Below are 72,089 nucleotides of genomic sequence, written 5' to 3'. Positions count from 1 at the left end.
TAGTTATGATATATATTTGTTAGTCCCTTATAAAGTGTAATCAGAGGAAATAACTTACTCTTGCACCGCCCCACCTCCTCCCCCTCCTCAATCTTCTTTGGTTCGGAAGTGAGTCCATCAGTGACAAGACGTGTAACTTTCTTCAATTAATCTTTCAGTTGTTGAATTTGATAATGAATCAAGATGTGAGGGAAACGTACCAACCTCGGGCAGCATGGCAATAATTTTGTATTTATTTTTGTGTGTGTATGTTTGTAAAAAGAGGATATTGGTTTGTTTCAGTGTAAGATTGAAATATGTGTCCCGAGTGAACACCATGTGCAATCTTTTCAAGAGTGAAAACACCAGGAGTGAAAATGTAAGATAAGGTGTTCATGAGTGAAAGATATTTTGATCTTACATGTAAAACAAACACTTTTCTTTTTATTTCATGTTTTGACTAACTTGACCCATTAAATAGTTTCTTAACAGTGAAAAATATTTTTCACTGTGAACATAAAATGCATAGTGGTAGAAGTTGGGAGGTAATTGGTACGCATAATAAAAGGTGTCTCATAAGTCAAATTGGCTGGCCCTTTCAATAGGGGTGACACTATAATAAACAAGACCTTTACCTTTACCTCTATAAAATATATTTCACTCTAATATTTTGGTAATTCACTGAAAAGTCATGTACAATCTAACAAAAGACGGTATCTGTTTAAAACTCAGATTGAGGTATTACTCTACAGGCGTGTGTTTTTTTGTTTGTTTTTTTTTTGTTTTTGTTTTTTTTTTTAAAAAAAACAAGTGGTCACTTATTTTCTTTCTTACTGGGCAATACTGGACATCAGATGTCAGTTGCAAAATTTATGACAGTAAACTTGACTTAATAGCCAGGGTGCTTTGGTACAAAATGTCTGTCTAATGGCGCGGAAATTTTCACCTTATCGGGCGAAAAGGGACGCGTCTTCTTTAGAAAATTGTATAAGATAGGGGATAGTTGACAACGGAAAATTATCGAGTTAAAACGCGCATTTTTGAGCATTGCGTGGGAAAACGTTTTTTCGTTTTTTTCAATGATGTTTCATGAAAACAAAAATTTAAATGTCATATTTTAATAAGTGTATCATTTCGTTTCATTTGCTAAATTGTTTAACAAAGTAGATATGAATTAGAACAGAACATAATGCGACAATGCTTTTGTTCACTTACATTGTAAATGTAAATTATAAATGCAAAGAATCTTCCGCATGCAGTTCAAAACCTGCTGAGGTCGCGGCCAAGCCCCAAAGCATTATTAGTTCCCTAGGAAATAAAATCTATAGGTAGACCATGTGGAATCATAGAGTACATCCAAGCGTAAAAGTAGCCGAATAAGTTTGAATGTGTCTGTTCATGAGAGGTAATGAAAAGTGCAACACCCCTCACACACCACAGCATAATTCTATCAAAGAATCCATGTCCCCAGAGGCCTAGAAAATATAAAAAAATATATAAAAGGTATAGTAGCATCGATTCCGAGGACAGGTACATATAAACTTTCTTCACATTAGAGCTTCAGTAAATAAATATAAGCTAGATTTTAAAGATGGCTACTTTTACGACATTTGCCGGGTGGTGAGCTTTATAAGGGTTCGGATACCTTCGGATACTTCTTGAAGTCAAAATGCGCAAATCCTTTAAACAGTGATAAACAAAATCATTGGTTTATAGAACCTAGACTCAACGGATCGGTTATTAAAACTTTGAAATTTATTATTGCAAGAAAGATATTGGGAGAATTAGTCAGCTGACCTAGATTTGGTGAGGAGAAAAAAATGGCGGAAAATGGCGCGAAACGCCCACTGAATAATAACAAGGTCAAGGACCTACGATTACAATCGTGGCAAGTTGTGAATCAGATAGCTTCCTTTTATTGGCTCTTTTATATTTGTGGGGACATGCATTGTCGGAGGCTATTTATTTTGAAATGTTGAAAAGGGAAAATAAACACGGATGTCAACGTCCCGTGAAGACGGTCAAAGTAGAAAAGATGTGATTATACCAACACAGAAGATGTTGACACTTTGTGAAGTTGTCAGTCTTTTAGCTTTGTGAAAAAAAAAGAAAAATGATAATTTCTAGACCGTCATAATTGAAATATCAAATCTCTTTCAGTCAAGCATTTCTAAGGAAAACTTTATAAATGTACCATTTTAAATATAAAAGAATCAACCTCATCCTCAAAAGTTTTTCCGTTAGGCTTATCATTCCAGCTAAAGCAGACATATTCTTTGAACATTTTTGTCGGATGTGTGTGTGAACCGAGTTTTAGAATACACGTTTTATTGAAGATCTTAAACCGATTTCCACTGATTCTTAGAAAGTTAGGCATTTTATTTCCTTATAAAGAACACAGCAATAAACTAAATAAATTGTAAACGAACAAGTCAGATTCTCTTGGTCCACCATTTAGATACAAAGTAGCCCATTTTTTCTTCGGGGATAAAATGAATTCTTTCCAAATAACAGGAAAGAATGCCAAAAATCATTTCTTTTAATGATGTTTTCCAGATGCTACAGAGCCACCTAAAACATTGGAATGTTCGCGTTCCTGATATTTTATTGCTTGCAATTATTTTTGTGCATATTACTCGATCTGTCTAAAGTACTAAAAAGATTCGCATATTGACCCGCGCTCAGGAGTTTTAGAGTTGAGTGAGGATGCTATACTTGGCTTCAAGAATGTACCTAAACACATAAAACTTAGTTTGTTTGTATGTCAGCTATTTATAGTCGCCGCCGGTAACCCATATGGATGACTCCTTAAAAAAGAATCTTAGCATTGTTAGTGGTGGTGGTGGGGGGGGGGGGGGGGGGGGGGTTTGGTAGTGCAAGATACAGACAACGTTCAAATTCGAGTTTTCCCTGGTTTGTTAGCGTTCCAGATGTAAAGCACACATACACGGGACTGGTCCCAATGTTAGTAATTTTCAGTTGGAGAAGCTTGGGCAGGAACTCACGACCTCTGGTTTCGTAGTCAGACATTGTTACATATACCACTGGAGCACTGCGTCCGATCTAAAAAAACATTTTAGACTGGCTACCAAACTTACAAAAGCTAAGAAGTTTAGAGACCAGTCTCATAAACACAGTATCTGATTGGTAGCTTGTGAGCAGGGTTTCTCATTTAGCCAATGGCAAGAGTGCATTCTGGGACTGGTCACCAGAGTTGGAAAGTTTGGCGGATTTGGTAGCTACGGCTGCTGAATTAGTTAAACGAAATGAATTCGATTCAGTGGTCACTAATAATAAACTAGTTGTTGTGGTCAAAATTTAGCCTTGTCCCTATTGTGTCAGCAACGACTTTAATGGATAACGCTGGAGTAAGGATCTTTTTAAAAGCTTTAATGACAGCCGTGGCGCTAAAACCACAATTCATCTCAGTATTCGGGGACTTTTGAATGTTTTATATTCTGCATCAATAGCAACTTTGACAACTAAAGCCAATAGGATGTTTTTCTTTATCACATTTCACAATAAGGATCGATTAAAATTTGATTTCAATGCATCCGCAAACCAAATGCGTTTCATCAAGGTCATGATTCAAAAAGATGTCGTTTGGTTAAAAAAATGTTGCGTCACACCATTATGTCACTGACCCGATTTTAAGTTTGTCAAAGAATTTAGTTTCGTATTTTACGACTTCCAGCAGCGTAGTTTCGAATTTTATTACAATTTCAATTAAATGAATTTGCACCAATGGGCTGTAATTATGTGACCTTGTTTACCCTAAAATAAGTATGTCGGGAATTGAAACTGACCAACGCATCTGTTCAAATTTTTCAGCAATTTAAATTAGGGTCAAAGACCGTCCGGTTAAATATGGGATATTAGTTAAAATTAGAGACCTTATATTGGCGTAAGACTTCTTTGTTGAAATTAGAACAGCAGTGAAGGTCATAAAATCCCTGAAATAACGTTCAAATAAATCTGTAGATATGAAATTTATAAAAAAAAAAGAGTAAAAACTTATTGGGAATGTTTAATCAATGATACAAAATTCCGGTCTGCAGAACACTGTTGTCTCATGTCGCAGGTAGAACTTTGCACAGGTTTGAATGAAAAAGCATGAAAAGTGTGATGCATGTACGCCAAACCTAAATAGATCTACGTTCTGTACAAAAATCTGTAACATCTGATTGAAAGTTACTCTCAACGCTGTTAAAAATACACGGGATCATGTGACGGGGACTTTTTTATTCCGGTCCGTCTCAGCGAGTCGGTATAATGAAAGAACAACGAAAATAACCGAAGCCTTCGAATCCCACGGAGTCTTTTTTACCTGGCTTTCTGTGCAAGCAGTTAAAAATACACGGGTTAGCTGGAAACCAGCTATTGCAGTATATGAACCCAAAGAGACTCTTTCTGAGTGAACGTTTTTTTATGTGTTGTTTTTTTTTTGTTGTTTTTTGTTGTTTTTTTTGGCGTAACAACTCGATGGTATACCAGTATTATGTATCTCACAGACCTTTCAGTCTCAGTAATACTGAACATTAGCATGAGAAAAAGACCTATGACTTGCTTTTACAAATAAAAAAGCTAACCTTGATTTAAATTTAGCTTAACAAAATTTAATGCACGTGATTGGAATACCGGCGTATTACATTCCATTTATTCTCTCTAGCCTGCTTTCAGCAAGCAATAAATTGACAAAAATGATAGGGAATGTATTGATACAACATCAAAGTGAAACATACTCGATGAATCAGCACGAAACACTCTGAAAAAAGACGCGGGATTTTATAAATATGATGTACGTTATAATATAGGCGTGATCAGTATTTTGATAAAAAGTGCATTAACGAAAGCAATCTTTATTGATAACTGGATAACTATCTTTTCTCTTTTGAACCGTGAATACAAAGAAATATATTCTAATTTATGATTTTCTAAACTTTTAACCCACCATTGCAAACCGCGCGATAACCACTCCTTGTGTATTATGCGACCACATACTGCTGTTTACGGACCCCGTAGCGTGAAATATGGTTTATGCACTTATAAACAGTTCAAAAGTAATATCTTGCAGAGGAATAATATTTCCGACACTGTTGACCTGGTCATCGGTTTCATTTTTCACATATAAATGCTAGTTCCAAAGTTTAAAATCATCATTCAATTACAGTAATTGATGTATATAATTCAAGACCGGCGTATATCAAAAAGGAATTTGCCCGACCGCTTAGCTTAATAGGGAGAGTGCAGATCTACGGGTCTCGGGGTCGCGAGTTCGCTCCCTGGGCGGGTCTTATGTTCTCCGCGACGTTTTGATAAAATACACCGTGTCTGAAATCATTCGTTCTCCGCCTCTGATTCATGTGAGGAAGTTGGCAGTTACTTGCGGAGAACAGGTTTGTACTGGTACAGAATCCAGGAAACTGGTTAGGTTAACTGCCCGCCGTTACATAACTGAAATACTGTTGAAAATGGTGTTAAACCCAAAACAAACAATCAAACAAACAATCAAAAAGGAATTTGTATAGAAGGACGGTTGACGAGAATGTTTTGATATAAGTCAGCATAAATGAAATCTTCCCGTGACCTCTGTGGCCGAGTGGTAAATATCGCTGGCTTCGAATCATGTGACCATCACCTCTGGGGGCTCGAAACCTCGCTTTGTATGTAGAACTATTTCATATGGGGAAGCTATCTGAATGGCGTATTGAAAGGCTGGTGTTTCTACCTAGGGTCTTCCGCCACCATCAAAAGCTGGATACGCATAACGAGCTTTACAGTGTATAATTGTGTCGATGTGACGGTCACCCAAATAAAAAATCATTTTGTTCCAGGTTCAAAACGGCTGATGCATTCATTTATTGAGTTCTATGCGGTTCAGTTAGACTGGCTCCCGTCCCTATGTGTGTTCTTATTTACATATATGTTTATTCATTAAGAGGGAAGTAACTCCAGCAGGTTGTTTCTACATTGACATTTTTTATTGCCCCTGGCTCCAAACATTGGTATGGTTCAGCCATCAGATAAAATGTGCTATTTTAGAGGCTTAAGATTTTCTTATTTTGCTTGCAGTATTTATATAAAAAAGAACCATGCAGCAAGGGAGCCAGGCTACAGTTCAGTCGGCAATCGCATACATTATCTTAGTGATTTTTCGACGACTAAAGTCTGGTGTCCTGCATTTGTAATAATCGAGTTTCGAGTTTTGTGTTGAATACTCAGATATTCGAACTGAAAGCCTCGAATAATTACAGGGTAAAAAAAAAACTTTGTGTTAAGAGGTAAAACCTTGAAACAGAAAGCTTGTACTTCAAGTCAGAAGTTTTGAGTGAAGCCAGTACCTGCCTACTTTATTACATTCTATTTCTTAACTTATTTTTTGTGATCCGCTTATCAAATACGAAATATCGAAAACGTTCTGTTTCGAGACAGGGTCTTTTAGTATTGAGGCCAGTAACTGTGGGCATTATTACATTGTTGTTGTTGTTGTTGTTGTTGTTGTTGTTGTTGTTGTTGTTGTTTTTAACTTTGTTTTAAAAATAATTGAAATCGGACACTGTTTCGAGTCAAGGACTTTTAGTATCGAGGCCAGTGCCTACCAACATTATCATTTCATTTTATTTTTGTGATACACTTTTCAGACATAATTAAACCATGACTGACCAAATGTTTACAAAAAAGACCGAAACACAGAGCCGATCTGCCACTATCCATATGGCTTTTATTTGTACAAAGGCGATCTTTGGCTATCAAATTATGAAAGGAAGACCTATATAATTTCACTTTGAAAGACGCTCTGGACACTGGACATTTTAGAGTGACCATAATGTTTAAATTATAGTTTTAAGTGGTCCAAAACGTGATTTAGTGGCCGACGGATAGATCAAGTTTCGAGTAATACTATGTTTATGAAAAAGCTAGCATTTAAAGTAAAGTGTCATAAGAAATAGTTTGACCATCTCTTGGCATTTCACAAAGCTGCTAATGTCTTTAGGAAATTCAACAATAGGCGCCAGCATATTTTAACATTCTTTACCGAAGGAGATAGATATGTTTTTATTGTATAAACAGAACTGCATATTTTTTCACCGAAAGCAAGATGAAAATTGTGAGAAACTCGCTAACTCAAGCATATTTTTTAAATCGTGGGAGAACTACCAACATCAATTTTGCTATTTGAGACCTTCACAAAACGGAATACGGACAAAATCCGCTCCAATGCCCCCCCCCCCCCCCCCCACTCACCTCGCCCTCCCATTCCTCCACCACCACCTTCCCGGGAAAATCCGCTCTGCTGTTTGTGACCAAGGTGTACAAGAACCCATTTTGACATATTTCAATTTTATTCAAATACTCACTTCATTCCATTTAAAAATCGACAAATCTCTTCTGAAGGACTGTTTTATTCATTTCTGTTGATTTTTTTTAAAAAAATTGTATAACAAAAGCAGACATGGTGGGGAAATTTGTCTGCCGTATATATGAGGATAATCAGTTTTAATAACACTTTATATACGATCTGCCCTATGCCAAGTAATGTTCGAACATTTGCTACACGTATCATTTCTTCATTGTCTTTCTGTATATAAAATTATTGACCTCACGTGATCAGAAGAGAATCCATGTACATGAACGGCGCGTTCCAAACCGTCTGTTTGATTTATTCTTATTGTCTTTCCCATCATTACAGAACGGTGACCAGTAATGAGGTAGGTCACCCTGACCGTCTGGTGGACATTATGGTCCAGCGCTGATTGACAGGTTGCCTCCTAAACCAATCATTAGCCGCATTTTCCAGCAGATAAAGTTTCAGAAAATTAGATTCCTTCGTATGCAGTTTGATGTTTACTAGATGTGAGTTCGGCCTTGAACAAGATCATCAGTAATCGATATACCATACTGACACAGTAATTTCTGTAGTTGTTGTCGTTGTTGTTGTTGCTGCTGCTGATGATGATAATGATGATGGTTGTGATGGTCGTAGTGACAATTGTCGAGATGAAAAAGAATATGATGATGACAATGATGATAATTAGTGTTAGGTTGCCTGCAGATATTTTTTCTGTTAATACTGTAAACGTCGTCTACGCCTTACCGTTACTGCTGCTACTGCTACTGCTACTGCTATTATTATTATTATTATTATTATCACTATTGTTGTTGTTGTTGTTCCTGCTGCTGTAGCTAGTGTTGTTGACGGTGGTGGTTGCGGATTTGTTATTAATGCTGCTGCAGCGGTTATTGTTGATGTTGTTATTGCTGCTACTGGTGGTGGTGTTGCTGCTATTGTTGTTGTAACGATGATAAATTAGTTCTTGCTCTTGAAGCTTTGTTGTTATTGTAACTGTTCTTGTCTTTTTCACTCCTCAAAAACATGTCGCTTGTATCATTTACCAAATACCCACACCCCTATCCATTCTAAAACATGATTTTTCCTCAAGTAAATGTTTGTTGAAATCTGTTGGCCAGTGTTTCTACAACCTTTGACACACTATTTTAAACAAATACTGAAAAGAATAACATTAAGCCGAATGGACAAGGCTAACCTATAAACATGTAGTAAAAGAACTCAGAAAAGAACTCGCGGACGCATGAATGAAATGAAAACTTTGAGGTCGTGTTTCTTTTTCGCCAGTCCCTGGTAGTCGCCGAAAAGGCCATATTTCAGAACGACGACTTGCTGAGAAAATACGTGTCAATGTAAGCGCAGGAATTTTTTGGGGCTTCTAACAAAAACAAAGTTTTTTTACTTTGAAAGGAACCCTCTTGGCCGGGAAGTTAAGATCGCTGGTTTTGATTAACTTGCCTCTCATAGCTGTGGGTTTGAAACTCTTATTAGGGTGCAGAACTGTTTCACTCGTAGAAAATCGGCGGTTCTACCCAGGTGCCCGTCGGTGTCAGAAAAAAAATATCGGGAGAGTACGACACGTTTTCCTCTACCACTAAAGCTAAAAAGTCGCCAAATGACTAAATTGTGTCAGTATGCCTTCAATTAACGAAATAAATCTGAAATGAACTTGCATACTGAAAATTTAAAAAAAAATCAGGTACCTTAACCAGTACTCCATGGAAGGGGTTATGCGCCAGTACATGCATATTGCGTCACGACATTATTATTTACATTTCTGGCATCAATTTAACTTTTAATATGCATACTAGCACAAAGAATGTTCAAAACGTTGTTCCCCTCTCTGCTGTTTTCCTACATTTTTCGGGGGCGGGAGTCTCTTTTTTTTATCTTTTTCGTTTCTTCTTTTCTTTTTTTGCTGTGCTTTGCTTTTTACAACATGGTTATTTTTACAAGTCAAAAACTGTAATTAAAAGTTACACTAAGACTTCTTCGATGTTGACACAAATTTTTAAACCAGTGGGAAAGTATTGCTTATGCAATTTCGATCCTCTTAACAGAGTCTAGACAAGACTTGAATAATGTTACATGATCAGTGATGTCATATTACATTTAAAATCTCTTATTATACGTGTGTCAACATACGATTCTTGTCTCTCTAAGCTTTTGTATTCAATACACCCCATTAGACGGTGTTCCTATAAGTTCTTACTTACACTTACTGGTCTCTTCCGGTAAAGGGGTAGGCAAATATTTGTTTTCACTTTACTCATCTGTCCCGAAAAATCAGCGATTTAAAAATCGTAACCAACCTGAGGGCTTTATTGCCACTTTCAATTTCTTTTTCATTTTTCTGTGTTTGTTTGTTTGTTGTTGTTGTTGGTGTGTTCTTTTGGGGTTTTTGTTTTCATGTCTGTTGCTTGTTTTGTATGTTTAGATCCAGCTTTAAATGGACGCGAGACTTTACTTCAACAAACTGCAAACGTGTACGTTTTCTAGTACTCATGTTCGAACACATCACAATTAGATCTGTTTAAATAAATTCTTGCGTCCCCGTTTCACAAATTTTACATGTCTGGACACCAGCAGTTACTCCCCAACTTTTATTCTTTCATATAAAAGAAACAATATTACCATTTTAAACCAAAACGTTTTATAATAAATTTAATTTTCGTTTATTCAAAAGGGAACTACCTTCCAAGGAGTGGGTAAGGGGTGCGTCGGATGAGGTTCACATGGGTTGGATTCATGAGTACATGTATTACTAAACCCAAACAGTTTATTATCTTAAAATGAGCTGACTGGATTTTTCTAAGGCCCCACTGAGGTGTGAGATGGTGTCCAGACATGTATAATGACACTGAAAAAAATCTTGGAGAAATTCATGCACCACAATGTACTTGTATAGGTCTCCTCGCCGTATTCTATTGCTACTTTTTTTCTATTGAATTATATTTTACATTTATATTTTAGACTAAACAGTCCAACCTGTAATGTCCTAAAAATTGGCTAAAAATCTGAAATGTAGGTCTAAAGAATAGTGATCTTCTGCGATAGTCATAACAAAGACGCTATTAACGCGCCAGACAGCATTGTACAGTTGTTGACCAAAATTATGTAACAAGTTGCAATTTTATTTGTGCACTATCGGTTGTTTAACGATTTTCAATTACTACGATCAGTGTGCTGATAATTTCTGGCCCGCTAGGGGGCATAATCGGATGTCAGCACGAGGCCCAAGTAGGACATTATGGGGGAAATCCTGACAGGGTCACCAAGTACGACCCTGTTAGGTGTCTCCTTGTTGAAAAGTGTGGACCAGAAATGAACATTTTAAGTATTTTTTCCAGGACTTATTATATATAGTATCTTTTTTTTTTTCAATTTTGTTTGTCCACAAAATCTTAATGTTATTTTACCATAAAATTATTAAATACATCAATCAAACATCAGACTTTATTCTACTCGAGGTTCAAACTTTAAAAATCCCGTCAGAATATTACCTCTATTTGAAACATTAATTTATATTAAAAAATCCGTATATGGACTTTTGAGTAAACTATTGCGACAAGAAAGGAGATTAGTGCATGGGTAAAATCATAGGGAACCGGTATTTTAGGTTGTTGACCACAGATATGCCATCATATACATATTATTATTATGTCTAAATATTAAGCCATTGGTAGGTAAGAAAATATTCTATAAACTGCTAGGCTGACCTTGTCCGCTATTTGGTTTAAAGCCTGAATTTGTCCGCTGATTTATAGGCTGGATGTTAGCTGGCCTGGCCTGGTCCAATAAGCCCACTTTTTTACAAGGCCGGACCCGGCCAGGCCGGATTAGAACAGACTTTGCGAAAAATAAACATTATGCAAATATCCATATTTCATTCCCCGAAAAATTATATCCTGAAATATATTATAACTGCAAACTGCTAATACTCCGAATGAAGAAGAAATTTCACGTTTTAGTTGTAAAGCTTTGTAATAAGAATTACGAAATATTTAATGTTATGTTGTTCTTTTTCTTGAGAAGAAGTGCCAAATAGCTTTATAGAAATTACGTATTTTTAGCAAAAATAATGAAAGTATTCAAATGGTTCCCCTGTGTTGATTCGATGAGAAGAGGTACATTTTGTACTATTTTTAGTTGCAACTTACAGTTGCAAATTATTTATGATGAAAAATATTACATGTTTCTAAATAATATAGAAACATTGTCTTCTTTTTCCATTCATCTAAGGCTTTGTTAATGCATTGAAAACAGTTTTTGAATTGCATATTTCTCAAATAAATTCAGTGATAATAACACATTTATTGGTCTATAAATACGTTGTAACAGCTTCTATCGACACTAATATAAAACTAATAAGTTTTAATCTAAAACCTTGAATGAATCAATTCAATACATGCATTTAATCTCAATTACAGAACTTTCAACACAAATTTGAGTGATCGAGGCCTCATGTCATCGACACAGCTGAAAAATCAATTTTGCAATACCATATGTCATCGGATTATATTAGTCCCTTTTTTCACGGTAGCATGAAAGATGCCTAGTCTGTTGACCCCTGACCAGTAACCCAAACGCTGACCCCTAAGATCGAAAAGGCATACACTTTTTTGTGGAATGGAATGAGATACTTATTCCATTCCATTCCATTTCACTATCTCCTTCCATTCCATTCCATTCCAAAACATACTGATTTGTTTACATCTTTAGGTCATATCTCATTGCCATTTGTAACAGATTGACAAACCAAAGTTCAACTTTAGGTAGAATTGGTTCATTAAACTGTTGGACAATCTCAAGGGATATCTCTTGCAGAAATTTATCTCACAGTTATTGTCTTATTGTTATATTTGAAATTATTCAGATGGCTATGTTATTGTTGTTTGCCAGAAATAACAAGGTCATTAGGTCATTAGATTCTTTTTGGGTCTGATTTTATTTGATTAAGGAGGAAGAGTGTGTGGGGGTAGGGGGGAGGGGGAGGGGGCGGGGGGGGGGGGAATAGGGATCGAGTGGTATCAGAATGGATAATTTGTTTTGCTTTGAAACATTAAAAAATAGGGCCAAGTTATTTATTCTTATGTTCATTTGGAGCGCTGGTCCCTCATGGGGGGACGTGGGTTCAATTCCGAATCCGGGTCGTAGCATTTCCCATGGCATTTAGTCAGTGTGTTCCTTCACCCCCTACCTCTGTTCCAATAAGGGAAATTGTTACTTCGTATAGGAAATTGTGCACCAAGTACTGGTAAACTGCAGTAGCTTGCCTAGAAACGGTATGTCACTAAACTAATCTTCTTGATATGAATGAAAAAAGTTGAATTAGGGCGTTAAACTCCAAAACACAAACCGCAACTCATTTGGATCCAAAGCCAGACATTTGTATTCAATTTGAACTTATACAGAGTACTGTGTAGGTGAGGACACGAAAAATAGCATGACAAGATTAGATCCCACAGCTTCAGACTACTTGTCAAGACTGCATCATACTTTAAGTAAGCTAGTTTGCCCTTGACATGCATGATTCCAATTAAATATTCTGGGGCATTACCAAAATGAATGGAAGTTTGGAATGGAATGGAATGGAATGGAATGAGATACTGGAATGGAATGGAATGGAATGGAATGGAATAAGTATCTCATTCCATTCCACAAATAAGTGTATGCCGATCGAAAAGGCAGGTCCTCAACTTATGTCATGCTGAAATCATAATGCACGTTTTTTATGTTTTTCTAAATTTCACCTTTCGAATGTCTTTTTTTTTTCGGTGTTCGGTACTTGCTTTTTTAAATTAACGGAATAAAACTATATACAACTACGTGCAGATCTCTTTGATTGATAATGACTTTCTCTTCTTCTTTTTTATTTTTTGATTTAACAAACCCCTGACTTCAGAATCTTTTTAATTACTGTCATTTCAGTTTTTATTTTTGTAATTGAAAATGTTAGTTTTAACAGAATGTGTTTCTTGTCAGCAAATGTATAAGGGACTACCAAAATATAAAAAAAAATAACTTGTTTATATGTGTATGATTATAATATGTTTGTTTGTGCTGCGATGGTTTTAGGTTCAAAGACATTTGAATTTTGAGACTAACTTAAAAGACAGGCGGGTGCTGAATGCAATAGTGTGTTGTTTTTTTTCAAAGACTTAAAATATTCATAGCCTAGTTTTAAATAGCATGTAGGTGACATTTTTACACATTATTATAATATTATCTACATAATCTTAACATGTAATTAGGGAACAATAGAGACCCTGATAACATTTATCATCAGGGCGGAATATGGGGCACTAGGGTCCTTCAATTAACGCTCATGGCGTTTGAATAAACAGACGAGCAGCCATCTTATCGTGTTAATGCCAATCAAATCTCGTAATATGTCACGTGACACCGTGATTTACGGTGACACCTTGTTTTCTTAGTAAACATCTGTCAGAACGTTCTTGTAACAAATACGTTACCTGAAAATAACAGAACATGACTGAAAGGATTTCACTACTGACGCGTTCATAGGGACTTCCGATGCTAAGCATTGTATCCGAATAACTGTTGAACATTTTTGATTGGTCCATTATAAACGGATCATATATGTATGCATGTATGTACTCATGGACTTTTAGTCCGATGGAAATTTATAAATAAAAACATGAAACTATATAAAATAGACTAGCGGCCAAACTAATGAGAAATATTATCAAAATTTACGAAAAGCTTTATTTCGTTTTATTTCAAAACCTTAGATACAACAATCAAGAGATCATGTCAAAACTATTCAAATGTCACTGTGGTATCATCGTAATATGATAATCATAATCCGCATATCAATGCGATATGATAATAACAGTATATGTCAGAACAGAACAGAACAGAACAGAAATTCTATTTAGTCTTATGCATATATAGCACATCGACATAAACCACTGTAAATAACAGCAATGACAACAATAGTCATTATGACATTTACATTATAATACAGCAATATAGCGTATTAGACTATATTAGTTGGTAGTGACTTTTGTCACAATCCGTGACTCAAGTTACATCCCCTGACGGTCCGTAATTTACTAAAGATAAGACTGAAATGAAATAAAAATGATAATTACGTAACGAGTCGGACTACTGGTGACTGTAATGTTTGAAGCTGTCTGTATTTGTAAATTTTGATAAAGATTATTACAGTTGTTGAGGGCATCTTGGAAGCATGGCTTCAAAAGTATTCCCTTTTTAAATAAAGTCTTTATTATCAATACTACTTTTTTGTTACTACTATTATTACTTCATGGTTTACTAAGTAGACTTTAAGAGACTCTAATTAAGTACAATCACATGTACATCAAAAGGGAGACAAATTTAGTTTGCAACTGTCTTTACAGATATGTAATTACTTCCCTTTATGTGCTACATAACCGCTAAAGGGAAGTAAGTCATCACCCTGTGTTCCTTCTCATCTGTGAAAGGTTTTACTCAAGCTCCGGGGAGGGTAGAGAGAAAATCTATGAGTATAAAAGGTGGGCGTTATAAGCATATGATGAGATGCTGACTTACCATCTTCAAGTTTGATTACTTAATTAAACAGGTTACATAGGTCATACTTATTTTCTAATATTTTGTAAGATGCTATCATAAAATTGTGCCAGTGAAACCATTTTTATTAGGTGTTATTTGTTAATTTTACTCATTTATTTATTTTCCTGCGCTGCTTCAAAAGTTGGCAAAGACTTTTACAATATCCACACTTCTGCAAGTTCGGAAAAAGTCTGCACTGTAGTATTTTTCAAAACTTCAGAATATACTTTAAAAAATCTGCAAATAAAAAGCATAGGTTCGTGCGTTTGTGTTGTTATATATTGTTCCATGATTAAAGAGATTTGCACATTCAACCCGACTTTAAAGCATAATGTGGAATTATCTAATGTGTCAAACTTTTAGATATCATATTTTATCTTGAGAAGACGGACGTTTTGATAAATTCACCCATGGGTTGCCATTTATTCACGAAAGGCTTTATTCTATGTTTTACGGATAAATGACGTCATGCCTTCACTTCCGATGTTTCAAACGTGCAGGACTACCTTAATTAATTAACGGATATTATCTATTAAAAATATTTTGAACAAATAAAATGAATTCTCTCTTAACGTGTGCGTTAAGGAAATAATATATTATAGGAAAATATATCAAACAACTCAATGCTAACGGCTGAAGAATATGAAACACTATCTGGGGGATATCCGTATGTCCAGATACGGTATTTGCAAGCATCAATGGCATCCAACACACGAGAAAAACAGCGGCCATGCAGATATGTTGTTTGGTAATCCTAATTTCTTTAACCCAGTGAATCTGATTCGGTCGTCTCTTTAGGCCAAACAATGTTATTGTTTGCAGAATAAGGGCGAACAAACAAGGAATAATCATTTGTACAAATAGTAGCACGGTGTTATAAATCGAAAACCCACCAAAAGTTGTCAAGGCCGTTGTACCTGATTCGATCACGTTCAACTGTTCTTGTATAGTGTATGAAACGTTACCGGAAATGACATCATCTGTTGCGTAAGTATTGCTTGTTAGATTATTCCTTGATATAATTCTTACATCGTGTCTATTACTTGTGAGAAAACCGAAGATATTTACTGTGTCATTGTTAAAGATATATGGTATACTGGTAGCTAAAGCAAACGTCCAGATAAAAACAATGTTCTTAACTTCGCCTCTGTATGTGAAATTAGCATGTCTAAACCGCTCTGAAATCGCCAAGCATCGTCTTATAGCGGTACTGAGCATACTTTGTGACGTCACACCAACACAAAAACAAACTATGACGTCACATGCCACAATCTGAACGTCAACGTCGCCACGGGTCACGTGCACAAAAATAGCCAATGGGATTGCGACAACACAAATGATGATATGTGAAATCGATATGCTGGCTGTAAATATGTATTTTAACCTCATATATTTTCGAGTAAAAAGTAAATAATTTAAAATTAAATTTGTTGAAGCACAGTATACAAGAATGAGCGCATAAAATGTCACAGTAATTTGAGGAAAGAACTCTGCCATGTTATTTCTTGTAAAAGTTAAAAATGACTTAAAGATCGAGATAAATCACATCATCGTTGAGGTAGATTCTTTCACAACTTCATCCATGTAATTTTTTCTTGATCGTTTCTTTCTTCTTTTTTTATTTATACTGATTTTAATACAGTAAAATTGGTACCAATTTATTCTTGTATGCAATTTTATTTTCACAAAAAAGACGCACAGTAACTGTATATCTATTTGTCCATGGCTAAATTTAGCACGGCGTTTCGCCTAGCATTTTTGATGCTGTCCTTTTCTGCTAAAATCAAGGCGTCGTTCTATTTTCAAATCAACTCGTTTGAAATAATCCACGGAAGATAATTTTCCAAACGTACGTTAGTTGGTCCACAATTTCAAAATAGAACTGATTTATAAACAGTCTCTTTGTTTATGAGTCCTCTATACAAATAATTATAAATCTATAAGGATACAAATGTAATTAATATCTATTTTTGTTTCCTTTCAATCTCCAGTAAAACAAATGTGTAGAGTCACTTTTCGGCTACAGGCCAGTATTGACTTCATCCATACTTCCTGTTTACATCTGGGGTGAAGGTCATTTAACAGCTGATTAAAACTGTACAAATTAATCCACTGAAGATGTTTTCTAAACGTACGTGAGTTGGTCCACAATTTCAAAATAGAACTGGTTTGTAAACAGCCTCTCTGTTTATGAATATGATAACTAGGTCCTCTTTACAAATAATAACAAGGATACAAACGTAACTGATGAATATTCAAAAATATCTGCTTTTGTTCCTTTCAATTTCCAACAAAACACGTCGTCATGTGTAGTGACTTTTTTCAGACAGCGAACGAAGCAGATCGATATGATGTCACAGCTCATGGTAAATACTAATAGTCTCTGTACTGCACGTTTCTCAATCTTATACGTACGGGGAAGTCAATGTAAGTCTATTTCATACGTGTACTTCTGCTTCATCGGCAGAAACTGTATTTGTCAGTGACTATAAACGCATCAATAATTCAGATTTTCATGTATATCGATTGAACGGCCAGGGGGAAACGTGAACAGGTTTCTCCAGTTTGAAACCTCATAAGTAAGCAAGGTTGCATATCATGTGAGGCGTGCCATGAGAAAACCAACATAGTGGGTTTGCGACAAGCATGGATCCAGACCAGCCTGCGCATCCGCTCCATGCTGTTCGCTTTTAAAGCCTATTGGAATTGGAGAAACTGTTAGCGAACAGCGTGGATCCTGACCAGACTGCGCAGATGCGCAGGCTGGTCTGGATCCATGCTGGTCGCAAAGCCACTATGTTGGTTTTCTCATGGCACGGCTCATGTCTTGCTGACTTGAATAATCATTTCTTGACATGGTACACTTTGCTGAACAGACCAGAAGGACAATGATGGAATGTGAATGAATTCGTAAATCGTGGGTGCTGCCATGTTGCTTCAGCGTATTTTGCTAATGAATTTTTATTGTAACAATAAAATATGGGTATGGCAGATATATAGTGTTTAAAGTTTGAGTGCATTTTTAACGCAGAGCTAAAAATAACTTGCAAATATTTCAATGATCACGGACTCTCATTTTGAAAATACCGGAATGGTCCCTTTACAAGAAAAAATACAGATTGGTGTATAGAGAAAGGAAGGAACGTCATTACTTTATATGGTAGGATGTTCCGTCGAAAAGGCAGCGTTTAATTTCATTTGATTTATTCCACTTCGCGACAATTTATTTCAAATATGCAAATATATATTTCTATTCAGTTTGGAAAAACCTTAGAAGGAAGTTTTGTATAATAATTCTAGAACCATCATGGATCGTAGAATATGGTAAATGGAAACAGAACCTGTATAATGAGTATTTTTTGTAGTTTGTATTTTATCAAGAGTCCAGTCAAGTTATACTTTAATATATAAAACTCCTAGGACAGTTTTTCTCTCTTTTTAAGTTTCAAGTAAGGCGTTTTACTACATCCCTTATGAAAATATTGTCAACCGCTTTATATGAACGTCAGAACATAATCAGCATTATTTTAACCCTTACCCTGCTAAATATCTAAAATGGACCGGTCCATCATTCAATTTGGGCCATACCACTTATTATTCAAAGGGGTGTTCACTGAAAAATTACTGACTGAATAGCGAACAGTGCAGACCATGAGCAGACTGCACGGATGTGCAGGCTGATCTTGGTCTGCACTGGTCGCAAAGGCAGAATCACTTGCCGCCAGCAGGCTAAGGGTTAATTTTTTAATGTATAACAAGTATAAATATAACTACATTTATTTATATGAATTTATGAAATAACTTGGTTTGAAAAAAGCAACTGCTGGCACATTTTAAGAGCATGTTTGATCTCCAGCAATAATACAGTGTTTAAGGAAACATACTTTGACAGTGCATAATAAAACGGTGCCAAAACCATTTCGATGAAACTGAAAATATTAAGGACGCCAAATCGCTGTAATATTTGGTGCGATCCAGTGACCTATAACATCATGTTATGATTAGTTGGTTAATGTAGGGTCAGGGCCCTGTGAATCAGGGGTAGAACTGACGTATGTTCGGTTACACGTAGTTTCGCTGTCTGAATTTTAATAGGTTCTTTTATTAGTAAACCACGATTATAATGTTTCAGTGGCTAATTTCTGCCAACATCGTCTTTTCGTTCTGTTATGATCTTTTCTGCGGCAAAAAACGCCGTCATTCTATTTTGTTGTAATTCCGTTATGCCATTGTTTCACCCTAGCGCGCCGATATCGTCGCAGGAAACGCGAAGGAACGCAATAACGACAGTTGCGTTGCGCTGGTTACGTCTCATGAAATTGGTCGTCTTTTCAATTTCATGAATTCACGAAACAACGAAAAATCAACAAATCACAAAACATCGTTTTTCGCTGTTTAGCCTTCCTGTAAACCGTATTCTTGTAAATATAGGCCGTTGACTTCTGGAGGTAATTATATATAGGAATGTCACTACATTTTGTATACTGACAAGGGCAAGACCGGGCAACTAGTGGTATGACACTCGAAGCAACTCGTTGGTGACAAATGGGTGAAGGGTCATGATTTTTTTCTTTAAAATAGAAAGCTCACTTCCGAAGCGTTCCTCGACCAGTCGACCACGTCTGAAAGCGTTTTCAAAACAGCGTACTGTTCCAATTAATTGCAGATCAGTATTTAAGTCTGTTAAAGCTGTTAAGGTATTTCATAACAGTTTCAAAGTTGCCGATACCGTTTGTTCCCAGTTCTTTTGTACAGCACTAAACGTAACTTTGAGACGGTAGTTATTTAACTCACAACTGTTGACAGTAGAAGGAACTTATCGTGTTAAGATGTTATTTTTTAATCGAACATGTTTTATTATAATCATTTTTTTTTATAAATCGCCAATAATCGATGATCAATACGTGTTTCAAAGGGCAAGGTATAGTTAATATCAGATTTACCGGTATTTCACACACCATTTCAGGAGGCTAGGATTGCGAAACACTCTGCAACTGTCGAGTTTATTGAATACATACCTCAGCCGAAGCTCACACAGAGTTTTCCAATATCATTATCATAACATGACAGAAACACATTCTGTTGTTTGAACATATTTTAATGATATTTTTGAAGAAAAGTTTGGACTGAAGATAAAATATATGGTGCAGATATTTTACAAGGAATTTGTGATACAAATGTTACTGGAATTCTAAATTCTCCGTCAGTATATATACATTTTTGCTACATTAGTATCCATTTGTGTAGGCGTGCATAACATATAGAACAATGAAATCAGTGACATCACTGAAGTCATGAATTGCGATGTATGAAGCGCCGGATATACCAGTGGATGAATTAAGACCTAAAACAGGTTTGACTGCACCTCCGATCCATAAATCAGACTTGCCCAGAAGTAGTTCAACTCGTGACGTAATTATCATTTCCATTTCATTTCGGTCTGTAGACGGACTGTCACGTGATGTAAGTAGAGATATGGATTGGGACTTCCCTTGAACAAACCAGCTGTTTATTTGTATAAATGACAATTACTGTAAACAAACGGATGTTTAAAGTTACATTAACTATGTTTGAAGACTCGGATGAAGTTGTAAAAGAATCAACATCAACAATGATGTCATCGTTATCAATCCCTACACGAAAGCATGTGACTGAAACTGACCTAACGTTCAAAACACATATAATTGTGACATGTTACGCGCTCGCTCTTATGTTCTCTTTGTCAACAAATTTAATTTTAAATTATCTAATCTTCACTCGTAAATTTATGAGGATAAAATACATTTTTACAGCCAGCATATCGATTTCACATATCATCATTTGTGTTGTTGTGATCCCATTGGTTATTTTTGTACATGTGACCCCTAACGACTTTAATTTAGCAATAGTTGCATGTGACGTCATAGTTTGTTTTTGTGTTGGCGTGACGTCACACAGTATGCTAGCTACGGCCATAAGACGGTGTTTGGCAATATCAGAACGGTTTAGACATCCCAATTTCACATACCGGGGCAAAGTTAAAAATGTTGTTTTCATCTGGATGTTTTCTTTGGTCACAAGTTTACCATATATATTTAACGAAGATACAACAAACATTTTTAGTTTGATTTCAAACCAGCGACATCACTTTGGGCTTTCAGCAATGGCCAATAAAACTAAGGTAAACATTACAGTAAATGACGTCATTTCCGAAAGCTTCTCATACCAGGTACAACAGCCGAATGTGACCGAATTGGCTACAGATCCCGTCATTTCTAGAACATTCTTTGGTGCATTTTCTATCTATAACACAGTACTCCTTTTTCTTCAAATGGTTATCCCTTGTATCGCTGCTCTCGTTTTACAAACAGTAACATTGTTCGGCCTAAAGAGACGACCGAATCAGATTCACTGGGTTAAAGAAATTATGATAACCAAACAGCATATCTGCATGGCCGCTGTTTTTCTTGTATGTTGGCTGCCATTAATGGTTACAAACATGATTTCGGATCATACCCATATTTCGGATGTACTGTTTTACATTCTTCAGCCCTTAGCTTTAAGCTGTATAATACATTTTCCTATAATCAACTACGTTCTTAATGCTCACATTAAAAGAGAGTTCCTCTTAATGATTCAAAATATTGTCAACAGATAATTTAACCGTTTTTATGCGCTGCTCAGCATCATGAGCATAATGAGCATTGCTAAGAATTTTATTTGTTATATTTGATAAACTTATTTATTTTCATAACGAAATATACAAAAACAACATTAAATAAAAAGAGGCGTTTTAATGTTTCTTAATATGTAAAAATTGATGGAATCATTGCCATCATTCAAGACTATGTAGTCCACAGGCAAACATGTATATACACATACAACATAGAAAACTATGACTGCGACAGAAGTTATTTTGAACTTAGAGCTGACATTGTGCACCGACATTTTTTCTTTGACTTGGTCGCTTTTGTAGTAATAGCCTTTCAAACAACATGACAGAAAATGTTTAATAAATATAACAGTCTACCTCACAGTGGGCTTGGGAAGAAAGGAACAGTCTACCTCACAGTGGGCCTGGTAAGAAGGGAACAGTCTGTAATTATACATCATACCTTCATATTATGTACTTAGTTTATTTCCCATATAACACAAATTGGAAAACTTCTTCAATCTCGAACTTTATATAAATATTACCAACACAGTTCGACTTAAGCATGATACATGTATAATTATTTCAGAGATTTGATATCGAACTTAGGTCAGTTTCACAAATCTTACTTATTTTTGTAATGTTGTTTCCTTTTTCTTTTATTCGTTTTTAGGGTTCATTTTAATTTTATCTTATTTAGTTTTAATCACTTTAACTATATAACGATTTATTGTGCAACAGAAGAGGACCAGTGAGAATGTCTAATATCATGCGTGTATATTGATTTTGATAGAATTGCAGACTCACTGATACGTACCTGTATTTTTATATTAACTTTTATAATATCAATTCAGTATTTTGATAAATTCTTACATGTTGTATATATGTATAGGTTATAGATCATTTAATAACATTCTTACGAAATAAATGTTTTGCAGAAACGGAATTCAGAGAAGAGATGACTTAATTCATTAGAATGTCAATAAGTGATCAATAACCAATTTATAGATTAATAATGTATTTAACTGAAGGTTAAATAATCATTATTCATTAACAACTGCTATATTTACCTACTGAATATTCTATACCATGGATTCACTTAAATGTTTAGCCCTTATCCTGCTAAATTTCTGTAATGAACTTGTCCATATTTCAATTTGGACAGTACTACTAACTATTAAAAGAAGTGCTCACCAAAGATACTGACTGAATGGCAAACAGTGCGGATCATGATCAGACTGCAAAGGCAGAATCAATCGTGTCCAGCATGGTAAGGGTTAGACTATCTAAACTATAAGGTTATTTAAGAATTGACAAAAAAAATGTTTACGATGATATCTGTGTACAATTTGTAAAATAAAAATGATTTCATAAAACATTTCTTGTGTTGTGAACACTAGTATGATTATCCCCATATCTCTGTTTAGAGTGACAGATCAAATGTATTTTGACTACGAACAGTCAAAAATCCTTTGGCATGCAAATGTCCATATGTTTCTCTAACATAGATAGATCTACTCTCCAGATTTTATTTATCATTTTAATTAAAACTGCATAGTTATGTGCATTTAATTTATCTTTATGTAGAAGATTTTGTAATCAAGGAAATGTAACTCTTCTTGGACATGTAGAGCAGAAACATCAAAGGGGCATAACATACAGGATATTTTCTGTTCTAGAGTTGAACACGTTCTGTATCATGCACAATCCTCAAGGACATAAAATAACTAATATTCTTTTAAAGTAATCACAAATATTGGCAACTGTACAAACAAAGGTATTATCTATGGCATATCGGACACTGTATTAGATAAATTGTGCATAACATATGAAACAGAATTAGCCAATAACAAATTCTAGTTAATATGAGAAAATCAGGACCAGTATAAAAACAGGACCAATTATGGAGTCAAGCTTCTTGGCTGGTTAGTATGAGTGGGGAGGGGGGGGGGGGGGGGGGGGGGGGTATGGGGTAGTACTTAGCTGTTTTATAAAATTAAAACAAATTAACAAGTTATTTCATGTAGGCTTTGTTATTTGTCCAAAGGCGGTCGTATTTGTGCAAGGCTAAGAAACCAGGAGAGAAATTATTAGGCCACCAATCAAAATGTACAGTTTTAATCAGCTGTTAAATGAACTTCACCCCAGGAAGTAAAGATGAAATCAATACCGGTGTGCGGCCGGAAAAAGACTCTAATGTTGTATCCTTATATATTTAATTATATGTGAAGTGGACATAGTAATCACATTCATTAACAAAGACACTTTTTACAAACCAGTTCTATTTTGAAGTTGTGGACCAACTAAAGGACGCATGAAATTATTTTTCGTGGATTAATGTCAAACAGTAGATATGAAAAAAGAACGACGCCATGATTTTAAAAAGCGGGAAAGGACAGCATTAAAATGCTAGGCGAAACGCCGTAATAAATTTAGCCAAGGACAAATAGGTATAGATCTAAATCAAACAATTACAGTGCGTCTTTTCTGTGAAAATAGAATTGCATACAGAAAAAAAGGAACTAAGCTTTTTGATACCATTATTTACTGCATTAAAATAAATATAAATAAAAAAGGAAAGAAACGATAAAGAAATAAAATGACATGAATGAAGTTGTGAGAAAAGAAAACTACCTCAACGATGACGTGATGAATCTGTCTAAATCTTTACAAGAAATAACATGGCAGAGTTATCTTTTCGGTTCTTTTCTCAAATTACTGTGACAGTTTACGTGATCATTCTTGTATACTGTGCTTCAACAAATTTAACTCGAAAATATTTCGGGTTGTGGACGGACTGTCAGGTTTAGAGACACGGATTGGGACTACTAAGTACCTTGAATAAACCAGCTGTTTCTTTGATCGGCGAATATAAAGAATAGTTGTAAACGAACGGATGTTAAAAGCTTGAAGACTCGGTTGAAGTTGTAAAATAATCTACATCAACAATGACGTCATCGGTATCCATTACTGCACGAAAGCATGTGACTGAAACTGATCTAACGTTCAAAACACATATGATTGTGACATGTTACGCGCTCGTTCTTCTGTTCTCTTTGTCATCAAATCTAATTTTAAATTATCTTATTTTCACTCGGAAATATTTGAGGATAAAATATATTTTTACAGCCAGCATGTCAATTTCACATATCATCATTTGTGTTGTTGTGATCCCATTGGCTATTTTTGTACACGTGACCCCTGACGACATTAATGTATCAATAGTCGCATGTGACGTCATAGTTTGTTTTTGTGTTGGCGTGACGTCACATAGTATGTTTGTTACGGCCATAAGACGGTGTATGGCAATTTCAGAACGGTTTAGACATGGCAATTTCACATTCCGGGGCAAAGTTAAGAATATTGTTTTCATCTGGATGTTTGCTTTGGTCACAAGTTTACCATATATATTGAACGAAAATACAGCAAACATTTTCAGTTTGATTTCAAACCATCGGGGACACAATTTTAGGATTCCAACAATGACCAATACAACAAAAGAAAATATTACAGTAAATGACATCATTTCCGAAAGCTTGTCGTACCAGATGAATGTGACCGAAATGACTACAGTTCCAGTCGATTCAAAAACACCCTTTGGTGCATTTTCTATTTATAACACAGTTCTGCTTTTTCTTCAAATGGTTATTCCTTGTATTGCTGCTCTAGTGTTACAAACAGTGACATTGTTCGGTCTAAAGAGACGGCCGAATCAAGTTCACTGGGTTAAAGAAATTATAATAACCAAACAATGTATCTGCATGGCCGCAGTTTTTCTTGTATGTTGGCTGCCATTAATGGTTACAAACATGATTTCGGATCACACCCATATTTCGGATGTACTGTTTTACATTCTTCAGCCTTTAGCTTTAAGCTGTATAATACATTTTCCTATAATCAACTACGTTCTTAATGCCCACATTAAAAGAGAATTCCTCTTAATGATTAAAAAAATTGGTAACAGATAATTTAACCGTTTTTATCTCATGTAAGTTAAATTTTTAAGGGGAGGGTATGTAATAATGTTGAGAGAACTTGTTACCCAACCCTTTTGCATATACCGTTGTTATGTTTTGTATTTGTGATGTAAATATTATATAAATTGGTGTTTAACAGTTTTATGCGCTATTTCAAATGCATCAAAACGAACATGTGTAACAGTTCCTTGAAAATGGTGAGTTTTTTAAGGGCGTTTGACTGTCCGGAAGATGGACCCCTTTAGGCAGTCATTTTCCGGAATTCAATGTTTAAATCAGTATACTGACACTTGTTTTGTAGAGTAATATATACGCTATCATTACAAAAACTACAAAACATGTCGTTGGTCTACGGATCGCTGGGTCGTGAGTTCGATCCTCGGGCGGGGCGTATGTTCTCCGTGACTATTTGATAAACGACATTGTGTCTGAAATCATTAGTCCTCCACCTCTGATTCAAGTGGGGAAGTTGGCAGTTACTTGCGGAGAACAGGTTTGTACTGATACAGAATCCAGGAACACTGGTTAGGTTAACTGCCCGCCGTTACATGACTGAAATACTGTTGAAAAACGGCGTTAAACCCAAAACAAACAAACAAACAAACAAAACATGTGTCAGGATACTGATATAAACATTGAATTCCGGAAAAGGACTTCCTAAAGGGGTCCATCTTCCGGACAGTCAAACGCCTTTAAAAACTCACCATTTTCAAAGAACTGTTACACAAGTTCGTTTTGATGCATTTGCAATAGCGTGCGTGTGTTGAAATTTCACATAACTAGGTGGAACACAGTTTTCAGCAATTGTTTTATTTCTTTCATTTTCAAAGGGGGACAACTTTTTCAGAATATTTTAAGTACGGGACAGCACATGTAATGGTCAGTTAAAATATTAGTAACGATGTTGTTCGTTTATCAAAAATGTCTGTGTTTTGGTGGTATACTCCTAAACCTTAACAGGTCCCAGAAAAGTCACAAATTAGCTATATAGCTAAATCTAGCTATATATAGCTAGAAGTAGCTATAAAACCAACACTTGCATATGGACACACATCATACTTTGATATTACATACTTAATTTATTTCACGCATGACACAAATTAGAAATATTCTTTCATCTCGAACTTTATATAAATGTTACTAATACAGACCTGGACCTTTAAAAGAATGACCCCCAAAAACGATAGGGGTCATCTACTCTGCATGACCGATCATCCTATGAAGTTTCAACATTCTTGGTCAAGTGGTTCTCAAAGTTATTGATCGGAAATGGTTTTCCATGTTCAGGCCCCTGTGACCTTGACCTTTGATGGTGTGACCCCAAAACATTAGGGGCCATCTACGCTATGAAGTTTAAAGGTTCTAGGTAAGATGGTTCTCCGGTTACTGACCGGAAATGAAGTGTGACGGACGGACGGAAGGACAGGGCAAAGACAATATGTCTCCCCAAGTGGGGTGGGGCACATAACTAACCTTCTACGTGATAACCATTTAATGATTATGAGAAACTCGTGGTAATTGTAAAGGAACTTTTAATACAAACAAAATTATTACTCATTATTCAATTCGGTCACACCATATTAGACATGTTGTGCAGATCATATGAAGCAGATTTGAGCTTATACCAAACTCAAATGAGCTAATGAAAAAATCAGGGGCCAGTATTTAAACTTAAGCTGTCAGTAAGACGGGCAATGCTCGACTATCCAAATTGTTGTCCCTAAAGCAGGAAAATTATTATAAATGCTAGAAAATAGAGTTTCAGTCCATTTCAGTAGATTTGGAGAAAGTAACTTGCATGCAAAAAATTAACCAAGACTTTCCAACTCCAAAAGTGGGCATAATTCGGCCAAAAATACATGTCAGAGTTTTGGGACTTGACCCAGTGAGGTTTGTATTCGACCTAGATACAGAAAATAGTGTTAAAGCTATATGCATTTAAATGATTTCACTGTTAGAGGACACCAATACAGAGTTGTATAATAAAATTAATTATCAACAAGTTATATTGGCCTTATTGATTTCAAGGATTAGTGCCAAAACAAACCAGAGGACAAATTATCAGGGCAATATGAAATCCCTTGGAGTATTTTCTCTATACTGGATAATTTAAACCTATGAACTCAATCATTTTGTAACAAAACTCCCGAGTTTTAGATTTAAGGACTGTAAATGTACATGATGTAGTATTGTTTTAGAATTCATACTTGTTACCTCAAATTCACAAACACACACAAAATAACTCTCTATCAAGCAATCGTTAGAATAAAAGGAAGTCACATTTTTTTAATAAATATTTTTTCATATTTTCTCAATTTTTACAGCATAAAATACACATTTTCACATTTAATAATAAAAATACGAACATTAATTCCCTTATCACCGTATACATACAAGACTTTGACAGAGGAATTGTACCAGTCAATGATAGATGATCCTGAAGAACAATGTATATGACTGAATGAAAAGACACAATGAAAAATACAATGATCTGACACCTTTTCTTGGCTGGCATGTATTCTCCACCTTTTTATAAAATATTTTAAGCAGTCATCTTGTTCTATAAAAGTTTGAAAAAGTTTTCTAGACCTTTTTTTTTATCAAATTACCTAACTACATTTGATTTCCTTTCCTTCATGTTGATAGTTTAATGCGTATTATAGTCACAGTTCATAAGTCTGCCTTAAAAACTAAAAACAAAACAATACTTTGGTCCTGCAGTTATCTCTTAATCTTTCATGGTGCAATTTAAAACTTTGTTCTAACATTCATTCCATTTATTTAAGATTTATTCTGATATAAATTTCATTACTTTTTAATATCTGGTATTTAAATAGGCAACACTGACATTTTTTATGAAATCTTATTTTTATTCTAAAGGTCACTTTTATTGGTTATTAAAGCATCTTTGCACCTGATGATAATATGTCTTTTTTATATCTTAAAACCAATGTCTATTGCAGCTGTCACAATTTATCCTCGAGTGTATTTTCCCCAGATGTGTAACATGAATACTGAGGCGATGAAAATCAGGCTCATGACTAGAACTGGTACTGGCCCTCTGAAATACACAAGAAAATAAGTTTTATTTAAAGACAAAAAAGCATGGAATAATTCAATCAAAAAATGACTTTATAGTCAATAAACAAATAGTTAATACACAATGTTAAGAAACAGATTTTCACAGACTCGAAAGTTTTGATTTTACTCAGATGCATGTTGCATACAAACCATCTATACAGCACAAACTACGGATGTGTGATTTATATGTAAAGCAGTAACATAATTCTGAAATATATTTCTTATTTCAGTTATAAAACAGTTTTCAAAGAAATGACATATTCTATTTCATATGCCATGGGCTTTTCATAAGCCTGCAAAAATTACTTCAGACACTGAGAAGAACTTGGGTTGGCAAACAATTACTCAGGGAAAGCTTTCCTGTTCATTGAAATGATGCAAAAGCTGGGCAATACCAGAGATGATACATGCTTATTGTAATTAAAACACATTAATTTGTTGATTTATGGTATTGCCAGATATAAACTATTGAAACTGGTCTTAAATACTATAATAAAGGTTTTGAACAGACATATGTCAAAAACTTTCGCTTTTTTTGACTCAAAAGGTTTTCAAAGTGAATTCTTCTATAAAATATCCAAGAACAGTGTTTATAGCAAGAAACAAAATCTGGATTAAAATTATCAACAAAACAATACTTTCACATCATATATGAATTATGATAAAACTTATGTCATATTCATAGTTGGCTATACAGCACTGAATTTAACCCTTATCATACTGGACACAATTGATTCTGCCTTTGCGACCAGTGTAGATCATGATCGGCCTGCACATCCATGCAGTCTGATCATGATCTGCACTGTTCCCCTTTCAGTCAGTATCTTTTTGGTATGCACCCCTTTTAACAGTTAATGAATGATGGACCAGTTCATTTTAGAAATTTAGCAGAGTAAAGGTTAATATAGTCTTTCGATATATGTACATGTTGTGTATGCATCAATTGGTAGTCATACGGATCAAACTAAACATATTTGCTCTAATTCTGACAATACAGTTAAATACATAAGAAAACCTATCTGCTTGTAAACTTACACTTTAATGCCGGGAGAATCTTCAGTGTAAAATCTCCACATTCCAGCACTACCGCCTCCAGCTGGTTTGGCCCGCCCTGCGCCCCCTGATGATGGGGTTTTCCTGTAAAATAAAAAAATCTGTATCACACAACAGTCATTTATGAAATCAGGGCTCCAGATAAGATGCGTATTAGCATAAATTACACTTTGAAATAATGCATTATCTGATAATTTTAACCGTATAAAAACGTACATGAAATAACAGAAACGCACGCAATGACTTTTTATTGGCGTAAACAAAATCTGAATCGTCCGGATGCTTTATGTAACAGAGCACAGTTGGCATTAATTCTCCCACATTGAACGTACACACGCATTGAATGGTACTCTATAAACCTAGGTTAAACTATTTTTTACACTCAATGTCTGCATATATCAAATAGTTGGGAATTAATATTGATGGTACAGTAGTGTACTTTAAAGCGGTGTCGATTTAAAATATCAACTTCCAGTGCGGAATAAACAAAAATGTCTCTTTCTAAGAATGTATAAGTGAACAAACACTCTACGCATTCTTTAAACCAACAAAACTGATCCCCAAAACAAAGCTAAAGGTATAGTGAATATTCTATTTTATTCAGTAGTGAGTGTGACGCCAAAGCAAGCCAAGGGAAAAAAAAGAAGCAAAAACTTAAATGATGAATTGAAACTAAACTGCAAACAAATGCATGGGTGTTACACCCAATAAATATGTTATAAACTGATTTCTGGTTTTTTCACATTTATAAATTTTCTGGAGTAAAATTACTTCTAGTCAATTTCAGATTTTACCATTTTACTCATTCACAAAAAATATGTTGAGTAAATACTCATTGGCCAAAAAAATTATCTGGAGCCCTGTGAAATAAAGTTTTCCTTTTAATTAACCAGAACTCTGTAATCTTGCACAACCATCAGTTTTATAACAAAACAATCACACACTACAGTATATTATGCTATGTACAGTGGTATGAGAAAAGAAATCTTGAAAACCATGAGCATACAGTTGGGGAGCTACAGCCTACTGGTACCATTTTTCATATCTATGTGATGACACAATAGACAGGCTAGTTTACTAAATAAAGAAAAACTCAATTACTAAAGCAGATATACGTTCTTCAAAATTGCGCTTAAATCTGAAGTTAAGTTTTTTTTAAACATCATGTTATAATTCTTATTTACTTTAAACCTTCTCTTTAACCCTTACCCTGCTAAATTTCTGTAATGAACTTGTCCATCTTTGAATTTGGACAGTACCATTAACTATTACAAGAGGACCATGATGGTCCTGAATCGCTCACCTATCCCCACATGACCCAGTGTTGAACCGAGTATGACGTCATTATTTCTATTATTTGACATAGTGACCTAGTTTTTGAGCACATGTAACCTAGATATCATCAAGATAAAAAATTCTGACCAATTTTCATGAAGATCCACTGAAAAATATGGCCTCTAGAGAGGTCACAAGGTTTTTCTATTATTTGACCTAATGGCCTAGTTTTTGAAGGCATGTGACCCACTTTTAAATTTGACCTAGATATCATCAAGGTGAACATTCTCACCAATTTTCATGAAGATCTCGTGAAAAATATGGCCTCTAGAGAGGTCACAAGGTTTTTCTATTTTTCCACCTACTGACCTAGTTTTTGACCGCACATGACCCAGTTACAAACCTGACCTAGATATCAACAAGCTGAACATTCTCACCAATTTTCATGAAGATCCGTTAAGAAATATGGCCTCTAGAGAGGTCACAAGGTTTTTTCTATTTTTAGACCTACTGACCATGTTTTTAACCCCACGTGACCCAGTTTCGAACTTGACTTAGATATCATCAAGGTGAACATTCTGACCAATAATCATGAAGATCTCATGAAAAATATGGCCTCTAGAGAGGTCACAAGGTTTTTCTATTTTTAGATCTACTGACCTAGTTTTTAACCCCACGTGACCCAGTTTCGAACTTGACCTAGATATCTTCAAGGTAAACATTCTGACCAATTTTCATGAAGATCCATTGAGAAATATCGCCTCTAGAGAGGTCACAAGGTTTTCCTATTTTTAGATCTACTGACCTAGTTTTTGACCGCACGTGACCCAGTTTCGAACTTAACCTAGATATCATCAAGGTGAACATTCTGACCAATTTTCATGAAGATCCATTGAGAAATATGGCCTCTAGAGAGGTCACAAGGTTTTTCTATTTTTAGATCTACTGACCTAGTTTTTGACCCCACATGACCCAGTTTCGAACTTGATTTAGATATCATCAAGGTGAACATTCTGACCAATATTCATGAAGATCTCATGAAAAATATGGCCTCTAGAGAGGTCACAAGATTTTTCTATTTTTAGATCTACTGACCAGTTTTTAACCCCACGTGACCCAGTTTCGAACTTGACCTAGATATCATCAAGGTGAACATTCTGACCAATTTTAATGAAGATCCATTGAGAAATATGGCCTCTAGAGAGGTCACAAGGTTTTTCTATTTTTAGACCTACTGACCTAGTTTTTGAACCCACGTGACCCAGTTTCGAACTTGACCTAGATATCATCAAGGTGAACATTCTGACCAATTTTCATGAAGATCTTATGAAATATATGGCCTCTAGAGAGATCACAAGGTTTTTCTGTTTTTCAGACCTACTGACCTAGTTTTTGATGGCACGTGACCCAGTTTCGAACTTGACCGAGATATCATCAAGATGAACATTCTGACCAACTTTCATAAAGATCCCATGAAAAATGTGACCTCTAGAGTGGTCACAAGCAAAAGTTTACGGACGCACGACGGACACCGCGCGATCACAAAAGCTCACCTTGTCACTTTGTGACAGGTGAGCTAAAAAGGGGTGCATACCTTAAAGATACTGTTAAAAGGGTTGCATACCTTAAAGATACTCGCTGAATGGCAAACAGTCCAGATCATGATCAGACTGCATGGATGTGCAGGCTGATCTTGACCTGCACTGGTAGCAAAGGCAGAATCACTTATGTCCAGCATGATAATGGTTAATATACTAAGAGTGATGGGAATGGCTGTTGAAAGAACTCATAACCTGACCCCTTTGTAAAACTATATGTTCTATTTCATGTGCCTTTGTTTTACAGCAAAGAACATGAGGAACTAAACATTTTGACTTGTCAATGAAATTTCAAAAAAATAAATTTATCGCATGTTTAAGAAATGTAAATATTCTGATAAAAATCAGATTTCTTATAGATAAAACACTCACCTCTGTCTGACAGTTGAGCCTCCTCCAGATCTAGGTGAGACTGTTTTTGATGATGATGGGGATCTGCCCCCTCCCACTGATGTTGAGCTTGCTGGTGCTGGCTGTAACAAGAACATTACAGTGTTATTAATAGTATTCCTTCACTTTCAGTGTATATACAAATGTACACAGATTTTCAACTTGAAGTTTGAAATCATTCAGTCTAAGAATAAACAGTAGGATATCAATGCCTCTTTAGACATTTTGTAAATATATGTACAATCCAAAAATTATAGAAGACTGTGTACATGAAATCTATTGAAATAAAAATTTAACTCAAAACCTCAGTATAAAATCACAACTGACTGCATGCATAAATGATAGTGATTTTGATTTTCAGCCAGAAGGGATTAACAAATTTTTCGAAACCATTATTCAAAGCTGGGTGTTCCTCCAGGATACCTATTTCCAGTAACAACAATGTAATAGCCACATTAAATACCGAGTTACATTGTATACACTGCAGGAACATTTTGGTATGCATGCAGCAGGAGAGAGTTTATGATTTAGTATAAATACAAATTTATTTCTTTTCTTGCTTCACTTTAGGTTCAGCAACAACCTACATCAGTTGTTACAAAATAAAGCATACAGACTGTTGCTGAATTTATTTCTAAAGAAGAAAAGAAATAAATACAATTTAGCAGTTTTGGTTGAGTACTGTACATCTTCATCCTTTCAGCATGTTCATACTGGATGGATCCCATGTATTGTAGTCTATTCTAAATAATGAGACCTCGGGTAGACCGATTTTACATTTTGATATTTTATGTTGTCTACCTAGAGGTCTCAACCAGAAACAATCAAAACTGTGGTGGAAACTGTGGTCGACTGAAATTACGATTTTTCAGTAGTCTCGATTTTTTTAGCCCTAACAGCTTACCTGTTGTTTTAAATCAAAAATAGTAAATAAAAAACATAAGAAAAGGACATATTTATCAAGAATTTCTGTTGTAAAAACCTCTAACGTTTCAATCTTCTTCATGTAATGGCGGTCGGAGGCGTGATCAATGAAAACGCTTCGTGTAGTTATGTGTTTACCTGTATCGGCCATTTTCCAATTATGTAGCACACGCGATTTAAACCTCTGATTTTTTTTAACTGCCATAGTTTGAAAGTATTTTAAGGAATCTAGATAATATATACATCATTGGAAAGGAAAAATTACAGGCTTTCTATGTATGTATTTCTTTTTTTGGTCGCTTTATTATAACATAATTCCCGCCCAACGGATTCCGTTGGGTGTTATTTACGTAAAGAAGGGGACAGTGCTATCACATTCGTTTCCTTTTCTGGTTTGTACTCGGAGGCGGATATAGACAAGTCAAAAAATATATTAACGATATTCAACTCTCGAGTACAATTATTTGGACTACCATGTATTGGTGAGGAACACCAAATTCTGCAGGCAGGGGGCTCTCTGCGACACCATAAAAAATGTCAGTGGAAAGGCCTGGTAAATACCGGATATCTAATTAAGCTTATAGACGAAATTTGTTTTCGTTATGACTGTGAAAATGGAGATGAAAACAAGTCACTTCGGACGAAAAAGACCGAAAAAAAGTACAACTACACGGTCTAGGTGAAAGAACCTAAAACTTCTGAGTCCAGCCAAAGGCCCAAAGAATCATCAAGTACTTCGGCTCATACTTCTGAAACTAAAAAGTGATCCTGGCCTGTGGAACCTCGAACCGTGAAATAGTGGGCAACGAGCTGAACATTAATCTTTGCTATGAAACAGATTTCTTACAGCCAATCTGTAAATTTATGGCTTGTATATTCACAAAACTTAACATCGATATCCTTCTCCAACAGGGTCCTGCAATATACCACTAAGGACCACTAAGGAGGCATTAAGGACCTCTAAGTGAGCACTAAGGGCCACTAAGGGGTGATTTAGGGTACAATAAGGACCCTTAAGAAAAATCTAAGAAATAAATGTTAAAATGAAAAAGATATGAGTAAATTATTTCAGGCAGTTTTCCTAGCAAAGACTGCTAAGGAGGCACTAAGGACTATTAAAGATACACAATGGACAAATTAGGGGCAATTATGATAATAATTGTTGAAAGCAGTGCCAATAGATTGTATTACTTTAATTTTCAAGTTTAAATTTAATTATAAGATGGCATGGCTACGCCCTCGTGATATAATTCCTTCGCATCTGAACTCCAAGCAATGATTTATTAACTTCCAAGACATTAGAGTCACTGGACCTATGCTCGCCCAGGCACATGCTCGCCCACTTTTTATTTTGATGCCAGATTTTGTAATAAAGATGCAAACTTTTATCACGTGTTGTTTATTTTTTGTACCCATTGTGTCCCACTTTCTGTCCTCACTTTTGAAGAGTTTCCGGTTCCGGTCAAGGTCGATAGCAGACGAAAATAAAAGTGAAAGTGAAACCAAAAGTGAAAGTGGCCAAAAAGAAACATGACTTAAAATAAATATTTTCAAAAACACTGGTTAAAAGCTGTTGCAAAACTAGAGGTTACACATAGTATGAACTTTTTATGCTGTTTATTTTCAAACTATCAGACCAAATAATGATTTTATATCAGCAAATATTCGTCGACTCCGGGCTGTCAAATTGTTTTCGAAATGCTGCTTCCAGGGCAAAAACAATTACAGACAATTTTACCGTCATCTTTCACATCTAGTTTATTTAAATGTAATTAAAAATATGTATTGATGCAATTTTGTGATTCGTCTGCATCCTACCTATAAATTCTAGGCAAGAATGCTGCATCATTAGTTTTTACAGTAAATACGTTTTGATAACTTCTATTGTATAACAATCATGCTTTTTGTGGAAGTGAATATGTTTTTGAGAATACTGATAGATTAGACTAAATGTTTATCATGTCATTTAATACATAAATGGTTTTCTTTTAAAAATATACCACTGGGCGAGCATGGGTCCTGTCGAATCTTGGACGTTTCGACCCCAAGACATTTCGACCCCAAGACATTTCAACCCCAAAATTTAATTTTCTTGGACAATTCGACCCCAAAGACATTTCGACCCCAAGACATTTCGACCCCTCAGAAATAGTTGTATGTTTTAATTTTATATTTCTTCCATTTTACATATTTTAGAAAATATGAATATATAGATCTATATAAATATTCTATTTTTAAATACATGTCAGTAAATAAACCGCGCTGGTCGGAAAGGATCGGCCGTATATTTATTATTGGAACTAATTGAGTTATTTCTTCATGTTATTTTGATAATCTAAGAAGAAAATATATTATGAAAAAACAGTTTTTAAAAGAATTATATCATGTTTATATATGAATATAAAAACGTTTACTGCATTTATTGCCAAAGCACGAATAATGTCCTTTGATTAGTCCTGATAGAGTTTGATTGGATTATCACACCTATTGATTATATCAATTAATCAGTATATTTGTAAGCACACACAAATGACATGTGACAAGCAATGTCTAACAAGGTAAGTGCAGTTAAATATGATAAGCTTTTATTTAATTCAAAAGCTAACAAAATTATGGTGATTGTGGTTCATCCACGTTTGCGCAAATTTCCCGTGCGCTCAACAAATTTTCAACTTCGTATAAAAACGTTTTGTGCATTTCATTTTCCTTTTGTAAATTAATTATTTATTTGAGATATGATTGAATTCTATCATAAACCCTAAAAATACGATTTATTAAAGAAATACCTGTGTACATTAGAATATTTTAGGACATGGAAATTCCGAATGTACAAATTTCCAGTGCGCACGCCGATTTTCAATCATGTACAAGACGTAACGCGCAAAAGTATTTTAATTTCCTTTTGAAAAATAATAATTTATGATCTATATGTTTGAATTCAGTCATAAATCACTTCAAAAATACCATTTGTTGAAGAAATACGGGTGTATTTCAGTTATGGCAATTTCCCGCGTGGTCGCCGAATTTCAATCTCTTATAAAATCGTTTTGCTTAAAGAATTTTATTTATCCTTCTGAAACTTATTATTTATATTATACACGAATGATTTCTGCAATAAACCCTACAAAAATACCATTTATTAATAAAAAAAAGGGTGTATTTCGGTAATGGAAATTTCCCGCGCGGTCGCCGAATTTCAGTCTCGTATAAAGTCATTTTGCGTGAACGCATTCTTATTTCCATTCGTATTTTATTCATTTATGATATATATGATTGAATTATTTAAAAAAAACTTCAAAAATACCTTTAACTTACAAAATACAGGTGTATCCCGGTTATGGAAAATGTATTCCGGCGTATCCCGGTTTTTAGGTGGATTCCGGTTTAATGTGTGACCGAAATCGCTTGAAGTTGCTTAAATCATACTTTTAAAATCATACATTAAATCACGTGTATTTGCTAAAATATTTAATATAGAAAAAAGTAATACGGCTGTCACATTTTCTTTACAGATATGAAATATCATAATAATTTTTTCCCCATTTTTAACAGAACAGTACTCACATATTCTTACATTTTGCAGAAACGGGGATTTCGTGTTTGATATTTTACAACTGGAAGGAATGTCGTACATAGAAAAGAAAAGAGCAGTTTGTAAAACACGAAAATCATATTCTGTAAAGCAAATACTTTATGTGTGCGTCAAAATCGCGTACGAAAATAACATTAAATGCGAAAATAAGCAATATGTTATTTAATTTCCTATTGTTTTCTTTACATTTTCGCCCAAATTAAAGATAATGTTGACACATGTTTATAAATATCCGATGTCACCACAATCGCTTGTTAATTGCAATGCGCACTGCAGATAAATGCACACCGTCTGTATATCAACAAACAATTAATCAAGGTGTGATAATCCAATCAAAAGATTACGTGTTTCTGATTATGATTTTAAATATCAATATAATGAAGATGATGACATCTTAAACTTCTTTGAGTTACATTATAATTATTTATATTTGGTTGAATCCCATAGAAATGAGATGCATATATCTTTCGAAAAAAAAGTCAAATAAAAATAAATAAATAAAGAGGTATTAAAGATGTGACTTTATTAAAGTTATTTTCATAATTAAAATCGGCGAAATCGGCCCATGATTTTAAAATCTTTTCTTTTCTTTTTTTTAATATAGCCGTGTACTAAAATAGTCTTTAAGATGATTTGAACATATAAATAAACACCAAGTATGAAAATATGTTATATGAAGGTTATTTTAAGATAGATAATCAGAACGATTTGTTCATAAATTATTTACGTAATAAACGCGGTTGATACATAAATCCCGTTATTTTAATAATTTATAAATGATGATTATTTCGGTATTGTTCGGTATTTTTGAGATAAAAATCACTCATTTTTTCATATGAAGGCATGTACTAATATAGACTTTAAGAAATTAAAAAAAAAGAATTTTAGAAAATAAAGAAATTTAGACAAATATATCTATGGCTCATTTTTGTAAAAAAAATCTTATTTTCGCGAAAATAACCGTATTTTAACATTTTGAATTAAATTGGTAATTAAGCGTAATTACATTTTGAAATTGCTCAATTATCTATAGATTAAAGCTTAATTATAATAATGACGGCATTCTTAGATGTTTTCAGGCATATCATTGAATGGGGTCGAAATGTCCAAGGAGTTGGGGTTGAAATGTCTTGGGGTCGAATTGTCTCTTGGGGTTGAAATGTCTTGGGGTCGAAATGTCTTGCTAGCGTCCTGTCCACCTGGAAAAACGAAGAAAACAGTATAGTGGTGTTATGCCCGATTTTCAAAGTCCCGGATGTAAGTGTTTACTATAAATTGGGTCATCTTAATGGGGCAATGCCTGGGTAGAACTAACGAGGCAAAGAAGTTTATATATAGTATTACAATAAAAATATTGCAATTTTAATGCCTTTTCTGGGCGAGGACTGGTCCAGTCAGTCTATGTTTATTCTCAAATTTTCATAATAACATCGTCGTTTATAACTTTAAAGTAGAAAATCTTCATTCAAAACATGCAGAAAAAGGCATTGTTCTTAAATTATCAATATCCATTAAAATACAAACATTTAAACATATAAAAATCACAAATATTTTACCATTTTCTGGTTTTCTCTCTGCCGGTGTCTTCGACGTGTCAACTCTGAAGGAAGTGACGTTACCGGTCACACTGACGTTATACCTATTTTCCGTTCCGTACCGTACCTTCAATATTTCGTGAATGCGGTTAAACACTACTAAAACAAACAGTTCATATTTGGGTCTACATTTTCATTTAGCCGTAGGCCCATAGTCTTTGAGATAACTACACATCTGATAGTTATTCAACAGTAGTGACCCAGATATTAGAGAGTTTGAGATTTCAACCTTCGCCTTCCCCTTCAACGTCTCTCATATATATTTGGGGCTAAACGTCACCGATATGCGTGTACTCTATTTATATCAGACGTTGCTACTAAAGTTTTCCATGTAATTTCAAGTAAGCCTAAGACTTCGTTTTATTACTATGTGAAATAAAAAGCTTAGTTTCAGGATTTCTGCTTATTAAGTTATTCGATTATCCATATGTATAACTGGACTAAATTTGATGCGAAACACTATCAATAAGTATAAGAATATTGAAGTTTTGTTTGGCTAATGATTTTAACTAAATACATTGAATTGAACCTGGAAGTATGAAGTTATCAACTAATTTTGAGAAACTTTGAGATTTTGTTCAAACTTTAACTTCTACGGTATATTTGTGTCCTCAGGCGGTATTGATTATACCAGATGGGCCTTTTTGTCGTAAGAAGTGAAGTTTTGAACGTCCGAAGATGTGGTATCACGAAAGTCAAAACTTCAGTCTTTGTACATCTACTCTGTCCACATACACGGCATCAAAGACTGAAATCTGGATGGAGGCACATGGCATGTCATTTTACTTGAAAATGAATGATAACGCGCGATTATCATTTGGTGGAACATTTTATTTAAACTTCCAAATAGAATCAATCCGTTTCTGCCAGACACTTAAGAAGACAATTGCGTTTTAATTATAAACATAAAATGGTACTAGTAAGACGGATGTTTTTTTTAAGTATCAGACAATTTTAGATCTATGATATCATGATGCGAGAGGTTTCCTGTTAGCCGTATGGGATAGCTCCTTTCTTTACATGCACGGACCCAGAACATGATAGAGGGGCATTTGGGTCAATCCCCCTTTGATTCTTATGTTTTACAAAGAAAATCGGTCTTGAAACTCGGTGTGACTACCCGCCCCCCACCCCCACCCCCGCACCCCTGAATGGGTGACCCCCCTCTTAAAGTTGGTCTCTCTCTAACCAAACTTTCTTGATCTGCACATGCTTTACTTATGAAATAGTATATTCAAACAAATACGTGTATATGACCACCTGTTATTTTGTGCGACAATTTTCATCTCCACCTGACAGTTCTTGACTGTTTCGCTAGACAAATGGTGACTTGGCACGATTATATTGTGCTGTCTGAGACTTTGGCATTATACAGAGTTAAACGGAGTGTCGTGATGCCAAAACGTATGATATCACGAGAGTATCTTACATTTGTTTCAAATCGCTTGTTAAATGTATTCATAAATTGTGTATATTGGCTCATGTAGGGGTAAGAGTGAGGTTGGGTGCGCACCATAAACCGGTTTAAGCTCCCCAGTGGTGTTTTTGCCACTGACCGTTCCAAGGCGGTGCCCAACTGTGTTCCTTTGTTTGTTCAATTTGTCCTAATATGTTGGCTTTGTGTTTATGCGCGTGTATGTGTATGTGTGTGTGTGTGTGTTTGTGATGTACGCGTCTGCGTCCTTTGTTTGTTCGTTTTGTCCTAATGTGTTGGTTTTGTGTTTGTGCACGTGTATGTGTATGTGTGTGTGTGTTTGTGGTGTACGCGTCTGCGTGCTGTGGGTTTCGTTTTGGGGAGGCTGCGGTTTTGGTACGTTGCATTCCCTGTTTGATATTTGTCTTTGTTTTTTTATCAACATATCTTTTAAAAGGTTAGATTTTCAACAGGAACAGTCTACAAGTAAAACGCGTCTTTTAAGGAATTCGATGTACAAAGTACCAATTCAAAGTAAAAAAAAAAACTTTAAGAAAAACTATGAAATACTAGTCATCAACCTGTTGTGTTTGCTTTATCTCATATATTTAACTTCAAAGTATATCGAAAAATGCATTTGTTGTAGTTGATGTCTCATGTTTTTGTTTAAAAAATATTAACTGTAACATCTTTCAAGAACACCATCAACAATAGAATACGTTGGTATGATTATCATTTTTATTTCCTCTCATGTATGATTTACAATCATGCATTGTATACTGACATCATTTTATATAAAATGTTTTTGTTTTTTTGTTTTATTTTGTAATCGCACTAATATCCATGCGATGATTATGTTAATTGAAATGTTTTTTTTTAATTTTCATTTCTAAAACCTCTTGTAAAAGTCCTGCACTTTCGGACAATTGATATCAAAATGCACGAGAAAAACGATCATAATTACAGATAAATTGAATGGGCGGATTAAAAGAAGTAAGGTTCATTCTAAAGTTTGAAATCTCAAGGAATTTTAATCGAACTTCAACTTCATACGTTAACTTCGCAAGAGACGTTGAAGGGGAAGGCGAAGGTTGAAATCTCAAACTCTCTATTGTTGCAGTTCTAAACGCATCGGTCGAGAGGGCTAAGACGCTTTCCTATGGAGGTGAAGACCCCTGGTTCAAATCCTGGCTACTCTCATTGTGGTGTGTGCTTGGGCAAGGCACTTTACCACCGTTACCTCAGTCGCCCCAGCTGTAAATGGGTACCAGCAAGTCGCTGGGGGTAAGGTATAATTGGTTTTAACTGTTCTTAAAATAGGGTCGCTCAAAAGCTCTACAGAGCTTATGTTAATTGTTTCACAAAGCGACGGTAAATAGAATTTATATTTCCATTTAAATTTACGCTTCCATGTGGTGGGCAGTCATTTTGGTCATTTTGTCCCCAACGACAATTTCAATTCGGCCATTTCATTCCCCCTATTAAGCCCCATTATCTTTTACTTTTCTTTCGTCAAATTAGGAAAAATATGATTAAGGTATTAGATGCCTAATAAGATGCCTAATAGTAATGTTTACAAAATGATATTTGCTTGGTATGTTCTTAAAGCAGACCGTGTTTCGCACTGTTTTGCAATTTTTAAACAACTTTTACCATGCCGCTTTTTATAAATTTTGTATAACTTATGGTATACCCTCAAGCTCAAGTAGAGACAAATTTCAAAGTGATGGCCACTATCCAAAACGTTTGCAGAGAACTCATATTACTATTCATTTTAATAAAAGAAACATCAAACTATAGGTAAACAATTATAAAACACAAAATAAACATGTCAATATCATTTTTTCTAGGGTGCCTCAAGTAAACGGATTTAATGAGACAGAATTCTAACTTCAACATTGAAAAATACTAAGGTCGAATCCTGTGTTTCTATTTTGAATTTTGCTTACATCATTCAAAAGTAACCTTGGGGCAGACGTGAAACCTACCTATATTTCTTCCACGATATCTAATCTAAAAAGTGAAAGCAAAATAGAGAACTTTCACCCCATGTAACTCAATATTTTTAAAGATGTGTAACTCTACCCCTTCTGTTTAAAAGGAAATTCACTTTTAACAGCAAGAAACCGCTTATCAATTATTTTTTTTTCATTTTTGTACAATAAATCAATTATAAGTCTTGACAGAAGTAAAAACTTTCTAGAAAGAAGGGGAAAAATGTCCCAGTAAGGCTTGAACCTACGCCCCCTTGAGAATTGCAGTAAAAGTAGATTTATGGTAGGAATTGAATACTCTTCAAAACGGAGGTACTCTATTACGCTTCTAATACCTTAATATAATCAAAGCATTGTAAATACTGGAGGACGGATTGTCTTGAAATGTATTGATTCTGTCAGGTCCGAGATCAGCAATGTCCCTTTTCTGTTGGGACTGTTAAACTAGTAAATGTCTTTTTCGGTTGTTTTTTTTTTTACAACAGTGTAACCATTTCCTTGCCAATCTATGTTCATTGTGAATTTAATGACTAAATATGAACAATGCAGACTATCACTCTCAGACTGCACAGATGTGCATGTAGACACATACACACAATTACAAAACAATCATACATTTTGAGCAAATATACATCAAACTATAATAACATAGGGGACAGAACTGGAACACATTCTTTAAGGTCACTAATTATAGATGGGACGATCAGACTTTTAAGGAATACATATATATATACAGGGTTTCAGAAATAAACTTAAATGTCCGGGCTACCAGATTAAAATTTTGGGCTACCAATAAATTTGCAGATTTCTGAAACCCTGATATAAGATTTACCGTGTTGCAAATTAAAATAGACTGTAATAGCCATAATAATTGAGCATGAAATATTTTGATTTTGCTCTAGAATAGTTATAACTTTTACAGAATTACAGAGAGCTAAGTAATATTGTATTCGGCAATATAATAGATTCCTTTCTCAATAAATTTCCAAGTATCATAAATCAAAAGAAAAGTCTTTTACTTCTTTTGATTATCAAAAGCATCTATCAAAGTTCTAATATTCTATTTCACTTCTTTGTGGTGATTAAAAATAACAAATATTCGAGCTTTTACTTCCCATAAATTCTGATTTTTTTAGTATAGCTTATTTATTTGTGAATTCCATTGATGTAAAATCTTCAATGAAAAATCCGTCATCGAGCGATAAGAACACTGTCTCATTTATAAAGCGTGCTTAGTTTATTGGTCAGCGGGCACATTGTCTGCTCGAGTTTATACTGCATTCAATTCACGCGCACAGTGAAGCATGGTAATTTCAGTTGTTCTATGTGCTTCTATTTGAGAACTATTTTCTTTCGAAGGAGTGTGAAATCTATGGTTGTTATCAAAAAATCGATTAAGGAAGCCGAAATTCGTATGTATTGTTATGGTTGTTTTGGGGAGGCTGCGATTTTGGTACGTGGCATTCCCTGTTTGATATTTGTCCTTTTTTTTTTCACTGGACGGAATTGTCTTCGACATTCTGTCCAATTATGATTTTGTAAAATATTAAAGAACTAAACCTCGCGTAATAGTCCACCTTTTGATTAGTATATATATATATATATATATATATATATATATATATATATAGGCAGAAACAATTTACATGTTTTAAATAATGAATCTGCAAAAAGGTCCTTCGAAAGCAAAGAATGCAACATAGAAGAATAATAGCAGACTCGGTTTGATTGAGTCTGTTCATGAAAGGTTATGGAATGTGCAACACCTCTCACGCCCCTAGCAATGGCTTAAGCAGAACTCTATTACACACATGTTGAATGGACTAAGCTGTTTCAAGAACAAGGCATGGCAGCATGCCTTCAGACATCGGCGCATCTAAAGCTTTCTACAAATGGAACAGTAGGACAGTGGAATGTGTTGCCCTCTGCCGCACACACAGCATTCACAGTTGACTCCTTCAAAGCTATTGTCATTGCCGGGCTGAGATGGGTAGCAGCCATAAATGCAAGGATAAAGGAATACACTTGGCGGACAAGAGTTGTATGAGACAAACTCAAATAGGATAGGTATTAAGATTAGTCTAAAACAAATTATATAGTTCAAACGTTGATTAAACATTACTTTATTCCATACATTTCAAATCATTTACATAATCATTTTTCCTGTAACCAAACGTTGTTTCAGGAAAATTGTAATTTAACGTAAATTTCATAAAGTCTGAAAAAAATCTTAAAGGTTGAAACTTTAAGTTTGAAATCTTGGTTTGAAACATACATTTGTTCGACAGTCAGGTTTTGAAGCAATCATGAGATTGAAATGTTCGCTTTGAAAATATTTGTATTATTTATTCAGGCTGAAGCAATCCTTTGATTTATGTACATTTAGTCTATATTGGATGCCCGAATAAGACTATGGCTTGAGACTAATAAGGTGGTACACTGGTTTCTTAAAAATCCTGTTCTCTAAATTTTAAGATAAGATAAAATAAGATAAGTTTTATTTTAAGTCGGCAAGAAAGCAACATTATAACATAAGCTCTGAAGAGCTCTTGAACCAACTATAAAACTGAAACACACACTTCCATACTGTTTTATAATGTGTTCGGTAGAAAAAAAAAACGTTACAATAATTTAAATTCAAAACAATATAGACTTGTGCATTAAGGCTTTGCATACTTTGCATATAAGGCGCTTATTATGGGGTCATCTAGTTCGGAGAAAAGAACGTGCCAATAGGTGACCGTCAGCATGTCTATTTGCAGTTTTATGATAGGCCTTGAATTATTCTTTTCTCCTGAGTAGGTATACCAGCTAAAGTTTAAATGTTAACCCAAAACAAAAATGTTATAATAAATATACCAAAAACATTACAATGTGGGCCTATGGAAATTTATTTAGTTCTCTCTGACCTACACCTGTCAATCTGCCAAGCGTTTGATTGATCAGATCAAAATATCAATAATTGGAAGAAAAATGACTTCTGTGTTGTGCTCGAGGGTTGTCCTTCGAAATCGACATTGCCTGAGGTATTGTTCTCATATAATCATTATTTTTCATTCAAGTGAGCAGTGGCGGAAATTTATTTGATGACAAGAACGTCAATGTCATATGTTTTCGTGATAGAATTTGATTAGCAACAACCACCACTTTTGTTAATTTTGATTACAAGATGAAAATTATGTTTTTGGACTCATATATGTTTATGCATGATAAATCAATTATGTTTCCAAACAAAACATTTACTGATAAAGTTTTATAGGGTGTTAAATTCATGTCCTAGATTTTGACACTAACAAATTTTTCAGATTTTTTTTGTGCAGAAGTGACCGCAGCTAATTGCTTTTTTTTCTGCTAGATCTACATGTATTTGATTTATTTTAATATGAATTATTAATCTATTGAAAAGGAAGATTTTTCTAGTTTCTTTAGATAGATTACACAGCTATTCAATAGAAAAATGAAAATGTAATTTTGACCCCCATTCAAATACATGGTACTTTCACTTTGGAAAACAAGCAGGGCACTAAACAACTTTAGGGGACAGGTACCCATACCCTCACTTAGGGGAATTATTCGACATTTTAAGACGAAAAGGGGAAGTTTAAGCCATGTATATGTAACTACCTTTCACACTTATTAGTACTGTTTTGAATCATTTCTAACTGATGTGACTATATTACAACAGTAACTTTCCTTTGAGGCACTATATAATATTAAAAGAAAGAGTTAATATCTATTTGTGTCAAACAACCTATCATCAGCCTGACAGGGAAATTTTCTTCTAAGAAAGGGGAAAAAAACATAATATGAACTTAGGTGCTACCTAGAAGGCAGAGCTCCCTTGAAAAATCACCAGTGCCCCTTGAAAATTAAAGGAGTGCTGCTGGAATGACCTGGAATTATGGATCCGTTTTAGGAAGTTTATGTTCTTTAAGATCTATCAAAATTTTAAGAATTAATGATAATTAATGATTTCTGAATGAATGTCTTAGAATGCATTAAGATTAAATCTTGATATGCGAAAACTCTACAAATATGCTATAAACGAACTAAAGAAAGTTACGGTTCTTTTAAGAAGGAAGGATGTGTCCAACTTTAAGGCCAAAATACTACTATGACAGACGTCTGGAATGGGAGAATGAAAATCATTTACATGTACAAAGCTTGTTTAAAAACCAAAAGACTAGCCATCTTTAAAAGTTAATGATCAGAATTTTACCCAGTGAAAATCACTTTTTTTGCCGAAATTCTCAAAAACTCCTGTTTTATTTAATTTACTGAACTGCTAAGTTAACAGTCTATGACATTTTTATGGTTAATCTTTTAGCACTACTGGTATAGAATAGGAATGGTAGTAGAAGCCTTTTTGATGTTTATTATTAATTCATAGCCAATAGATTTTTTTTCCTAGTAATAAACTCTGGTCAGTGATTTTTAAGCTTGTGGATGAAATATATGTTAACAGGGAGAAGAGCATTTTGTGCTTTTCACAGTTCAATGCCTGTAAATTTTGATCTAAAAACCCTTTTTAAAAAAAAAAGTTTTATCTACTGACTACTGTAGGCTACAGACAGTACTACATTGGAACCTGACATCACTAACAAAACACTTGTTAAATATCACATGAATGTCTTTATTGTTTTTACAATACTTTCAAAACCCAAAATAAATAAAATAAAAAAAACTGAAATAAAAAAGAAATTTAAAAAAAAAGACGCTTCTGGAGAGGATCGAACTCCCGACCTTTGGATTTCAACGCGACCTCGCTAACCACTGAACCAGTGTGGAAGTATGACGTCATCACCACAAACATAAGTATATATGATAAACTTCGGTTGCGGCAGCGTGACGAAAATCGTTTCACATTGAAAATATTGTATTTTACCTTTCTTTCTTCGTAGAAAATGTATTTAGCACTAAATTCTTATTATCAGGCGCTCATTTACATTTTTATTCAACGTTCAAAGCAGTAAGCGAAACGCTTTTGTCAACTGTAAACAGCAAGCGTCTATTGACGTCTTACTGATTAATTACTATGAGCATTGTGTACTGGAAGAAACCCGAACAACACCGATTCCAAAAACTTACCACGAATTTTCAACTCGATAGTTATGTCTGTACACAGTTTTATTCATTTTCTTTTTCACACGTCTAACCGTAATGCAACGCTGTCGGCGCCGCTTTGCGGCGCTGGTAGCTCTGCTATTATTTTAGGAGGGGAATGGTACCCATATTCGGCCCCAAAAGTGGCCAAAAGAGTGCCCTGACAAGTTGTGTGAATTCCAATGTGCACATTTTCTGGTCTTAAAAATTATATATTATAGGAGATATCGTGTTTGTATACAAATCCGTTGTGATTGGGTGGGCAGACGCCGAAGTCGATGTTTTTTTGTAAACAGTGATATTTGTCTAAATGGATTAATTTTGAACGCTTAACCTACAGCGTTTTTCTAAAAGTTTTAAACATCATTACGCCGCTATTTAAATTATATGTCATATAAAACTGTTATTCATTTAGAAAAGATATTTGAATACGAAAATATAAAAATTGTGTTTCAAAACTTTTTAAATTTTGAAAATCCATAAATGAGCGAAAAAGTTATTAAGAATTAAAAATTCCGATCCCATATACAAACAATGTAAAAACATTTGTTTTGCTCACCACTAGATATACAGATACCAATGCGTGACGGCACTGCGATCATTCCTATATAAAGATCCCCTTTAAGCAACACAATCAGCTAGGTTTGAAATGTGAATGTGAGCATGAGTAATCTTTCCTGTGGTTATTGCTAGTTTGAGGTTGAAGGTCGCAAATTCAAGTCAGTTGAAAACTTGAAATAGTAACAAATAATGTTTTATATTTACATTCACCCTTTTCTTTTCCATTGAAAATTATGACGTTCATTTCGTATGAACAGCAAAAGGAAAGGCGCGAAAGTTACGTCACCGCTGCTTAGTGATAACCGACCGCTGTTTTGACGACGTCCGCGTATAGTCAGGGAGAACGTTCCTTATATGATGTTGCAGTTATTCCATCTGGTGAACAGAAAGGCCGGGAAGCTGATTTTAATGTTAAATGCAACAAGATGTGTGCAATAATTATATAATATTATCTTGTTTAAAAATGGAAAGGAAATAAAATGTAAATATAAGAAATGAAACTATTTTTTTCGGTTTTTCTGTATAGGATCTGCAATTTTTTTCGGTTTTTCAGTATATGATCTGAAAATTAAACATGAATTTTGCCGATCCTATTCTGTCATTCATTTCGCATGAACACTGAAAAAAATCATTTCATTTCTTAAATGAACAAGACCTGCCTAGGTTTTAAGAGGCTTAAATATATTGGCTGACAGTTTTCAGTGGTGGTGGAGGTGAGGGGACAGGGCTAAGCCCAAATGTCTGTGGTTTTCTCTACAAGCAGGAATTTTGAATCTGTAAATAAAGTTTTAAATGGTAAAGGCTATGCGCATGCGTCTAGAGCAGTTCACATCCTGTTTTTCAAAAAGTGCACAAATAATTAATTCTCTTTACTTCCAACAGTATCTTTACTTTTCTTGTGTTGGTGGTGGTAAGCAAACTAACCTGTAGTAATCTGTGTAGGTATTCCCTTGATTATCCCACCTTGCTTAGTGTACCAGACTTGCATTCAAACTTGCGGTCAATCAGATACAATAGAAGTTTCAGTGTGATCAGCTCCAGAGAAAATTCAAGTGCAGAAAAACTTCAACTGTCTTGTGTTATCAGAGAATGAAGCAAAGATTCTGCAAACTCTTTTAAGAAATGGAAAAAAAGATGTGAACGTGTCACAAGCATATCCGGGGGGAAGCATTCGCAGGATGATTGCAGTTAACTTTAACGCCTAGCCTTACATTTTGAGAAAAGAAATTCAAACACCATCAAATCATAGAAAGAAGGGGTTGTTTCACCTGAAAATTGAGCAGCATATAAAACATGTATAGTACTCTAAAAACAATTGTCTGATTACTGATATATATATTAAATTCTGGAAAAGGACTGCATGAAGGGGCCACACTTACGGACAGTTCAGAGGGGGACAACTTTTTCAGAATATTTTAAGTATCCATTTTATAGGACAATACAGCAGAACATAATTTATAAAGGTCAGGTAGATTGTTGGTAAAGATGCTTTCCGTTTATCAAATATTTCTGTTTTTTGATGAGATACGGTACTCCTAAACTTAATAAGTAATTCTTATCAATATACATGTATTACAGAAATGAGGCTGATCTTGTCACTGACTTATCAGGAAATAATCTTGGCATAAGTTTCCTACGATATATGCCTTTCCTTTTAAAAGTCTTTTAATGGTAAGGAGATGCCGTTAGCTTTTTTTTACGTGATTGTTGTTTTACAGGCTAGCTTGAATTTTTTTGTAAAGGCCAGTTTTCATAGAAGAACATCATGATGTTTACAGTTTGTTTTTCAGATGTCTGTATTCCACGGACCCACAAGATACAATCAGTCCACCAACAAAGGCATGGCGATATATCATCAACAGATTTACCAATTTTGTAGACAAATACGAGAACAGACTAGAGAAGAAATCACCCAAGGCTTTCAATGTTTACAAAACTATAAAAAGTAAGCAATGTACATAAGTGTATCATGTTATAATGATGGGACTATGTAAGTATGGCCATAATATGATATGTCATTATCAGGCCATGAAAATATAAAGAAAGTGTGTTATTATAGTGAGTTAAAATCTGTACTACTGTGACAAAAACAATGCAGATGGTAAACTAAAAGTAGCGTGTTGTAACCATGAAATCATGATAAAATATTTTATGGAACTTGCAACCTCATTAGAGAAACACTGCTTTGAAGCCAGAAAGGATCCTTTGACTTTTTGTTTGCTCAAGAGGTTGTTCTCTGGTTTTGATTTTGCAACATTTTTCAACAGTATTTCAATTCTGTAATTACCTGTTCTCTGCAAGTAACAACAAACTTCTACATATGAATCAGAGGAGGACCACAAATGATTTCAGACACTATGTCTTTTATCAGATCATCACAGAATACACAGAATGTTCCTTTCCAAAAGAATGACTTCACATTCCAGTATGCAGTTTTGATAGATGTAATCTCATTACAACCACATTTATGATTGCGTGATTTATGTAGCTTGCCCTAAGATCAAACTTGAGATCTGGTAATTTTTAGATCTGCTCTCTTGCTACAGAGCCATGTTAGTTAGTGGGTCTCTTGTTGCCTGTGACATTAAAGTGGTTAAGGTCACTGACATTGAAAATTTTTCCTCTCACCTCTGCATGTCTGAAGCCCCGCTTGCAAAATTTAATGTGGAAGTTTTTTTTTTCAAATAAGGAAGCTATTGGGCTGGCTGTTTAAAAGTAGCATATGATTTTAATTGTGTCTGTATGACCGAAACACCAAAACAGTTATGCATTTAAATATATACAGTTATGTCGGTCATGTGTCGTGTTTTATCATTTAGGTGTGAGATATATTGCTGCTGATACAAAAGACTATCTGTATATTACAAAAGACATGTGGAGCGGAAGAGAACTTCACACATTTTCTCGTAGAGAACTGGAGATTTATCAGGAGGTAAGAACAATGTACTTTTTCTACATCATTTCTCACAGAAAGAGTTGTCCAGATGTACGCATTGACACTGAATTACTGGTGTGTCAAATCTGCACACTTTCAGACTTCCTCCAGTAGAAGAAAAAATGAATTATGTGCTAAATTGTGTTTTAGAATAATAACAGCTATATAAGCATTATTTAAGGTATTAGGTCACTAATAGTAATGTTTACAAAATGGCCTTTGCTTGGTATATTCTGAAAGGTAACCGTGTTTTGCACTATTGTGCAAATTTTAAACAACTTTAACCGTGCCGTTGTTTATAAATTTTGAATAACTTATGGTATCTCCTCAAGCTCAAGTAGAGACAAATTTCAAAGTGATAACCACTATCCAAAACGTTTGCAGAGAACTCATTTTACCATTAATTTCAATAGAAGAAACATCAAACTATTGGTAAACAATTATAAAACATAAAATAAAAATGTCAATATCATTTTTTCTATGGTGCCTCAAGTAAACGAATTTAATGAGACAGAATTCATACTTCAACATTGAAAAAATAAGGTCGAATGATGTGTTTCTGTTTTGAATTTTGCTTACTCCATTTAAAAATAACCTTAGGGAAGACGTAAAACCTACCTAATTTTCTTCCACAATATATAATCTAAGAGTGAAAGCAAAATAGAGAACTTTCACCGTGCGTAACTCAATATTTTTAAAGATGTGTAACTCTACCCCTTCTGTTTAAGTAGTAAATTCTCTTTGAACACCAAAAAATCGCTTATAAGATTCATCTTTTTCCATTTTTGTACAAAACATCAATAATAAGTCTTGAAAGAAGTAAAAACTTACTAGTAAAAAAGGAAAATGAAGAAAAAAAATTTTGGTCCCAGTAGGGCTTGAACCTACGCCCCCCTAAGAATTGCAGTAAAAGTAGATTTATAGTAGGAATTAAATACTCTTCAAAAAGGAGGTTCTCTATTAGTGACCTAATACCTTAAGCAATGTTTTTCAGCTCGCTATTATGAAATTTCATGTCACAAGAGCAATTACAATACCCCTGGTGTTGGGTGTAGACAACATGTTACATTGTGGTGGTTGAACAGTCGGTAAAGGCTTGTTGCTTTGGTGCTTGGTACTGACATTGTAAAGATTGTTTTTCCCCCCATCAGGGAAATAAAAATTACATTTACATTACATTTATTATATATATATATATATACACACACACATGGTCCTCACCAATAGGAAAGACATTTTGTCATCTCAGCACAGAAAGTGGATAAATGCTACCATATCCATGCAATTAATCCACTTCTTGTGGAGGTGACCATATGTCACAGTTGAGGTGACCATATGTCACTGTTGAGGTGACCATATGTCACAGCGTCACTGTTGAGGTGACCATATGTCACAGTTGAGGTGACCATACGTCACTGTTGAGGTGACCATATGTCACAGCGTCACTGTTGAGGTGACCATATGTCACAGCGTCACTGTTGAGGTGACCATATGTCACTGTTCATTTTGAGAATAGGTAACAGGAGGGTGGGGGGAGAATAAAATTAAATAAACTTCTGGAGCACTTGAACTTACGCGGTATCTATAATAGTAGTAGTTTAAAAATGTCTTGAAAATTTAAAGTTACAAGTGGTGACTTTATTTTTAGATGAATATGTTGGGGGACTGCTGCCCCGACCTGCATGCTTTTCACCACACCCCAACTTGCTGTGTGTGTGCACTGTAAACTTCCAGGACCACTTAAGTGCATTCTACCCAAACTTCTCTCTTTTTTTGCCCATTGCTTGACAATACATCCTTCTCTTGTTTCTCTTAGGTAAAGATTGTTTACAGTTTTTTGTAACCACAATATTGCATTTACTGAGTCCTTCCTTCTGAAAACAGACTAACACAGGAGAGCCATGGTCTAATGCTTAAAGGGTAGCCAATCAACTGGCAGGGTCATGGGTTCGAGCTCAACTGTGGTCATGACTACACCTCATACGACACCAGTTCTGGATTTTCCAGTGGTTTAAAAAAAGCTTGAAGCTTTCATCGAATTTGAGCTGAAACAAAGTATAAGTTAAACAAAATTAAGTATGTTATACATGTTCTGTGATATTCTTTATGTACAAATGTACATTTCAGATGCCTAAGGACATGCTGAAAATTGTATCTTTGTTACTGCTGGCCAGTATACCATTTGTAGGCAACGCTTTCATAGTTATAGGGTAAGCTTTTAGGTATATATATTTTATGTATTTTCATAAACAAAATATTTTAAACTGAACTTGGTTCCATCAATGCTTTAGATTAACTGTCTGCTCAGTACTGCTGGACCTATTCCCTGCCTAAGTGCTGTTAGATTTACTGTCTGCCTCAGTACTGCTAGATTTACTGTTAGTCCTAAATATAAGACCTGACATAACTCATATCACTTTATAAGTTCATTTTAATTTTTTATTTTCCATGTTATGTCAGGTCTTAACGTTGAACTGAAATAACGTATAGCACAAAAATCGCTTCAGATTTGAATTTTGATCTGAAGGTTTTTAAACGACTTTCTGGCAAAAATGACTGAATCTTTCACATTGAGTATGAAGAATAATCATAAATGTGCTTTATGGCAGCAATTAAAAGTTATATTTTACCTTATTTGTTATTAATTAACCGATTAATTAATTCAGTATCCAATCCGTTGAAAATTTTTAATAGTGGCACTTTAATAACCGAGGGTGTTCCGGATGTAAACATGATTTGCATATTAGAATTATTTCTTGAACGAAAGTTACCTTTTCGCTTTCTCATACAGAGAAACTATAAATGTCAATAATCTTTCTATTTCCAGAAGAGACATTTAAAATTTGTAAGGATGAAAATAGAAAATATATATTTATGATGAAAAAAATCAAAATTACAATGAAAGTATTTGGCGGGAAATATTTTTTCGTCTACCGCCGATCAAATTTAATTAGTACTTTCAATTTCGAAACAAGATGGTGGCGTGTCAAATATAAACATTCGATGTCAAAAAGATGAAGCGTCATTTCGCGGATAATAATTGATTGTAAATCATTTTAACCTTGCAGAATTGAAGCAAAGGTATTTTTGTTCCTATTAGGTACAAAGTTTACCGACTTTATAATGTTTTAGAAATTGATTTTATGCTACACTTCTTTCATACTTAGCGTAATCTTAAGTAATATATTGTGATGTCTTATGTGCTTTCCGGTGATCTAGAAATGTTTAATAGTCAGTCAAAGTGAGTTCATATAGGTCTGTTTTTGCTACATATAATCCAGATATTGAAAACTAAAATATAAATATAAAAACACATTTATTTTATTTTATTTTTTAGGCTTTGCTAGTAAAAATGTAAAATGTCAGAATATTGACTGTTGAACGTCAAATGACAGCTTTTTCACGTCTAATTATTTGGACTAGATTTACTGTCTGTCTGCTAGATTTACTATCTGTCGAGATCTGCTAGATTTACTGTCTGTCTCAGTACTGCTAGGTTTACTTCTGCCACAGTACTGCTAGATTTACTGTCTGCCTCAGTAGTGCTAGATTTACTGTCTGTCTGCTAAATTTACTGTCTGTCGAGTACTGCTAGATTTACTGTCTGTCTCAGTACTGCTAGGTTTACTCTCTGCCACAGTACTGCTAGATTTACTGTCTGTCGAGTACTGCTAGATTTACTGTCTTGTCTCAGTACTGTTAGGTTTACTGTCTGCCACTGTACTGCTAGATTTACTGTCTGCCTAAGTACTGCTAGATTTACTGTCTGCCGCAGTGCTGCTAGATTTACTGTCTGCCACAGTACTGCTAGATGTACTGTCTTTCTTAGTACTGCTAGATTTACTGTCTGCCACAGTACTGCTAGATTACTGTCTGCCACAGAACTGCTACATTCACTGTCTGCCACAGTACTGCTAGATCTACTGTCTGCCATTGTACTGCTAGATTTACTGTCTGCCTCAGTACTGCTAGATCTACTGTCTGCAACTGTACTGCTAGATCTACTGTCTGCCACTGTACTGCTAGATCTACTGTCTGCCACTGTACTGCTAGGTTTACTGTCTGCCTCAGTACTGCTAGATCTACTGTCTGCCTCTGCACTGTTAGATCTACTGTCTGCCGCTGTACTGCTAGATCTACTGTCTGCCACTGTACTGCTAGATCTACTGTCTGCCACTGTACTGCTAGATTTACTGTCAGCCTCAGTACTGCTAGATTTACTGTCTGCCTCAGTACTGCTAGATTTACAGTTACTGCCTGCCTCAATACTGATAGATTTACTGTCTGCCTCAGTACTGCTAGATTTGCTGCCTGCCTCAGTATTGTAAGATTTACTGTCTGACCCATATATAGCAACCTCATTAATGCAGAAATGAGACTTCCGTTTTTCTTCTACAGGTATATGTATCCTCGTAGATTGTTTACACATCATCTGTGGAATGAGGAACAAAAGATTGAGTTCGGACAGTATTTTCATACACGCAAATTGTCACATTATCATAATGTTCTGGAACACATGGACAAGCAGGTGAAGAGACATACATATGGACAAACACAAGATCAGTTGTTATCTATTTTAGATAAGGTAAATAAGATATAGTTACTTTATAAGCCATTGTACAAATGAAATATAAGCATCTCCATTATCAGGTTGAACGGTACTTTTGCAGTTTTTCTTTTGATAATTATGATTATGATTTTTTATCACTCCAATGCAGCTCATTAATATGTCTGGTTCCCAGCTTAATATGTCTGGTTCCCAGCTTTAACAGTTGAGGAAGACCTCTGTTGACGTGCCAGGAATTATTTCTAAGGCATCCAGGAATTTGTGTAAAGCCACTGAGACACAGAATTTCTGTAAGTTGGATGATTTCATTGCATTGACCCAAACAAGGCTTGTGTTAATTCTAGTTTCTGCAGTTCTTCAGTTACACCTAACAGCAGTATAATAGTACCCAGAGTTTATGGATTACGAACTAGTAGTACTTTCGTATTATTTGCACATAACTGACAACTTTTCTGCTGTTGTTTTTTGGGAGATGATTTTAAGCATATTGTTTGCTGACATTCCTGTTGTTCTGTTTCAGCTAGCACACACTAGTCATCCTACAGTAGAGGAACTTCTTCATGTGAAAAGACAGTTTGAATCATTCCCGTTTAGTGTTGAAGTTCTACCTACAGTATATTTTGTAAGTATGAGATACTCTCTAACAAACAGCAGTGATAGGCTACTTATGCAGCTTCCATAACTCTGTCTTGCTCTTTTAGTATGTTATGCCCCTTTGACATAAAAGAAAATGGTTTGTTTCTGGTATCCCGACCTTCCCTAAATTTTTGGCCGACCCTAAATGTTTTTAAGGCCTTGAAGAAATTTTTTTCAACTTTTTAACAAAAAATTGCCTACCAACCCCAGTTATTGTGAGCATGTTAGAGAAAAATTTTTTATGCCTAATTGACTTTTGGTTTCATTTACAGTCAAACTTTGTTTGCTTGAACTCTACAGGGCTTGCAAAGTTTTTTTTTATTTTACCAGGACCTGATAATGAGTTCCAGTTAAGCGTGGTGTTTTAATTATCTGAAATGGGATTTAGGAAGTTGAACTGTATGTAACTTACTTTAGTGAAAGGTCTTTGAATAGTAAAATGTTGCTGTCCTCTGACACCTTTAGTTTTGACATAAAATTTTCCTCATTGTGTTTCAAATGCATGTACACATGTAGAGAATACATGTAATACACCGGGCACGTTAAAGAACCAGACTGGCTATTCGAAAAGAGCTAGGCTAAGTTAGCCGGACATGTCTGTATCTGAAAAGTTCTCTCTGTCTGTTCAGGGGGCTTTATCTCACTCTGTCCCTCTGGTCAGATCGCTCTGTGTCTGTACTAGTAGAGGATGATTTCGCACACTGTGTGGCTGCAGTATATATATGTAAAGCGCCTTTGAACGTGTTTATTATGAAAAGGGCGCTATATAAATCTGATATAATAATAACAAAAGTCAGTGTTCTTTGATATTATATTTAAGAGGCATCTAGCAACAGTCTGTGATTTTACAAAGAGACGATTGCAACTGAAACAAGACGGGTTGATTATGTTACACATAGATCGCGCAATGGTCAGAGAGGGAATAGAAAATATGACAGAGCAAGAAATTTGTAAGGTACCTATATATAAAAGTATTAAAGTCGCTTGTAAAATTGTTCTTAACTCGTAATAAAGGATCAACGTCCTAGTACTTTGTAAAAATGTGCCAAAACTTTTCTTCGAAGGGTAAGGAATACATGTACATAATTGTAAATTAGTTTTATGTGAAAGCTATTTCCAGTCATTTGTAACTTGACACAATTTTTAAAGTCAGACCACTAAACTTGAGAATAAAGGGTAACCACTGGGGCAACCATTTTAGGGTATGGCACCTAACAGCATTTAGATCTATCCAGCCAGAAGTGACCACTGGATTGAATACCAAAAATCAACTTTTATAACTTAAAATGTTTGATCCTGAGGAGCATGAGTCAGGTTTATTTTGTATTTGCTCAACAATTTGTGGTGTTAATGTATAGTTTGTATTTGGCTGGGTGTTGGTTGACTGGTTCCATTGAGGAGTTTTGAACTTCTCCAGATTACTTGACCGTGACAACCAGGCAAGTTTAGTTTGTATTATGTAGGTTTTATTTGTGTTTGAGACTTCAAGAATCTTTGTGTAAAGTCCTTAGTTTGCTTTCTCTTTCAGTCCTGTTTAAAACGAGGCCTTAATCCATACGGTATAGAGAGGGAAGAAAGGATACAATTTCTACAGATATGGTCCGAATTGTCACAACAGTTAGATGGTATTAAAAATTTCTTTATCAGATGTTTAGTACTGCTGCAAAATAATAATACATGGGAGCCCTTCTCAACCTGGCCCCTCTGCAATTTATAGACATAAACTTGCTCTGAGCTGAACAAAAGTATCAGCTTTTTTCTATTGAAAATAACCTGTCCCACTGAAATTAAGATTGGAAGACTTTGAAAATGTGTTTTTACAAAAGAGTCAGAAAGATGTTCAGTGAAAAGAGATTCTGTTGTACAAAAAAGCTTAACTGTTAAATCTGATTTCAGATTAAAAATAGCTGTTCATGATTTTTTCTGTGGTATTAAAAGGGAAGGTCATCTCGAAAACACCTAAGAAACAGCTTTAAATCGTGTGATCAAAAATACAGTATGATTCAAACTAGAATTTCTACTCTATATGTAGACATTTTGAAAAGAGATGATAATGCAATAAAACAATTTCTACATTTTTCTTCATTTTTATATGCGGAAGGGATGTATTATGTTATGACGCTGGTGTCCTTCAGGCCATCGGCTAGCAATTTCGTGTCCGCTCTGTAACTCTTGAACCCCTGGAAGGATTTCGAAAAAAACTTGATACAAATCCCCACAAGGCGATGTGTTTAGTACATGTTTTGGATTTATCGCTTCAAGGTCAAGGTCACACTTAGGGGTCAAAAGTCATATGAGTTTGTTTCTTGTCCGCTCTGTAACTAATGTACTGCTTGAACGATTTGAAAGAAACTTGGCATTCAGCACATCAAGATGACATGCAGAGTGCATGTTTTGGATATCTTGTTTCAAGGTCAAGGTCACACTAAGGGGTCAAATGTCATACCTTCGGATATGTATTGCTCTGCATTGCGGTGCTCTTGTTATTATCTGTATCAATAAGATGTGTCCTTCTTCCACAGTTTCTTTGTAACAGATTTTGATCAAATCTACTACTAATTTCATTTTGATGTTACTGTTCTACTTTCAGAAACAAGTGTTTCATTATTACTACATTGTCCGGTCCTTCTAACCTATAACAGACAGACAAACATACAGCTAATGAAAGGCAAGAAATATAAGTGGCATCGGAAGAAGTCCTCCCGCAAGAAAGACAAACTGTAATTAACACTTGAAACCTGTTGATATGTAAATGTCAAAGTACAGTAATGACAGAAAATGTCAGAGGACAATAAATGTGACATTGACAGAATGGTGTGTGTGATAAGTGATATGTATAACATAACACTCTAAAAAGTGATATTAAAGGCGTAAGCTAGAGTCTGTGTACAAGATGGACGAAATTTTTCCCAATAATAGAATTTCTTCAAACTTTGGATATTGAAGGACAGTCATCTAAGAAACAAAGATGAGCAATAAAAGTCACCAGTATTGAAAAAGAGTTATCTGCCCATCTAAATGGCATTTCAATATAGTTTGAAGAAATTCTATTATTGGGAAAAATTTCACCCATCTCGTATCCAGAGACCCTACCGTACGTCTTTAAACCAGTCTTCTTGGACACAAGATGTAGTAAAAATTCTACATATATGTGATATCTCTGATGATAAATAGAATGAAAATTAATTGGAGAGAAATAGTCTTCCATCATAAGGAAAGTAAAATTGAAATATAGCAAACTTGTATATATAACAAAAACTCGGTTATAAGGAATAGTTTTTCTATTTGCTGATCTTTTGGCAGCATTTCATATAAAGCTGAACTCGACTGGAAAGTTAACAGTAGACATTCCGAAATGACATTATTTTTTAATCCAAATAATTATATAGAAAGCTTAGTTTAATCAATCATGTTCATGATTTAGGCTTTACATTATTGTACAAAATAACTTTGTACTTTTATGTAATATTTTCTAGTCTATGGTAACCGCTTCTTGAAATCAATATAAACAACAGTTGAAGCATGGATCGGTGAGACCACTGCTCATAATCATGTCAAAAATTATGTGAGAGTGCCATATGACATCCAGTTCATTAGATGTTTTTATCATAATATTTCAGTGAGCATGTTAGAATGAAATTAAACAAGGCCTTCATGTGTTTTATTGTCTGATTTATCATGGATCATCATTCAGATGCTTTGATGCTTTACCACTAGGTTTAATGCTCTTTCTTGCACATATGAACTCTAAACCATGGTAAATTAGACCAGAAAGCACAGAAAGGTCTCCACAATACTAACAAGTAATAAGGACATGTTAACAATAATTTTGTTGTCTACCTCTTATGATAAGTCTACATATCCATCTTAAATATGTCTCCCACCGCACAGTGGTGTGGGAGACATATTGATTTACTCCTGTCTGTGTATCACAAATCTTGTCCACATTCCAAGTTGAATATTTCACATCCGGTCTTCTCCAAACTTGAACAAGATGTGTTTGCCAGTAAGTCCTCGCCCAAGTTCGATACCTAGCCAAATCGGCCTAGGCACTTTGGAATTATGGCTCATGAAACTTGTTTTTGATAATCAAAGCACTGAAAGTCTGATAAGGCAGTTGAGGCGTTGGTGCATGGTTGACTCGTATACTACTATTCAGATGATTAGGCAGTTGTGAGAGACATGTGCTTTTCTCAAAAGCAACTCTAGTTTCAGAAGAAACACACTTTCTTATTGCTCTCAGTATTATATTGTGTCATGTATGATTTGTTTAAGACTGATGTAAGATATTTATACGAGTTAGACTTGTGACTCGGTGTTTTCATTGTAATAAAAATCATGGTTTGTAATCTATGAATACATCATATACAACTTGATAAATTTTATGCAATAAAGACGTTTTTTTATGATAATTTTTATCCAGAATTACAGCTGTTAATAGACAGTCTACAGATTGATTTTTTTCCAACCACCGATGACGCACTATGGATAGAATACATTTTATTTTGTTAAATCTGCTTTAATTCCTTCTGGTATTTTTACTATGATTACATTTACAACTGTTTTTCACGAATCTATTAAAGGTAAAAGGTTGTCACTGACTTTCTGGAAACTTGAATGTTACACTGTTTAGAGTACATATGGCTGTTTTAAATCAGTGAAACCAGGCTTTTGAGAGGTGATATTTTTGGTACATTTTGTAATACAATGGCTGTTTGATGGATATGCTGGTCAGAAATTTTCAGCATACAGTATTGCTTTTAGTTGAGAAGTACAAATCAAAAAGCAACTTTTAAGTATATAGCAATGACTCAAATTAAAAAAATCAGTTAAGATAATAAGTTACATTTTGTAGTACAATATATAGATATGTATATAAATGTATTCTTTATGCATCTGTACTTGTTTCTTCTCTGCACAGTAATAAAACTGTTCAAGATTTTCTTTTTTTACATTTATGATTATCTTAATTTAGAGTGGGTTTTTTTTTCTTCAGAATTTTGATGTTTTGTTTGTCATTGTATTACTGTTTTTTAAGAATGTAATTCATATTTTATATTCTGTTTGTTTTTATGTTATGGTGTTGTGATTTTCACCTTAGAGGAATTCCATATTCATTTGTTTGATGTTGCTCACAAAGTTAGAACAACAGTATTTTCACAGACCTGTGAAGAATGGGCCTCAATGGTTGATTGGTGGAGATTGCTGATTTTGAATCACTTGTTCCTCACCACTGTACGTTCAAAATTTCACTTTGGGTGTAGAATTCTTTCATGTAAGAGAGCCATCCAGCTAGCTTACAGAGGTCAGTGGTTCTATCTAGGTGCCCCTCAGTGCCTGAAATACGCAAAAAGGAACCTCTAGGGACTTCCTTTTACCATCAAAGCTGGAAAATAGCCATATATGACCTAATACCGAATCAGATTGACATAAAACCTAGATTGTAGACAAAGCAGCATGTAAACTCAATAAAAAGACAGATATTGGTGGAAATATATAAACAGAAGATTTTGCTGTTTAATAAATAATGATTACATTGTATCTATTTAAATCTTAATTAATAAATTATGAAATACCTGGAAAGGCTGTTTTTGTCATCTGTTTTGAAGCATTTAAGACAGAATGTATAACATTAAATAGCTGTGTAGATACACTGACCTTCAAAAGTGTAGAGACACAAAGGAAAATAACTATTATATTCAAATATTAAGTATAAAATTTGTTTTTTCTTTCTCACTGTTCGATTTTGAACAATCCTATCCTTGTTTTATAAATTGTTCAATTCGTCTAAAGACTTTTTGAGTGTCCTGTTCAGGTCTTCAGAATTCCAGATAACCATTGTATCATGTCTTCAGACTTTTGAAAGGCACTGTATCATGTCACAGTGCCAGGTCTTCAGACTTTTGAAAGGTATTGTGTCTCCCAGATGGGCACTGTGTCATATCTTAGACTTTTGGAGGGCATTTTGACAGATCTTCAGACTTCCAGATGAACACAGTATCATGTCTTCAGACTTTTGGAGGGCAATTTAAGCCTTAGTGTATCTATTTTTATTAGTCATTAGAATCTGTATTTGATAAACTCTATGATTTTGCTTACGGAAATGATAATCTCTAAACAGGGGGAAGATGTTGGACTTAGCTGTATAACATTTTACAAACAGTTTTGTGTTCAAGCCACTACTTGTTGTTTCGTCAGCTGGTCTTCAAATTTGTTACTAACATCTATAGTTTAAGATATTTTATGGGGAGTGGATGACCCCGATTTTGGGTTCTGTATCCTAGGCAATAGAGTTTTTTTTAATGAATATAACATTTAATTTTCCTCTCCGCATGAATAAAATTTGTACAGACTACTAGTAACTAAATATTTTTGCATTAGATTCATTTTTTGCATTTCATGCAAGACAGCTTGACTTTGTTTTCAAGTTTGTAATACAATGGCCCTCAGTCTTCCAATTCATTTTGCACTGGTAATACTCTAATGATTTGTCTGAAAATCCAGTTGATGATTTTTGAAATCCAACAAACAGAAGTCGTTATTAACTGTAACAGTCGTACTATAACCAAAAGCTTTTTCCTGGTGATCACAAATGTAGTACACATTAATACAAGTATAGAGATGATAACATGTGGCGGCAAAATACAGTGAAGTATATATGCCAGTAGCACTATTGGCGAGAGGACTAAAACCGTCGTAAAAATGAACATTGGGATTTGTATAAATAGGGGACAATTCGTTCGCACGTGGTGATCTATAACGCTTATATCAAAGTCTTTGAATTTCATCATTTCATCATTGATTCTGCCCGCCCGCTTAGCTCAATAGGTAAGAGCGTTGGTCTACGGATCTCGGGGTCGCGAGTTCGATCCTCGGGCGGGGCGTATGTTCTCCATGACTATTTGATGAACGACATTGTGTCTGATAACATTAGTCCTCCACCTCTGATTCATGTGGGGAAGTTGGCAGTTACTTGTGGAGAACAGGTTTGTACTGGTACAGAATCCAGGAACACTGGTTAGGTTAACTGCCCGCCGTTACATGACTGAAATACTGTTGAAAAACGGCGTTAAACCCAAAACAAACCAAACCAAATCATCATTGATTCTAGCAGAGGGACTGTTGCTGGCATATTTTTGTCTCTATTCTCTGTGTCCTGTGGAACAACGTTTTGTGTTTCGGCCATATCTTTGCATAGCTCTTTAAGGTGAGGTAACATAATGTCCTGTGAAAGAGGACCAAGTAAAGATTCAAAGATATCTTGAAACATCGGCCCGAAATATTCGTCTGGACTCCTTTCTCCTCTTGAACAACATTTATGGAATTCTTCAGTAAGTACACTTTGACATTTAATCAGTTCTGAGAATAATTCATTATGTTCAGTGGCATTAATCTTCCCATAAAAGAGGTTTTTGTCGGGGTTTATATAAGCTGGTAAGCACCTTTTGGAGATAAAATCGGACAACTGTGACAGTACATCTCTTAACCTTTCAATAAGATCTGTGACTTGAAATTGGTCAGGTGGAGTCTCTTCAAACACCCAAAATACAACATTCTTAATTACGTACGATGTTATTTCTTTACAGTGGTATCTAAGCTTATATTTGGCTATTTTCTTCGCTAGAATAAGGACTTTCAGTTGAGTGTTACTGAATGTTTGAATAAGGTGTGTTTCTTGGCGTGTGAAACTGACACGCCATTGAAGATCAGTATTTTCTGTGCCTACTTGCGAGGCTGGCACGACATAAACTGGCAACAATAAAACTTCATTTACCACTACAGGGGAAGGCCAGTGTTTATTCCTGATTCTTCTTGCCCAAGTCTTCAAAGGCACAGGCATTTTGCAAGGAAACGCATTGACAATATCAACATCATAATTTGGTTTCGATTTCGTCTTTGCATTTTTGTAGAACCACAAGAGAATTTTACTTAAAGAGTCCTTCATTGTCAGTGCTGGTCCATTTCTTTCTCGTTGGCCAAGGTAGCTGCCCGGTTCAACTGTATTCATGAATAAATCTGACGACAGATACAAGCCCTTGTCTTTCTTTATCAAGCATCCTCCAATCACAGACTTGGCGCCCCCTCTTTGTAGTTGACGTAGTAGGGTATAACCATGAGGTGCATTTTCAAAATCTACAAGGAAGATGTCTTTGCCAACATCATCTTCTGTTACATAACAAGGATCGGCCACACATATAATATCTTTGTTAACAAATAGATAATCACGATCACTTTCAGCTTTAATAGTTGTGTTTTCCATTAGACTTCCCACAAGTATTTTTTCAACAGAACTGGACTTAGAATGACTTTTTTCTGTCTGTTGGATTTCGTCATACATTTGCCTTCTTTCACTGCACCTTGCTTCACTGAATCCGTATGCATCAAGATGAATGTGTAATTCAACTGAAACTTCCTTATCGTTAACCAAACCTAATTTATGTAGTAGTAAATCAAAATCTCTTTCTGTGTTGGGTAGATTTTTTCACTCGTACTGACAATAGTCTTAGTTGCCACGTGTAAATGTCTAAAATGAATAAAAAAAGGAATGACACAAATACAACATACTAGTATCTCACCAACAACTTAGTAGTAACATTGAGTATTGAATATTTACATGTGGTTTTGTAACAAACATCTATGACTTTAACATTTTGACCATCAAATCAGTACAGAGTGCTTAAGGCATGTGTGTTTGTGTTCAGGTTTAACGTCTTTTTCAACTGTTTTTCAGTCATATTAACAACTGTGTCTACTTGTAGCAGTGAGCACAATGCCCAACTAAGTAGTTATGTCTCACTGGAATATCACGCCAAAGACACATGGCGTGAAACCCCATCGAATCACGTTATACTGACACTGGGCTGCCCAGTCCTAGCACTGTCCTCTTAATGCTGAGAGTCAAGCAAGAAAGCTACTAGTACAAATTTGTCTTTGGTATGATACAGCTGGGGATCGAACCTACGGCCTCCCGCACTCGAAGCGGATGCTGTACCTCTATGTTACCGAGGCGGTGCACTTAAGGCATGAATAAGCACTAAACCTCAGACGTAAGTCATTCTTAATGGTCAAGGTTGAGAAAATTGCCTGCATACATTAACAAGAGGGTCATGATGACCCTGGATCGCTCACCTGAGTAATATGAGCTACATGTTTCAAATGTCAAACTGATGATAAAGTATTAAGAAAGTCAGTAGGTCACATTCATGGTCAATGAAATTCAGTTTTACGATTTGTGTGCAAAACTGTTTATGTCATCAAAATTTCAAGGCTGTATCTTAAAAAACAAGAAAGTAGGTCAGTAGGTCAAGGTCACAATCAAGTGACACCATAACTCACATAATAATTAAGTGACCCCAGGGCGGGGCCTCTTTTAACCCCAGGGGCATAATTTGAACAATTTTGGTAGAGGACTACTAGACAATGCATCATACCAGATATCAAAAGCCTAGGTCATATGGTTTCAGACAAGAAGATTTTTAAAGCTTTTTCCTATACAAGTCCATATAAAACGTGGGACCCCCAGGGCAGGGCCTCTTTTCATCCAATGGGTACAGTTTGAACAATTTTGGTTGAGGACCATAAGACAATGCTACAAACCAAATATCAAAGGTCTAAGTGTTGTGGTTTCAGACAAGAAGATTTTTAAACTTTTTTTCCTATATAAGTCTATGTAAAACTTGGGATCCCCGGGGCGGGGCCATATTTGACCGTAGGGGGATAATTTGAACAATCTTGGTAGAGGACCACTAGATGATGCTACATACCAAATATCAAAGCCCTAGGCCATGTGGTTTTGTACAAGAAGATTTTCAAAGTTTTCCCAGTATAAGTCTATATAAACCATGTGACCCCCGGGGCGGGACCATATTTGACCCTAGGGGGATAATTTGAACAATCTTGGTAGAGGACCACTAGATGATGCTACATACCAAATATCAAAGCCCTAGGCCATGTGGTTTTATACAAGAAGATTTTCAAAGTTTTCCCTATATAAGTCTATATAAACCATGTGACCCCCGGGGCGGGGCTATATTTGACCTTAGGGGGATAATTTGAAAAAAATTGGTAGAGGACCACTAGATGATGCTACACACCAGATATCAAAGCCCTAGGCCCTGTGGTTTTGGACAAGAAGAATTTTTAAAGTTTTTCCTTTCGGTTGCCATGGCAACCGGAGTTCTGCACGGAATTCAATTCTTTGAACAATTTTGAAAGGGGGCCACCCAAGGATCGTTCTTATGAAGTTTGGTGTAATTCTGCCCAGTGGTTTTCAAGAAGATTTTTTTAGAAAATGTTGATGCACGACTGACGACGCACGACGGACATCAAGCGGTCACAATAGCTCACCTTGTCACTTCGTGACAGGTGAGCTAAAAATGAGGGTCATGATGACCCTTGATCGCTCACCTGCGTAATATGAGCTACATGTTTTAAATGTCAAATTGATGCTAAAATATTAAGAAAGTAGGTCAGTAGTTCACATTATTTTATGGTTACTGAAAGTCAGTTTTAAGATCGGTATATCATGCTAATTTCAAGGCTGTATCTTGAAAAACAAGAAAGTAGGTCAGTAGGTCACACTCATGGTTACTAAAGTTCAGTCTTAAATATCAGTCCGAAAAACTGTACAAGTTATCCAAATTTCAAGGCTGTATCTTTAAAAACAAGAAAGTAGGTCAGTAGGTCACACTCATGGTCACTAAAGTTCAGTTTTAAATATCAGTCCGAAAAACTGTACAAGTTATCCAAATTTCAAGGCTGTATCTTTAAAAACAAGAAAGTAGGTCAGTAGGTCACACTCATGGTCACTAAAGTTCAGTTTTAAATATCAGTCCGAAAAACTGTACAAGTTATCCAAATTTCAAGGCTGTATCTTTAAAAACAAGAAAGTAGGTCAGTAGGTTACATTCATGGTCACTGAAAGTCAGTTTTAAAGATTGTATGCTAAACATACATGTATCCAAATTTCAAGCCTGTATCTTACAAAACAAGAAAGTAAGTCATTAGGTCACATTCATGGTCACTGAAAGTCAGTTTTAAGATCGGTGTGCAAAACTGAACATGTCATCAAAATTTCACGGCTGTATCTTAAAAGCAAGAAAGTAGGTCAGTAGGTCAAATTTCACATGATCAAGATTTGAACGACCTGAAGATCATCAAGGTTAACATTCTAACCAAGATTCATGAAGATACAGTCATAAATGTGGCCTCTAGCGTTGATTTGACCCTGGTGGCCTAGTTTTTGGTCCCACCTAACCCAGATTTGAACTTGACCTAAACATCATCAAGATTAACATTCTGGCAAAATAACATTAAGATATGGTCATACATGTTGCCTTTAAAGTATCAATTAGCTTTTCTTTGATTTGACCTGATGACTTAGTTTTTGACCTCACATGACCCAAATTCAAACTTGACCTGAAGTTTATCAAGATTAACATTCTGACTAAGTTTAATGAAGATGCAGTCATAAATGTGGCTTCTAGAGTGTTAACAAGGTTTTCCTTTGATTTGACCATGTGACCTAGTTTTTTACCCCACCTGACCTAGATTTGAACTTGACCTAAAGATCATCAAGATTAACATTCTGACTAGGCTTCATTAAGATACAGTCATAAATATGACCTCTTGAGTGTAATCTAGCTTTTCCTTTTAATTGACCTGGTGACCTAGTTTTTAATTCCACATGACCCAAATTCGAACTTGACCTAAACATCATCAAGATTAACATTCCGACAAAGTTTCATGAAGATAGAGTCATAAATCTGGCCTTTAGAATGTTAACAAGCTTTTCCTTTGATTTGACCTTGTAACCTAGTTTTTGACCCCGCCTAACCCAGATTTAAACTTGATCTAAAGATAATCAAGATTAACATTCTGACCAAGTTTCATTAAGATATTGTCATAAATGTGGCCTCTAGGCTGTTAAATGGCTTTTCCTTTGATTAGTTTTTGACCCAATTGAACTTGACCTAATAAGATCGGTAAAATTAACATTCGGACAATGTTTAAGATTAAGTTTGAAGATATAGTCACAAATGTGACCTCTAGAGTGTTAACAAGCTTTTCCTTTGATTTGACCTAGTGACCTAGTTTTTGACACAACCTGACCCAGATTTGAAGTTAACCTAAAGATTATCAAGATTAACATTCTGACCCAAGTTTCATTAAGATATTGTCATAAATGTGGCCTCTAGAGTGTTAAATGGCTTTTCTTTTGATTAGTTTTTGACCCAATTGAACTTGACCTAATAAGATCGGTAAAATTAACATTCGGACAATGTTTAAGATTAAGTTTGAAGATATAGTCACAAATGTGACCTCTAGAGTGTTAACAAGCTTTTCCTTTGATTGGACCTAGTGATAGTTTCTGAAACAACCTGACCCAGATTTGAAGTTAACCTAAAGATTAGCAAGATTAACATTCTGACCCAAGTGTAACGTTTCAGTGCCACACAAATCCCGTCGGTGAAAAGCTAGCTCATCACCAAAGGTGATTTAATGTGCATATATACTGTCATTTTACTCCAATGACAATTGACAGGTTTACAAATTTTCATATTAATGGAATTACTTCCCTTTATGCATTCAGTAATCGTTACATTACTTTCCCCTCCGAGAAATCTCGACCCGAGATTTGGCCTAGGAAATACATGGGTAAGGCAACTCCAGTCCGGCAGTTGCCTTCATCCCACCGCTGCCACCATTTGTAACGTTTCAGTTTCCGCCACACAAATCCCGTCAGTGAAAAGCTAGCTCATCACCAAAGGTGATTTACTGTGCTTATACACTGTCATTTAACTCCAATGACAACCGACAGGTTTACAAATTTGCATATTAATGGAATTACTTCCCTTTATGCATTCAGTAATCGTTACATTACTTTCCCCTCCGAGAAATCTCGTCCCGAGATTTGGCCTAGGAAATACATGGGTAAGGCAACTCCAGTCCGGCAGTTGACTTCATCCCACCGCTGCCACCATTTGTAACGTTTTAGTGCCACACAAATCCCGTCGGTGAAAAGCTAGCTCATCACCAAAGGTGATTTACTGTGCTTATATACTGTCATTTAACTCCAATGACAACCGACAGGTTTACAAAGTTGCATATTAATGGAATTACTTCCCTTTATGCATTCAGTAATCGTTACACAAGTTTCATTAAGATATTGTCATAAATGTGGCCACAAGAGTGTTAACAAGCTTTTTCTTTGATCTGACCTATCCAAGATTTTATTGAAGGTAACATTCTGACAAAGTTTCATTAAGATTGGGCCAAAATTGTGACCGCTAGAGTGTTAACAGTCAAATTGTTGACAATGAGCAACAGAGGAGGACAGTTAACAACGGACACAGGGCGATCACAAAAGCTCACCTTGAGCTCTTCGTGCTGAGGTGAGCTAACAAGGCGATCTGTAACACCAATGGATGTTTCTGAAATAACTGTAGCATAAGGAGCTTTTCAAAGAGGTTGTTTAAAGAGAAATATGGTCAGCACGAGTTGTGGTTCTTTAACACTACACTCCATCTCAAGCGTTGTGTCTGCTTTGAGTGTAGGTCAGGGGTTTTATCCCTTGCTAAACTCATACCAAAGAAGTACCTAGTTTGTTACACAATAGTTTTGTGTTGATTATAAGCAAATTGAAAAAGTGCTTACCTTTACTTTTACCCCCAGATATTAAAATGTCAAATATATAGGAACCAGTACCCAAATATCATGGAAATGGGAAAAAATCCTGTAATCAGCCAAAATGTCTTGAAAACAGTTTCTTACCTTAAATTATTTAAGCCTTTTTCAACTGAATAAATATTCCCTAATATTACACTAACCTTGAGAAGGACGTTATTAGTTAAGTTGTAATCGATACTGTCATGCACAAGTAGATCAACTTCACACAAAAAAATTGCATGTAAAGCCAGTGGTTTAAATGTAAAAAATAGATGTTAAATCATTTGTTTATGTCAAACTAGCATAAAAGAATTCCGATTATTCCGATTAAAGTCCCTATATATTCTATATAAAACATTTTTTTTAATGAGCTACCAAATATAGCTAGACCCATTTTAGAGAACAAATCCTTACTTCATTTTAAAGAGTTATGATAAAACAGACTAAGTAGATAAGTAGAGGTCATATATCTTCGAAGAGAGATTTCTCTTTCCACATTTGCTTATTGTCAAATCACATGAAATTCATATTGCTGTAACCTGGTAGTACTACTCATACTAAAATTGATTTTCACTTCACCAAGTACAACCTCTTCTCCCAATTTTTCTACCAAAATGTCCTAAATACACCCACAATGAAATTTAACCGCCTCGATAGCCTAGTGGTAGAGCATCCGCTTCGATTGCGGGAGATCATGGGTTCGATCGCCGGCCGCGTCATACCAAAGACGTGAAAAATGGTACCAGTAGCTTCCTTGCTTGGTGCTCAGCATGAAAAGGGAGAAACTGGCCTCTTCTCTCATACCCTCGTGGCGATGGATTCCATTAGGAATGAGGTGTCGAGAGTGATTAATATAAGTTGTAGAACTTCCTTTACAATCGACCTAAAATAAATTATGTATAAACTTAAACAGAAACCAGCTTTAATTTAGACCTCTGTTGCCATGCCAAGTGAAAAATTAGTGTTTAAAAACCTGTCCATCATTATACAATTAGACCAGATTTTTCCCATGCTGGTTCCTTCACTAGTCAGGCCTTTAGTAGATCATATTATAACAGGATTCATATAAATTTCAAGTCCATAGTTTGTAGCATATAACCAGTAATATTCATCAATAAAAATTTATTGTACTTTCCATGTATGAGGGAGACTTAACTGTTCAACCTTTACGATAAGGAAAAATTTCCAGGAAAAATAAGTTGTTTAATAATTTTATAGAGGACAGGATAGGCTGCTTCAAATCTGATAACATTCTTATAACTTTCTTTTTTATCAAGCCTAAAGGTTTTTTTGTTGTTTTTTTTTTTAACATTTGTTTTCCAGGTCTGCGTAGTTAATCTTGATAAGGCAGACTTTTAAATGTGCATTTTAAAGAACTGGATGTATTGTCTCAGAGTTGTCCCCTAGGTGGTCAAACTAAAAACAAGAGGGCCATGATGGCCCTATATCGCTCACCTGTTATCATTTTACTTGAGGACAAGAAGGTCCTCAGAAAAAATGTGTAAGTCCAAAGGACAGGAACAACAAAGGGAAGAAATTTAACCAAAAAGAAAAAAATATTCTTACAAGGTACAGATATGTCAAAATACTCCTAAAAATTGGAGGTACCATCCATGTTGTACCACAGAAAAGTGGTCTCGGATTTTTCCTATGGCCAATAATAAACAAGAGGGCCATGATGGACCTGAATCGCTCACCTCTTCCCACATGACCCAGTTTTGAGTATGACGTCGTTTTTTCTATTATTTGACATAGTGACCTACCTAGTTTTTGAGCTCATGTGACCCAGTTTTGAATTTGACCTAGATATTATCAAGATAAAAATTCTGACCAATTTTCATGAAGATCCATTGAAAATATATGGTCTCTAGAGAGGTCACAAGGTTTTTCTATTATTTGACCTATTGACCTAGTTTTCGAAGGTACGTGATCCTGTTTTGAATTTTGCCTAGATATCATCAAGGTGAACATTCTCACTAATTTTCATGAAGATCTCATGAAAAAAATGGCCTCTAGAGAGGTCACAAGGTTTTTCTATTTTTATACCTACTGGCCTAGTTTTTGACCGCACGTGACCCAGTTTCGAAACTGACCTAGATATCATCAAGGTGAACATTCAGATCAATATTCATGAAGATCCATTGAAAAATATGGCCTCTAGAGAGGTCAAAAGATTTTAATAATTTT

At 35.1% G+C, this 72,089-nt stretch overlaps 3 protein-coding genes across 4 annotated transcripts; 1 reads left to right on the top strand and 2 right to left on the bottom strand.

Moving 5' to 3' along the window:
- Positions 1–28,183: 28,183 nt before the first annotated feature.
- On the bottom strand, positions 28,184–39,091 carry LOC123538413 (protein transport protein Sec61 subunit beta-like). The gene is made up of 4 exons (XM_045322500.2): positions 38,986–39,091; positions 32,896–32,996; positions 29,633–29,734; positions 28,184–28,577 (listed from the first exon to the last, which is right to left on the bottom strand). Exons 1-4 carry the CDS (start codon positions 38,986–38,988, stop codon positions 28,490–28,492), a joined length of 294 nt encoding a protein of 97 aa, XP_045178435.1. The 5' UTR covers positions 38,989–39,091; the 3' UTR covers positions 28,184–28,489.
- A 6,253-nt stretch (positions 39,092–45,344) lies between these two features.
- Positions 45,345–61,817, top strand: LOC123538308 (LETM1 domain-containing protein 1-like). The gene is made up of 9 exons (XM_045322295.2): positions 45,345–45,458; positions 49,887–50,041; positions 50,916–51,028; positions 53,159–53,241; positions 55,430–55,616; positions 56,119–56,220; positions 57,055–57,189; positions 57,763–57,859; positions 58,825–61,817. Exons 1-9 carry the CDS (start codon positions 45,406–45,408, stop codon positions 58,956–58,958), a joined length of 1,059 nt encoding a protein of 352 aa, XP_045178230.2. The 5' UTR covers positions 45,345–45,405; the 3' UTR covers positions 58,959–61,817.
- LOC123538307 (uncharacterized) lies at positions 61,722–70,283 on the bottom strand. Of its 2 annotated transcripts, none has more exons than XM_045322294.2 (2): positions 70,008–70,283; positions 61,722–64,758 (listed from the first exon to the last, which is right to left on the bottom strand). In XM_045322294.2, exon 2 carries the CDS (start codon positions 64,570–64,572, stop codon positions 63,304–63,306), a length of 1,269 nt encoding a protein of 422 aa, XP_045178229.2. In that variant the 5' UTR covers positions 64,573–64,758; positions 70,008–70,283; the 3' UTR covers positions 61,722–63,303. The 2 variants fall into 2 exon arrangements, with proteins under 2 accessions (XP_045178229.2, XP_053386326.1); XM_053530351.1 differs by having other exon boundaries at positions 70,064–70,283.
- Positions 70,284–72,089: the final 1,806 nt, after the last annotated feature.

The sequence above is a fragment of the Mercenaria mercenaria genome, chromosome 18, assembly GCF_021730395.1.
Source record: "Mercenaria mercenaria strain notata chromosome 18, MADL_Memer_1, whole genome shotgun sequence".
In the NCBI taxonomy this organism is placed as follows: Eukaryota; Metazoa; Mollusca; class Bivalvia; order Venerida; family Veneridae; genus Mercenaria; species Mercenaria mercenaria.
This window is presented reverse-complemented; position numbering and strand designations above follow the sequence as displayed.

What these genes read in the sequence shown, in the direction of transcription:
- LOC123538308 (XM_045322295.2), top strand. Translation starts at nt 45,406, where the DNA reads ATGACTTCTGTGTTGTGCTCGAGGGTTGTCCTTCGAAATCGACATTGC. An exon ending in AACGCTTTCATAGTTATAGG is followed by an intron (nt 53,242 to 55,429) that starts GTAAGCTTTTAG and finishes TTTCTTCTACAG; the next exon opens with GTATATGTATCCTCGTAGAT. An exon ending in TGTTATCTATTTTAGATAAG is followed by an intron (nt 55,617 to 56,118) that starts GTAAATAAGATA and finishes GTTCTGTTTCAG; the next exon opens with CTAGCACACACTAGTCATCC.
- LOC123538307 (XM_045322294.2), bottom strand. Translation starts at nt 64,572, where the DNA reads ATGTATGACGAAATCCAACAGACAGAAAAAAGTCATTCTAAGTCCAGT.
- LOC123538413 (XM_045322500.2), bottom strand. An exon ending in GGCTCAACTGTCAGACAGAG is followed by an intron (nt 29,735 to 32,895) that starts GTGAGTGTTTTA and finishes TTTATTTTACAG; the next exon opens with GAAAACCCCATCATCAGGGG. An exon ending in GATTCTCCCGGCATTAAAGT is followed by an intron (nt 28,578 to 29,632) that starts GTAAGTTTACAA and finishes TGTGTATTTCAG; the next exon opens with AGGGCCAGTACCAGTTCTAG.